Source organism: Sciurus carolinensis, chromosome 3 (assembly GCF_902686445.1).
Source record: "Sciurus carolinensis chromosome 3, mSciCar1.2, whole genome shotgun sequence".
Taxonomy (NCBI): Eukaryota; Metazoa; Chordata; class Mammalia; order Rodentia; family Sciuridae; genus Sciurus; species Sciurus carolinensis.
The window spans coordinates 17,853,450-17,917,510 of NC_062215.1; the positions used below are offsets into that span (position 1 = coordinate 17,853,450).

General features: G+C 51.4%; 1 protein-coding gene across 6 annotated transcripts; it reads left to right on the forward strand.

Moving 5' to 3' along the window:
* The first annotated feature begins 1,606 nt into the window (after window positions 1–1,606).
* Window positions 1,607–33,678, forward strand: Arhgap27 (Rho GTPase activating protein 27). 6 transcript variants are annotated; one of them, XM_047545715.1, is made up of 19 exons: window positions 1,612–1,857; window positions 1,977–2,069; window positions 2,819–2,951; window positions 4,172–4,846; window positions 25,147–25,566; window positions 25,698–25,880; window positions 26,065–26,145; window positions 26,218–26,301; window positions 26,629–26,696; window positions 27,010–27,100; window positions 27,625–27,729; window positions 29,447–29,545; window positions 30,459–30,570; window positions 30,688–30,813; window positions 30,881–30,979; window positions 31,153–31,230; window positions 31,319–31,453; window positions 31,576–31,681; window positions 31,770–33,676. In XM_047545715.1, the coding sequence occupies exons 4-19, from the start codon at window positions 4,190–4,192 to the stop codon at window positions 31,945–31,947; spliced, it is 2,622 nt and encodes an 873-aa protein (XP_047401671.1). In that variant the 5' UTR covers window positions 1,612–1,857; window positions 1,977–2,069; window positions 2,819–2,951; window positions 4,172–4,189; the 3' UTR covers window positions 31,948–33,676. The 6 variants fall into 6 exon arrangements, with proteins under 6 accessions (XP_047401672.1, XP_047401671.1, XP_047401670.1 ...); XM_047545716.1 differs by lacking the exon at window positions 1,977–2,069 and having other exon boundaries at window positions 1,607–1,857; window positions 30,691–30,813; window positions 31,770–33,678; XM_047545714.1 differs by lacking the exon at window positions 1,977–2,069.
* Window positions 33,679–64,061: the final 30,383 nt, after the last annotated feature.

The window sequence follows — 64,061 nt, forward strand, 5'->3', positions numbered from 1 at the left end:
CTTGCACCTTAAATGTCAACACACAGCGCCTTGACACTGATCACCGGACACCTCAGGAATATAGGAGAAATAAAGCAGTGTGAAAGGGGTGGGTGGGAGGGGAACAGGTGGCTTGAGCAGAGCCCTGAAATCATGAATCTTGGATTTAGGGCTCAAAGTGGCTTTTACTTGGTTGCCATCCTTTCTCAGAAGTTTCACAAGCCCCTGGAGGCCCCTGGAGGGAGAACCCCCCACTATCCATGTAAGAACAAAAGAAGGAAACAGACTTAATTCCCCAGAAAGTCAGTTTGCAGGAAAATGGAGCAGAAAAGAATAACATTCAGGTCTACAGTTTCCTGCCATTAAAGATCCCTCTCAGCCCATCATTGGCACCCTCTGCCCATCCATGAGCCCCATCTTCCCCCAAGGGTCTTCCCTCTTCCAAGGGCAGTAGATGGTAAGCCCAGAGATGCAAAGAGGAGCTGGTGTGAAGGCTGCAGGAGGCAGGCCCAGTGGAGGGCCAAGGACACGTGAGCTTGTGCTCTCCTGCCTTTGGACTCAGCCTGAAGTACCTCTAAGGCCACGTGTTTCCCCTTCCTCCCCTTCTACCTAGGGAATGGGAGGTTTGGAGATTACAACCCAACCCCAAAGAGCCCATCTCAGTAAACGCAGTAATAATAACTAATGAAGTGTGTGTAGTTGCCATTGTTCTTAGTGCATCTCATTTTATTTTCCCAGCAAGTCTATGAATTTGGCATTAACTATCCCCAGTTTATTGGACAGAAAACTGAGATGCACACATAAAGCAATACTCCCAGTGTCTAAAGGTCAACACAGGGCAGAGTTGGGCATCAGCCTACTAGACTCCAAACAAGGAGTACAACCACTACCAGCCACACTGCCTAGCTAGGATAAGTGGGGAGACCTAAGAGGTGGGATGGAGGGAGGGTCCAATCCAGTCACTATTTTCTAAGCATGCAGGGCAGTGCTGAGTTTTGCTATGTGCCTGCCTTGAGGGATCTCAACATGCCTCCAGAACGCAGATGCAGAGATTCTTCATAGCACAAGGAGGACTCACTGGGGGGCAACTCCTAACAGGGTCAAAGATGTGGAGGAAATGGAGTTCAAGAACGAACATGGCCAGATTCAGTTTCCAATCAAACCCTCAACTCACTTACCTGAAGCAGCCAGCTCTCAGCACAAGCACCTAGGGAGATGGCACAACTGTTCCTGCCACCCTGAGAGCTGGGATCCCCTGGGGTCAGCTTGCCCAAGTCGGGAGTGAGTGCGAGGTCAAGACACAGGGGTAAGTTTGCTTTTCCCAGAGGCAGCAGATTCCAAAAGATGAGACCTCCAAGGTGGAGGGCCCTGGAACTGGACTCAAGATCCTGGCCTTCAGAAGGTTGTTCCAAGCTTACCCTGCCGACACATTGGAGGGTGGCCCTACTCCCCTACTAGTTGGAGGAGGGGCGTGAAGGGAGGGAAATCTGGCCAGGAGCATTTGGTGGGAGGCTGCCACCCCACTCATCCCCCGATCCGGCCCGGCTGCCTCCTCCTCTCTGGAGACAGCCAGGTGTGGCCCAGGATTCCAGGAGGTGCACGGGGGAAGGTGTGGCGTCTCTGCTCCTGGGACACTGGCCCGGCCCAGAGGGGACAGGAAGCTAGGACACCGGGGATTGTCTCTTCCAACCGCAGCCCAGCCCCAGCCCGGGAGGAAGTTCTGCCGGGTGCTCTCCGCCGGTACCTCCCTCGTTATATTGTTGAACAGGAAACAGGGCAGCGCGGGAGCCGGGCGGTGGAGGAGGGAGCACCGGACGCCGAAACCTCACGCGTCTGTCGGGGCAAGTGGAAGAGAAGCCAGCGGACGGACGCCCTGAGGTGCCAGGGCCAGCAGGGCTGGGCGGCGTGGGGGGGACTGAGCCGGGGAGGGAGGGAAGGGTGCCCCAGGTGGCCTGTCCTCACTCCAGCGCCCCGCACGGCGCCTCCCCTTCGCACAGCGCTGCGGGCTGGAGCTGAGCGAGCCCAGAGGAGGGTCCTGCCGGCCGGATCCCCTGAAGAGCAGTAGGCGAGGAGCAGCTCTCCGTTCGAGGGTGGGAGACGACCAGACCCAGGCCCCCAGTGCCCACTCAGGCGTTAGCGCTTCTGCGGCTCCTGTCCCCCGGGCAGTACAAGCAGGGCACCTCCTGGCGACCCGTGCATTCTTGCGCTCCGGGGATCTTCCCCGCACTACCATTCCCTCCCTTTCCCCACCCACCAGGATCCGGGAAGGAGCTGAAGCGCAGGTCCCCTTCCCACACAGCCCGAGACACTGCGCTCTGGTGGGCGTCTCTGCCCGTGGGAATCTCCCTCCGAGTTTTTCCAGGCCCGGCTGGGTTGCGGCCAGAAAGGTCCTACGGAGGGCGGAGGGGGGCCCCGGAACGGGTAGTACTGGCAATCCGGTGGAAAGGGCTCGAATCTGGTGATTCAGGGTGCAAATGGCCTCGCTCGGAATGGGAACGCCCGGACGAAACAACCAGCTCCAGGAGGGCATTTCCAGAGCCGCTCACCCGCGGCACTCAGGGGCCCCGGACACCAAATCCCGAGGCTGGTGGAGGAGGGAGGCGGGACAGGGGCAGGTCCTTGGGCTCCCCTCACCACCCCCAGCGCCCCTTCAGACGCAGCCCTCCCGGCTCCGGCACCCCACGCATGCCTTCTCTTGTTCTGCGCCCTGTCCTCAATGCACTCCCAAAGGCCCTGGGACAGGCATTATGGATCCTCCTTGTCCTCGCAGACACAGCTGCATTGGAAATTGGGGACAGCCCTCCTGAGTGTCCCTCTTCTCCTTCCCTCCCCTTGTCAGCTCCTGCTCCGCGCAGTCTCTCCAGCCTTGCCACTGGAAGCCCCGCCCAAGGAGATGACAGTGGCCTAACCTGCAGCCCTTTGCCGGCTCCGCCCATCCAGCCCATGGGCTCCCAGAGGCCCGCCCAGCTAACGTGAGTGCTCAAGTGGGATTCAAGCGAAAGGAACCTGGGGGTGGTGGGGTCCTCCTCCAAGGGATTTGTTGGCTTAGCTCTGAACTGCTCACAGACTGCGCCTCCCCGGTCCAGTGTGCTCAGTGACTCCCTTTACACCCCTTCCCAGTCAAGGAACGTTTAAGTAAAGCAGAGTAGGAGCGCTATGGGACCCCCGTCGGAACTTGTTCCTGGGTTCTTTTGGCCTCAGCAAGAAACCGAACTCGAGGCTGCTGGTCCCGGGACACCTTCGCGGGGCAGACGAAGGTGTGGTCGGTCAATGTAGGAATTTGGAGGGACCAGGCACTTCCGGTTCTTAGCTTTGATGAAGCACACAGGCAGATTTACAGTTCGGCTCTGAACCCTTCCCTGACACACCAGTAGCCAGGCAGCATCCTGGGGACACCCTATGGATAGTCACTGTCACAAAGTGCATTCTTTGGGTGCTAATCGAGGCTCTCCGGGGAGGCTGCCTGGGAGCTGGAGAGCAGGGGGCGGTGTCGGCCGGTCTGGGCGGACCGGTCTCCGGGTTCACGTCTGTGGGGAAGCCACTGGAGAAGGAAAGAGAAACCGAGAAAACCGGTTCTCCAGCCTCGGCAGTCGAAGCCCCTACGTCAAGGTCCTTGGACTAAAAGCAGGAACAACCTTGCCAGGGTAGAATAGCTCAGGGGCCGCCTCAAAACCCGCACTTCAACCCGATTCCGCGGGCTCTGGGTACAGACTCCTGGAGGGAGGGGAAGCCGCGGAGCTTCCCCCGAATTCCCTGTGGGCTGGCGGCCTGAGGACAGGATCGGGCGGGGAGAGACTGGGGGCGGCGGGAAATGGGCCTTTCTTCCCACATAGGTGACAGGAAAATTGAGTCTAAGTCACCTTTTAGGCGGATGTTGACCTTATTGCAGGCAATCACCCCGTGGGAGCCAAGGCTGCCCGGCAGCAAAGCTGGACCGGTATTACCCCCAGTTTCCTCAACGTGGTACCGAAGCGAGGCTCAGATTTTATAATCAACCCCACGGATAGACAGGGGTTGTCGTAATTCCATCACGGACTGTAAGAAGGGGAGCCTCGGAGATTTTTTTAATGCAAGTCCCTTTTAGAGATGGGAAAACTGAAGCCCGAACGCACAGGGCGAGTGCAGGATCCAGGCCCAGGTCTTTGCCGCCTAGTGCGGTGACTTCAGTGGCCCCTCTCCTGATTGCCCATAGGAAAACGCGGTGGCCGCGATGGCGGCGGACGTCGAGGGGGACGTGTACGTGCTGGTGGAGCACCCCTTCGAGTACACCGGCAAGGACGGGCGCCTCGTAGCCATACAGCCCAACGAGCGCTACAGGCTGCTGCGCCGCAGCACGGAACACTGGTGGCACGTGCGGCGCGAGCCCGGTGGCCGACCCTTTTACCTGCCCGCGCAGTATGTGCGCGAGCTGCCCGCGCTCGGCGACCCTGCTACTGCCCCGCAGACACCCGCGCCCCACACGGGCCCCGCAGTACCCGAACCGCAAACCTACGACTACCGGTTCGTGAGCTTGTCCGCGCCCGCGGGCTCCGACCGCACACCCGGGGAGCCCCGGGGCCGCGCCAGCTCCCTGTGCGGCCCTGCGCGTCGCAGCGGCGCCACTCACCGCAGCAGCCTGGCGCCGGGCCTGCCCACCTGTCTGTATGTGCGACCCTCGGCGCCTGTGCGCCCAGCGCAGTCCCTGGACGACCTGGCGCGCTCCGCAGCGCCCCCTGCCGGCCTCCTCGGAAGCGCAGGCCGCTTCAAGGCCTGCAGCGTGGCGGGATCCTGGGTGAGCCCAAGGCCCCTGGCGCGCAGTGACTCAGAGAACATCTACGAGGCCATCTCGGATGTGCGCGGCCCTCAACGCGAGGAGATCCCAGAGCAGGTAAGGCGCCGCCAGCCGTTTGGCAGGTGCTGGGCCGCGCCCTCGTGATGCTCCCCTCAGTATCCATGGGCTTTGGTCGAGATCTCTCCTTCAGCATGAAACAAGTGGTCAGGCTCAGAACTATCTGCAGTTCCTAAATGACAAAGTTCCTTGGAAGCCCAAATGTTTTCATAATTCAACTGGTGGCAAAATTGGTCTTGGAACTGATCTGGAGTCTTTACTGATTCCACTTACTGTAACTATTCATGTTTTCCTGCAGAAACACAAATGAGATTGATTACAGGGTACTGTCCCAAGCCATGCCAGGAGGTTACAGATCCTACGGCAGATGCATGTCCAGTATTACCATATTAAAATCCCCACATTCTGTATTCCGCAGTGCATCTGCTATGGGTCTGTGGACCTCGGGGGCTCTACCTGCCTCGATTTTCTCCAAGGAGCTTGAGGGGGAGAGAGGTCAGATGAGCTGGTGGATATGAAAGTCAGGCACCACTTCCCTTTGGGGCTGCTTCCAACGTTTCAGTTCTTTCTTAAAAACTCTTGATGGGTTTGTTTCAGAGAGAAGTTCAGTTATTGTGAGGGTGTCCGATTGTGTTAATCTGAGAAATCGAAAATACCACCTTTTTTTTTTTATTCCTGGGATTGAACTCAGGGGCACTCGACCACTGAGCCACAATCCCAACCCTATTTTGTATATTATTTAGTTATGGGGTCTCACTGAGTTGCTTAGCGCCTCACTTTTGCTGAGGCTGGCTTTGAGCTCGCAATCCTCCTGCCTCAGCCTCCCAAACTGCTGGGATTACAGGCGTGCGCCACCGCGCCCAGCAGACGCGTTTTAAAACTACTTTTATATCCCCAGACTACTCCGACGGGCCTCACATCTTGAACTTTAGAAACTTTTCAGGGTCGGGGAGCTCCCCAAGGGGGAAAAAGGTGCCCAAACCCGTTCTGACATCTGCCACCAGCTGTGGAGTTATGGGCAACTCACTTCCCCTCTCAGGGTCTCTGTTCGTTAGCCCAAAGACAGGGCGAATGGAGGACCTCTGAGGCCTGGGAGCCTCTGACTTCTTTGTATATGGTTGTAACCTCAATAAACGCCAATGCTTGCACGCGGCAGTACTGAGTTCGGGGTGCCCAGACGTAGGAGGTGGTTCGGATCCACCACCTGCCGGTCAGCCAGCTGCACGGTCAGCCTCCGCCCTGTCTCGTTGCAACGCAGGGTTCAGGTTTTGAAACTACAGAGACTTGAATTTGACTCTGCTAGTCACCCGCCAGTTGCTGACAAGCCACTTAACTCCCTCAGGCTCGGTGTCTTTGTGTGTAAACACATTAGGTTGTCGTGAGCCTTAAATGATGTGAGGTGTGGAAGGACTTGGCATGTAGCAGCAAACGGTCCACCAAGACCGGCCGGGAGCCCCTCTGGGCATTCTTACCCCGGAATCTGCGTGGCATTGCTCAGGGCTCTCCGGGACATCCCGCCCCCTTGTGGCCAGAGCAGGCAACAGCACCTGGCTGGCGCGGAGCGGGACTGCCCCGGTGCGGTGCTCTTTGCCAGCAGGCCAGGCGGCCTCTCTAGGACAAATGACTGGATGCCAGCTCTCTGTCCCCTGGGTCCCCTCCGTTCCAGGGCAGGCTGTGGTTGGCGGCATACTTTCGAGACTCTCTACATTCTCTGTCCTAGCGACGGAGGGAGTGTGCCCGCCCTGAGAGGTTCCCGACTGGGGGCGGGGGAAGGTCTTGCTCCCTGAACCCCCTCCTGTGACCTAGAGATTGTGCACTGAGTGTGTTGAGGAGCGCCGGAATGACAGACCCCTTATCCACCAGCCAGGACTCTGCGGATCTGCCCAAGGGCCATTAACCCAGAACTTGGGATCAAAGGAGGGTCCCCCCGGTCTCAGCATTTGCTGAGAAATCACCCTAACACCAGAGTCACTGCCCAGTTGTACCTTTGTCCTCCTTTCTTCAGCTCCCAGCAAGTTCCCAGGTGCAGTGATTTGGGGGCCCAGCTGATGGTGTTGGGGGGTACTTACACAGAGAGAAACTGGGACAGCTGTCAGAGACTTCCGTTTGGGGTGGAGAGCTGCACCTGGCTCCTAATTCACTGTGTGGCCTCAAAAAGTTGCTCACCATCTCTGGTCTCACTGACTCCTCTGTGGGATGCATCTAACAATACTACATTCCCTATGACTGTGCTTTACACAAGGTCAGCTGTGCCTCTCCCTGACACCTTGTCCCCGACAAACTCTGGGGGTTGGGAGTTAGTTCTCCCCTGGGAAGGAAACCCCACCCCAGTCCTTCCTTGTTCCAGGCAGCATTTCAGGAAGGAATTTCCTGAAAGGTGAGCCTGCCTGTTTCTCCCTCAAAGAATGCAGTAGGAGGGGTCCCCCCACCCAAGTCCAACTGCTCCTTCATTAAGCATGAATTGATTAAATGCTTGCCGACCTAGGTGGGCCTAGGGATCTAGGCACAGCAGCAGGGATCTAGGTACTGGGGCAGTCCTGGGGAACTCATTCTCTGGGACAGGAAACTGGTGGAAGAGGACAGAAGCTGTTTTAGTCAGCTTTTTCCGCCACTATGACAGAAAGACCTGACAAGAACAATTTTAGAAAACAAAAACTTTATTTGGTGCCCCCAGTTTCAGGGGTCTCAGTCCAAAGACACAGCTCCACTGATCTGGGGCCCAAGATGAGGCAGAACACCATGAGGGAAGAGTGTGGAGGAGGAAGGCAGCTCAGGACACAGCCACCAGGAAGCAGAGCGAGCTCCTGATCACCAGGGACAAATATAAGCCCCAAAGGCATATCCCCAGTGACCCACCTCCTCCAGCCACACCCTACCTGCCTACCGTAACCACCCAGTTAATCCATTCAAGTGGATTAACACACTGATTGGGTGAAGGCTCGTGTAACACAATGTTTCACCTCCAAACTTTCTTGCATTGTCTGTCAGCTGAGCTTTCGAGGGACACCTCTTATCTAAATCATAACAGACGCCTCCGTCCGGTGCAGCCCCGGCTATCTGTGATGGGCTGCACTGAGGGTACAGTGGAGCATGGGCAGAAGAGGTGTGGACTGACCCCACATTTGGTATCTTACAGCCCCACCCACCCTGAGTGTTGGGTGCTGGGGGCCCAGACAGTGGGCAGGGGTGGGTGGTGCCTGCTGAGCAGGGTCTCAGGAGATTTTGCCAGGAATGTGGACTTCTCCTGCAGCTGTTGAAAGGCTCTTAGCAGAGGAGGGAGTGGGATGGAGAAAAGACCTCTGTATCCACAGCTGCAAGAGTGGCCGGGGTCCTTGGAATGACCTAGGCACAAGGTGGTGATGGGAAGATATGGCAGCAATGGGCTGGGGCAGCGGGAGGGCAGTCAGGCCGAGTCCTAGCGTCCCGGCTCAGACCTGGAGGCTGACTGAGAAGGAGAGGGGTGGAGGGAAGATGGGGCCCACCTTAATTTAGTTGGCAAAGAAGAGCAGAGAGAATTCGAGCGAATTACATGTCATGCTTTTATAATTATGTCAAGATAAATCCTAATGTTACGTATTACTAAAAAGAACCAATAAAAAATAAAGAGGAGCAAAGAGGAAATAGAGCCAGGGACAAGAAGGAAAAGTAGGAGAGTGCTGACCCAGAAGCTGAGGAAGAGTCTAGAAGAAAGGGGGTGATGGGGAGGTCAAGTTAGATAAAGGACACAGGGTATTTATCTAAAGTGGTCACCTGAAGGCCAGATGGTCAAAGGATGGATGAAGGGAGAGGATCGTGGGTGGGAGTCAAGGTGAGGACGTGGGTCGAGAGTGTTGACCACTGGGGACGGGGGAGACTGCGTGGACAGAGGGTGCAGGGTGGAGGATGGAGACTTCCCTGGCTTAAGTGGATGGACAGGAGCTGGGAGACCCAGAGGCTGCAGATGGGGAGGAGGTAGAGATGGAGATGGGATTCTTGGGAGAAAGGAGTGATCCAGAACAGAGGGCAAGGATGTGCAGGTGGAGGTGACAGAGTCACCGGGGAGTGTGAAGGGACGTCCATCTGTCAAGCTTAGTCCATCAACTCAAAGCTGTCACTTGGCAGGGCCAGGGACCCCACAGAAGAGAAGAGCCACTCCCACGGATGGCATTTTCTAGGCTTGTCAATTGCCACTTCCTCGAGCAGCACAGATGAGCACCTGGTGTGGGCTGGTTGCCAGGCTGGACATGGGGAACACAGAGTGCCTAAGACAGGACTGCCAGCCCTGTGGACTCAGAGGCCAGGACACAGGACAAATTCCTAGCAGCTGGGAAGGCAGTGCAGGTGCACCCGTTTGCCCAGAGAAGAAAGAGGTTCAGAGAGATTGAGTGACTGGCCAAAGGTCCCGCAGCCAGCAGCTGGCTGTGCTCACGTCAGCTCCAGGCTCCTGACCCCAGCCTCCTCACTCCCCCAGCGCCCCCATTTGACTCAGTCTCAGCCAGGTGGCCTTCAGGGTTGCCCATCCTGTTTCCCTCAGCAAGAACAGTTCAAGCCGAAGACAAGCAAATGTACACTTTTCTGAGCAGCCTGTCTGCAGGCCCTGTGGAGGGAGGGCAGGGGCAGCAGAAGGAGGACTTCGCAGCCTCCTCCCTGCTGTCTGCAGCTGGGGAAGGAGCAAGGGAATTAAGACTCCCCAGGAGAGGGCAGAAGCCAGGCTGCTGATGGGGAGAGGGAGAGGGGCGAGGGATGCTGGGAGGACTCCCCTCAGGCACCCTAGGAGGCCTCTCAGGGAGCCAGGCAAGGGCCAGCGTGACCAGGAACCGAGGAGGCCCCTCCCCCACAGCTACAGACCTGATTGGGGACTTCAAGGCGTGGTCACCATCCCCGCCCCAGGCCTGGGAGGTGGGAAGGCTCAGGGCTGCAGATCTGGACGGGAGCCCGTGCCTGCTGGCAGGGCAGAGTTACAGCCCTACAACTTCTTATGCAAGCAGCCTGGAGGCGCCGCACCTGAGCTGGCAGCCGGGACTAGAAGGAGCCCCAGGGCCTCGTTCCTCTCTCCTCCAACTCCAGGAACTGTGAGTGACCTCCACCGGCAGCTAGGGGTTCTGGGGAAGAAGGGGACCAGCACTGCAATTTCCTCGTTCGCTTCCCTCCTTCCCCGACTCCCCCTTTTCTCTGCACAATCTCCAGGGACGAACTCCAAGGGTGACCCAAGGTGGCCGTGATTGAGATAAAGGCACTGGCCTCAAGACAGACCCACCTCTCCCACTTCCAGGCCAGCTGGGGAGGCCCTGGAAAGTGGGTGGGAAGAGCAAGGAGAGGAGGTCAAGTTGAGGGGACCCAGTGACAAACCCCAACCTCCAGCTAGGGCAGGGCCCTGCAGTGACTCAGCCAGTTCCCTCACATGTGGCCTGAACTCTCCCACCCCACCCATGCCTCACCTGCAGCCCCAGGCAGACCCAGAATCCCCAACCCTGCTGCCCCACCTGTGACCTGGCTTGTGAGAGAGCAGGTTCTCAGGGGCTCCCTCCCACCTCACCCCACATTCTTGGCCACTAAGAACTCCCTTCCTGCAGGCCCAAGGGGGCTGGGCTCATTATTCACCCTTAGTCTTTGAGCCTCCTCACCCCCAGGCTCTGAGAGGGCCCGGGACCACCCACTCACCTGCCCTTCCTCCTGAGTAGCCTGAGCCTCACTCTGGGCCCATTTTCTCTGCTGTTCCTCCAACTCTGTTCAGTAGAGGGAGGAGAGGGGCCCTGGTGCTGAAGGCCGGCCCCATGGGTGGTCAGTGCCAGGCCTTGGGGCCCAGTAAGGCCCAGGATCATGACTAGGGGTAGAAAGGGATCAGGAATGCGGTCAGGGCTCCTTGCCAGGGTGTTGGGGAGCTTTGGAGCCTGGTCTGGGCTGAAGGGAACAGTGGCTATTGGTTGGTGTCAGGGGGAAATGGGGCTGCTAGGCCCTGGGGCCCCGGGCCATAAGAGAACTTGGTTCAGTTTGGGAAGCCATGTGTCCGAATTGAGGAAGGATTCTGGTGGTAAGGGAATTTCCAGAGCTGTGGCCTAGGCAAGGGGAGGCCCCTGCCAGCCTGTGGGCTCTTTGGCTACAGACGCTGCACGGATGAATGGATCAAATCAGGAGGGGTCCTCCTGGCCAGAGGTCCCCTGGCAGTCATGCAGGAGAATGGGGCAGGGGTCCCTGTGCAGTCCTGGGACGCAGAGAGACCCGCAGAGGCTGCCTGCAGATCCCCCAGCCTTCTTCCTTCCTTATTATGATGAGGAAGCACTCCTGGCCAGGCTGGGCCTGTCTGATGTGTAAATAACTATATTCCCCCTATAAAATGCTTGAGCCTCGTTATCAATATTTAGATAACAGAGAAATTTCTATCTATTTCCTGAGAGCGTTTGGGTTTCTTTCCCTTACTGGCTGTCCCAGGTTCCCATGTGGGGCATGGCCGGGTGCTGACATGGGTGCTTCCTGCTGTTTCACCCCCACGTACAGGAAGCGAGTAACCAGCAGGTGCTGTACTGGGCCCTGGGAAGACAATGAAAAGTAAGGCCCTGCCCTCAGGTAGCTTGCTGTCCAGTGGGAGAGCCTGACCATCAAGTCTAGGGTTACGATAGGATGTGGCAGATGCCTCTGCAAGGAGCTGTGAGCGGGGCCATCGGAGGAGGACCCCTCCCAGGGTCTCATTGCAGGAAAAATCTAGGAACGCTTCCTGGAGGAGGAAGGTGACATTCAGAGGTGAATCCTAAAGGCTTCTGTAATTCTCTCGCGCGAAATCCTCTGGATCTGTGAATTTTTCTGTGACAGACTTTTCTCTCTCTCATCAGTGATGATTAATCTATTCAAGTTTTCTACTAATTCTGTAGTTAATTTGGGTCTTTTTTTTTCTTCTTCTTCTATTTTTTTTTTTTTTTTTTTTTTTAGGAAAGCATTCCTTTTCTTTAGATTAGTTTTTTTCTTTAAAAAGTTATCATGGGGGGCTGGGGTTGTGGCTCGGTGGTAGAGCACTTGCCTGGCATATGTGAGGCCCTGGGTTCAGTTCTCACATATAAATTAATTAATTAATTAAAATAAAAATAAATAAATATATAAATACATAAAATAAAGGTCCATCGACAACTAAAAAATTTTTTTTTTAAAAAGTTATTATGGACTATTTTTGTGACCAAGTAAATGACTTCTGTTTTTCATAGACATACAGGAAAAGTGTATATTCTCTATTTAAGGGATATAAATATGGTTCCATGTGGATCAGATCAAGTTTGTTGATTGTATTATTCAAACATTTATTACCTTGCCCTTTTTTTTGGGGGGGGAGCTTTGTTTCTTATAGAGATTTGTTAAACTTCCTGCTCAGACTGACTCTATGAAGTTCTTCCTGTGCTTTTAATAGTCTTGCTTTTTATATTTAACTACAATGCTGTTGGGAGCGCAGAGACTTGGACTCTTCTGTAGTCACCCTTGCCTTTCTGCCATCATGCTGTGTCCCTCTTCATCCTGTTTCAGGGCTCACTCGGCCTTGGACTCTACCTTCCCAGTATCAATGTGGCCACCCTTTATCTTATTTGACTATTTTTTTGCACCTGCCTGGTATCTTTTAGTATCCTTTTATTTTCAACCATAATCACATGGTTTTAAGTGCATTTTTTTTTTAAAGCCAGCTGAAGCGGTTCATTCCTAAATGCCAGCTACTTGAGAGGCCGAGGCCAGAGGATCAATCACAAGTTCAAGACCAGCTTTGGCACGTTAATGAGATCTGTCTCAAAATGAAAAAAAGGGTTGGGGGAGTTGGGGAGAGAGCTCAGTCGGTAGAGTGCTTGCCTTGTAAGCACAAGGCCCTAGGTTCGATCCCTAGCACCCAAAAAGAAAGAAGGGCTGGGTATGGACATAGCTCAGTGGTGGAAATCTTGCCTTAGCCTTCAACAGCCTCTGGATTTAATCCCCAGCACCCTGGGGGACAGGGGAGTGTGTTCCTTGTTCATATCACTGTAGCTTTAAACCCAAGCTATTTCTTTTTGGGGGGGGCATGGTACCAGGCATTGAACTCAGGGGCACTCAACTACTGAGCCACATCCCCAGCCCTATTTTGTATTTTATTTAGAGACAGGGTCTCACTGAGTTGCTTAGTGCCTTGCTTTTGCTGAGGCTGGCTTTGAACTCACCGTCTTCCTGCCTCAGCCTCCTGAGCTGCTGGGACTACAGGCTTAACTGTCTTTTAATGGGAGAGATCCATCTCCTCATATTTCATTCAACAACTGATTTCCTGCTCTTGCTTTTTTATTACTTCTGGCTTATTTTGCATCTAACACTTGACCTTGTGGGTTCTTTCCCCTTCAGTCAGATTGCTATTGGTTTCGCTTTTCTTCCTACTATGCTTTCCATTTTATTTATGGCTTCTGCCCCCTTCCGTGGGGTTCCTAATCAAACACACATTTTATAGGATGTGCCAGATGGGATTCTTCTTGGCACTCCCATGTGGAACTCCCAGAACCTGTCAGTCTGTAGACTCAGGTCCAGTTTAGGAAAATCTGTTTGTTGCACAATTACTATTTTTTTCAACTGTACGTGAGTGCTGACGGGGTCCCCCTACTTTCCTCTTTATTTCTAGCTCTATATACCTCTGTTCTGTTTGAGATATTTTTTAAACTTGATTTTCCAGGCCACAAATTTTGAATCTCAAGAGTGAATATCTTAAAAAACAACAACAACAACAACAACAAAGTGAATATCTGCTCCTTTAATGAGTACAATGATATAAGGTCAAAAAAAAAAAAATCCTTTTTAAAACTCGGTGCTTAGCCAGGCACAGTGGTGCACATCTGTAATCCCAGAGACTCCAGAAGCTGAGATGAGGGGATTGCAAGTTCAAAACCAGCCTCAGCAACTTAGCAAGGCCCTGTCTCAAAATTTAAAAAAAAAAAAAAAATTTTTTTTAAAGGACTGGGGATGTGTCTCAGCTCAGTGGTAAAGTGCCCCTGGGTTCAATCTCCAGTACCAAAAACAAAAACAAAAAAAAACCTTTGTACTTGACTTGACTCTCCTCACAAGTTCTTATTTTTTTGTTCCAGTTGTAATTGTATTTTCTAGCCCCTCTACCTGCCAAGAGGCTTGGATAGTTTTAATTGGTAACGTATTTACAGTTGTTTAAAGTTAAAGCCATACTAAGAAGTATAAAGTAAAAACCTCACAGGCACCATTGCTCTCTCCCCATTCTCCATCCGCTCCAAGGTTACTGCTCTAGATCATTCTCTCTCTATTCTTCCAGAGTTTCTTTATACAAACTACTAGGAATAGGTAACCAACGCCTTGGTTTTCTGTGCTCCTCCCCACAGGTAGTGTGGTACACACTTTCCTATACCTCGTTTCCTTTAGCCTTTTTATCACTGTGTACCTTGGAGATTGTACATACGGAGGATTCTTCCTCTTTTTTATAGCTATGGTTCTGCATTGCAGGGATGAATCATAATTCGTTTAACCAATCTCCTATTGATGAACACTTCAGGGTCTACCATTTTTTCCTATTACAAACAAGGCTATAATGAACAATCTTTGGTACATGTGCACATAAATATAGGGAAAATTCCAGAAGGGTTTCTGGGTTAAAGGGTAAATGATAATATTGCCAGATTACCATCCATGAGGCTGGTATGTGGATAGACACAAATGAAAGTGTCTGTCCACAGCCTTAACCAACTGGATGTTGTCAAACTTTTTATTTATTTTCTGCCAATGTGATAGTTAAATATGCAGTATTATCTTAAAGTGGTTTGAATTTCCATTTTTCTTTCCAATTTAAAAAATTTTTTTAGTTGTAGACGGACACAATACCTTTATTTTATTTATTTATTTTATGTGGTGCTGAGGAGGGAACCCAGTGCCTCACATTTGCTAGGTGAGCACTCTATCACTGAGTTCTAACCCCAGCCCTCTTTCCAATTTTTTAAAGTCTGTCGGTTTGTCTTCTTCTGTGAATATTCTACTCATATTTTTTGTCCACTGTCCTATTGGGTTATTGGTCTTTTTCTTACTGGTTTCTAGGAGCTTTTTCTTTTTATTTGGGGGGTGGGGTATTAGGGAATGAACTCAGGGGCATTTGACCACTGAGTCACATCCTCAGCCCTATTTTGTATTTTATTTAGAGACAGGGTCTCCCTGAATTGCTTAGTGCCTTGCTTTTGCTGAGGGTGGCTTTGAACTCACGATCCTCCTGCCTCAGCCTCCTAAACCACTGGGATTATGGGTGTGCTTCCCTAGCTCTGGTAACCACTATTCTATTCTCTGCTTCAAGATCAACTTTTTAGTGCAAGTGGTATTTGTCATTCCATACCTGATTTATTTCATTCACATATGATGGGATTTCATACTTTTTTGGCTCATCAGATTCCATCATATATATATACAACTTCTTTATTCATCAGTGGGTGGACACCTAGGTTATTTCTTGGCTCTTGTAATAAATGTGCAAGCACAGATGGTTTTTTGCCACGTTGATTTCAATTCCTTTGGTTATATACTCAGTAGGGGAACTGTTGGAGCATATGGTAGTTCTATTTCTAGGGGTTTTTTTTGGGGGGGGGGCGGGTACTGGAGATCTAACCCAGGGGTGCTTTACATCCCTAGCCCTTTTTATTTTTTTTTATTTTGAGATAAGGTCTCCCTAAGTTGCTTAAAAGCTTTGCTAAGTTTCTGAGGCTGCCTTGAACTTGCCATCCTACATCAGCCTCCCAAGTCACTGAAATTACACGTGTGTGCCACCACACCCAGCTATTTCTAGGTTTTTGAGGAAACTTCATACTGGTTTGCATAATGGCTGTGCTAGTTCACACATCTGCTGATGATATATGGAAGTTTCTCTTTGTGTCTTTACCAGCAATTGTTGTTGTTGTTTTTCTTATAAATTTTCTTGCTGAGCACCATGGCACAGACCTGTATTTCCAGATCACTTGAGCCCAGGGGTTTGAGACCAGCCTGGGTAACATAGCAAGACTCTAAGAAAAAAGCATTTTCTTAGAATGTATTTACATAATTGAGGGTATCCATCCTTTACTTTATGGCTTTTTAGATTTTGAGTCTTCAAAATAGACTGTTGAATTATTACAGGTCAACTAAGACTTTGTCTCTCTACAAACACACACAGACACACACACAGACACACACACACACACACACACACACGTCACTTAGCATGGCAGCACACTCTGAGGAAGGTGTTCTTCGGTGATCTCATCAAGGGAACACTTCACAAACCTAGATCACCTGATCACTCAAGTGACCTCCTGACGCGGTCAAGAGATGTGACAAAACTAGATGGAGGAGGACACTGCCAGGGCACTATGGGTGCTGTTTCCCAGAAAACTTTTTTTTTTTTTTTTTGGCGGTACTGGGGATCGAACTCAGGGCCTTGTGCTTTCGAGGCAAGCACTCTACCAGCTGAGCTATCTCCCCAGCCCACTTTTTTTTTTAATAAGTAAAAGGTGAACACTCTGAAATAACAATAAAAAGCTTAGGATAGTCAATAGATAAGCAGTAATATAGTCGTTAGTTACTATTATCCAGTATCATGCATTGCACATGGATGTATGTGCTATCATTTTATACAGCTGGCAACACAATAGCTTGTTTACAGCAACTCAGTAGGTCACCATGAACATGGGAGTCAGGCATCACTTATGACTCAGGCATCACTTGTGACTTTACAATGGCTATGATGTCACTAGGCAATAGAAATATTTTATCTCTGGTATAACCTCTGTGTTCTGTCATTGACCAGAATATCTGTGAGTGTATGTGTAAAAATTGTATTTATGTTTTTTTCTTCAATTTTTTTTTTCCTTAGCTGTCAATGGAGCTTTTATTTTATTTATTTCTATGTGGTGCTGAGGATCGGACCCAGGGCCTCGCACCTGCCAAGCAAACGCTCTACCACTGAGCCACATCCTCCAGCCCCATCTTCAAATATTTTTATGGTTTCGTTTTTTGCATTTAAACATTTGATCCCTGAAGGGTTTTCTGGGTAGACGGAGGAAGATGTAGACCCACCTTTGTCTATTTTATGTCTAGATGGCTGTCACTTGTCCCATCACCTTTTACTGACCAGGCCATCTTTCTGCCGTGATTTGTGAGGGCGTCTTGGGCATGGCCAGGTTCCTGGCTGCATGGGGTTGTTTTGTTCTGCCTCTTTGTAGCTGCTGACTGTCACAGGGGAGGAGTTTACATCTTAGGTCACCAGATGTAAACTTGCTGCTGGTGGAGTAGCTGGCTCGGGGGCGTGGCTACAGTGTACAAGAGGGTGGTCTCTACCCAGGGGCCTCTAGGGCTCCTCCTGTGAGGCTGAGCCTGAGGCTCCTGCAGTCTCCAGGCCAGCAGTTCTACCACTCCCAGCCTCAGGGGTAGACAGTACCTGGACCGCCTGTTCAGTTACCCTGGGCTCCTGGGGACAAAGGGTTTGGTACAGGACCACCCCATTTTATCCCTGGGGCTTCATGGCAGGCCCAGCCTGCACCAGGATTCCTGGGTTCCAGCCCCGCCCCTGGGCATAGCCTCTGGCCTGAGCCAGGTCCTGCCCACCCACTGCCCTGCCCTGCCTGACTCATGCAGTAAAAGTTTGCTGCTGGAAGAAGAGGGAGAGCAGGACCCCCGCTGGGGGCTGCATCTTAAGGGAAGGGAAATTACTTTGTGAGAGATTGGGACTGGGGGTGGGTGCTGGAAGGGCAAGTCAACTTCCAGGTAAGAATAGTGAGCAAAGTGTGCCGTGGTAATGTGGAGGATGAGGAACTGTAAAGAAAGTTTAAGGAAAATTTTCTTTTTTACTTTTCATTAGAAAACTCTTTAAATATACAGATAAGGAAAAATAATTTGGGGGGTGGTGCTAGGGATTGAACCTAAGGCCTCTTGCATGCTAAGCATATGCTTTACCACCGAGCTACCCTCAACCCAATAAAAATAATATTTTTAAAAAGCGAATGCTGTTATACATATTACCTAGATTGAGCAACACTGGCCATATTTGTTTGTCTGTTTGTTTTGCTGAGGAATTATAAATGTCCAACATCACCTTGGTTCATGCCTGAAAACTTCAGGATGTGTCTCTGGAAATAAGTGTGCTTCTCCATAACCACCCTACCATTAATATATCTAACAAATTAGCATGAACTCCTTAACATCATGCAAGAGCCATGGTCAGATTTCCCCATTGTCCTAAAACACCAATGCACAGCCGCCGCTGACCCAGCATGCCACCAAAGGCTACACATGACACTTGTCTCTTCAGTCCCTGGGAACAGCCCCAGCCTTTCCTCTGCTGGATGCTGCTCAAGAGACAGGAGCGAGTGTCCTGTGAAAGGTCCATCTGTTTACTTCCTGGGAGTGGTGTCCCCATGGTCTCTAACCCCTGTACTACCTGTGAACTGGCTTAGGCGGGTCAGACCAACAGACTCTACAACAGCTGATAGGAAGGAAGCAGGAACAGGGAGGAGCCCAGGCCTCTGCTTGAGCAAGAGAGGTGGCCCTGGATGGGGTCGGGGGAGAGGGAAGATGGACTTGATGTTGGACATGCAGCTGTCCCAACATATGTACAGAGGACATCCAGGGCAGCTGGATGCAGAAGCTGAGAGATGGATCTGCGTTGTTAACCTACAGCTGGCTGCGTTCTCCCAGAGTGGTAGGACGAGAAGCAAGGTGCCACCAGAAGTCCTGAGGCCAGGGCAGAAGAGGCAGAGCTTGGCTCCAAGTGACTGAGAAGGAGGAGGACAGCGGGGTGGTCTGAAGAAGCCTGGGGAGGAGAGGGTTTTAAAAATGCTTATCAGAGACAGACGAGGCTGCAGGGGACCCACTTGCCGGAGGTCTTCTGAGCATGGCCAGGTGCCTGAGCAAGGAGGCTGAGGAGGAGGCCTGACTGAAGAAGGGGGCCAGGATTAGCATTGAAGGAGATGCAGGGAGGCAGCCAGCAGGGGGTGCTTCTTCTTTTTAAGACGGAGAGACCTTACATTTGTAGAAATGTCAAAGGGATGAAAGCAGGAAAGGGGTTAGTGGTGAGGCCTCTCCCAATCACGTGGGAGGCTAGGGGGCCCAGGTTGGGAAGCTTAGCCTGGAGAAGAGGGCTCTGTCCCCTCTACTGAGGAGAGGCAGAAGAAGTAGTGGGTGTAGGTGCAAATAAGTTTGGGGAGGCAGAAGGTGACGACCCCCGTCACCCCTTCCTGCCTGCTTGGCTCGGCTCAACCACTGGCTGGGAGATTCCTTGGCAGGCCACTTCCCCTCACTGCTGGTGCCACAGGCCCTGCTGGGGCTCTACCTACCTCACTCAGAGCACAGGCGGCGGGAGCCAGTGAGGAGCCACACCCCAGATCCCACGCACCCGGAGGAGCAGGGTTAGCAGGCAGCCCCGTGAGGTCACCCGCTGGCTGGGGCAGAGTCCAGTGCCCAGGGCGCCCCGTCGAAACCTATACTCAGGAAAGCAGAAGTGTCTCATTCTGTCCCGTGGGTGTGGGAACTCAGTGGCCTCTTCTGCCCCTTCCCAGAGGCTAGCCCTGGGTGGGGACAGGGAGGACAGACCCATCCTATAGGCGCAGAAAGTCCAGCGGTTGCTCAGAGGAAAGCCGAGGCAGAGTCCACCCAAGAGTCCACTCTGGATTCCTGCGCCGTTCGGTTTTCCTCGTCAGCCGAAGCTGCAGCCCCAAACCCATTAAGTTCCGAACCTCAGAGCATATCCCTCAGTGAGAGGAGGCGCCACCCTCGGCCGCCTGGCCAAATCGTCCCTGCCCAAACCAGTCCCATTGGAATCTCAGGGGACTGAGGCAGGCATGGGTCCTCCAAGCATTCTGAGGCGTGAGGACCAGGACCTTGTGTTGGGACCCCCTGTCCCCACCCCACCCCCACCCCTGCACATTTCTGGACAGGTAGCTCTGGGCTAGGCCCCTGGTGAATGCAAAGTGAGACCCAGGCCCAGTCCTGGAGAAGGTGTGGCAGGGAGAGGAAGAGAGGGACTCTCTCTGCTCAGCCTGGGTGGCACAGAGGCCCTGTCCCTCACCACTCCCAGAGCCAGTGCCTGGGTGGAACAGCTGGTTTGGGGGTCTTCTGCCTCTTACCCAGAGGACAGGATTTCCCTTTCGCACCTGCTTCTGCCCCAACCCTTCCTGGGAGGGTCTGGGAGAGAAAGGTGAAGGCCAAGGGGGTGCCGGTGGGTGAGGCAGGGCTGGTTGGTTCTGGCGCCTCCTCTCTCCCTCCCCTCCCCTGTGTGTCTCTCAGAGGTGTGAAGATATACTTGAGGGAGGCAGACCCTCTGGGGAGCCTCTGTGGTCATCACCTCCTCTTGCTGGGCCTGAGAGCCAACCTCTATGGCCTACAGCAAACAGAGCTTGTGGGTTTGCTGTGTCCCTGGAGTGTGGGGTCCTGAGCCTGCTGGGAGACTCCCAGGCCTGGGACCGGCCAGTCACTGGGAAAGAGGGGCAGGTGAGTGCTGCCTGACAGCTCCCAGGTCCCCCCTGCCTGCCGCCACACCATCACTCCTGGTCCCGCCACGGAGACGCTGCCCCCATGCTCTGTGCAGGGCAGTGCTGAGAGCCTGGCTTCCCATACCCGTCGTCCCCCCTTGCCCCCATCCAGCTCCTCCCTAGGGACTCAGAGGGGGCACAAGTGTGTATATCTGGTCCTGGTCTCAGGGTGGGAGCAGTGAGATGTACCACATGTGTGGCAAGCACGAAGCCTCCTGCCCTCCACCCTCGCCAGGCTGCCCCGGGAGTCGGCTCCTGGGTGGGGCCCCGGCATGGGCTCAGGAAGACACTGGAGACTTTAAGGGCAGAGGACAGGGGAGGCCCAGCCTTGCTGTGCTCTCACCAAGGACCCCACACTCAGAATCTGAGCCCACAGGGGGTGCAGGGGAGAAAGATCAGGGTGGAGGCAGGAGGACAGCTGAAATGGAAGAATAGGGAGAGGGCAGAGCCTGAGGTGGGAGGGAGCTGGGCAGCCACTGTAGTCAGGACCTGGCCCTTGGGGCTGGGGAAGAAGCAGCTTGGAGAGGAGAGGGGAGCAAGATGGTCCCCAGGGAGCAGCAGCAGAAGCTTCTCAGCCAGGGTGTGCTGTGTCTCCTGCACGTGGCTGGGGTCTGGATCCCACCCGCATGTGGGGTAGTGGGAAGAGAGGGGGGCCTGGGGTTGGTGAGGAGGGGAGCTGGCACCCCCCACGCTTCTCTGGGTCCTTAGAGAGTGGGATTGGGGAAGGCACGGTCTCTCTTGTACTTGATGTGGACACACAGGTGGGGGTGGGTGCATCTTGGTGACCAAATCTGAAGGAGACAGACACAGGCGATCAGGTGACCAGATAGTGGGGTGGTCAGAACCACTCCTGCCCTCTCTGTGGTGTGCAGGGTCCAGGCGCCAGCTCCCTGATACCACATCTGCCTGGGCCCCTTCCTCTTTAGGAACCCTTCCCCTCCGCTGCGGGCTTCCTCTTTCCCTTCACATCCTCCCTGGGCATTGGGGGAGTTGACAGCCACTCATTGTCCCTGTTTCCAGTCCAGGAACTACTACTGTAGGCCATCCCAGGTCAGAGCCCTCAGCCGCCCCTTCTGCTGGTCCCCTCTGTGCAGCATCCCCCCACCCTACCTGTGACTCAGCTGTGACTGGCTCTGTGCTGTGTGGGCCTGGGATTCAGATCTCCTCCTGGACTCAGAGCTCAGAGTGGCAGCCAGGGCATAAAAAATACCCACAACCTGCAGGCCCCCACCCCTGCCTCAGGCAGCCTGTCTCAGGCAGCACTTCCGCAACCCTGACAGGAAATGGGCTGCACTCTCAGCCTACCGCCATCTCAAGGCAACTTCTTGTTTCCCTGTTGCCCTGTGCCAGCCCTGGGGTTGTGTCCCTTGGCTCCACCCCTAAAGTTTTCCCAGGGCTCTGTCCCAGCAGCTCAGAGGGGACAGGATGGTGGACATGATTGCCAAACTGACCAGGAGGCAGAGCCGGGCCCTGCGGGCACAGGTAGGGATGGTGGCCCTGGGGACAATCTCAGCCTCTACAGGAGCAGTGGGCCTTCTGGGGTTAGGGGCTATCTGTGAGCCTTCATTACTCAGGACTGTTATGAGCTGGGTGAGGTGGGACTCAGGGCAGGGAGTCTCAGGACGTCAGGAACTTTTCGTTTCTTGCCTCCTTGCTTTTCCTGAGCTCTGCCTGTGAGAGATACTGAGGTCCTCAGCCTGGGGCAAGAGAGCCAGTACTGCTACCTGTTTGTGGCCATGGGGAGAGAACTGGAGACCAGGGGAGAACCGCCGTAAGGAAGTGTGGGAGGCTGGCAGCTGACATGGTAACACCAGGGTCCCTCTTGGCTCTGTCCTCTGGGCTGAGGTGGGGAGGTAACTTCCTTTTTCCCACCTGGTGTCTTCTGTATCTCTAGGAGACAATTCTCGAACCCTTGGTGCTATAGTCAGAACCCTGTTGATGGGCTGTGGCTGCGTCTGGGTCTCCAGGAGTGGGGGATCAGGGTGGCAGGCCCTGCTGTAACCCCTTAGAGACCAACTGGAGGGCCTGGCTCCACCTGGCCTCCAGGAACCAGTCAGAACCCAGCCAAGGCCCTGCCAGGAGAGGAAAGCAGCTCCATCTTAGCACTGTGAGGGCTTTTGAAGAGTCTGTAGGGCCTCAAGGTGCTGCAATTCTGCCCCCTCCCAGGGGCTCCAGCATCCTAAAGGGGAGTGGCCCCTGCCTGCTCGTCCCCAGAGAAGGCCCCCACTTCTCCCTAAGGAGCTGTAACCCCGGGGCAGCCATGTCCTCAGAATGCTTCCTTCTAAGTGTTCTACCTCGCTCCCACGGTGTGATTCTGCATCTTCTCTTCTTGGTGACAACTCCATCACACTGGAGACCTAAACTTTCCCCTCTGAAATCTAGTCTGTACCTGCTGAGGTGAGGAAATCCCTGATCTGAAGAGCCCCATGGCTTCTATGCCCCACTCCATGGGTCCTCCCTACCAACCCCTCTCCAGAGATAGGCAAGGCCACTGCCCCTGTGGCTCCAGGTGGGCTGGGCAGGAGGTGCCTTTCGTTCACTCACCTTCCTCTCCTGTGGCCTCCATCCTGTCCTCCTTCTGGGTTCTATGGCTCAAACCCTCATTCTCAGGAAGCTGTTGCTCCAAGTTGTCTCCTATTGTGGTGTGTGTGTATGTGTGTGTGTGTTGATGTTTGGCATAGGATTGACTCGTGTATTCAAGCAGTTTTTGGCAGATCCGCTGTGTCCTTGGGGGCATTGGCTCACCTGATAGGGGCAAATGGAATGCATGGCATTATTCTGCATCTTGCTCTCAAGAAACTCTTGCCTTGAGTGGGGGGTGGGGGGCGCCAACCAGTTGGCAGCTGATTGACCCCCAACACGAAATGCCAATGGGCAGGTTAGACCTCTCCAGAGTTTTGTGAACTGAGGTCAGAGAGGGGTGCCCAGGGAGTGAGGGAAGAGAGTCCAGGCTGAGAGAACAGCTGGAGCAAAGCCACAGAGGAAGGTGCCTTTTGTGTTGGAGGTGGGCAAGGGCCTGGTGTGGTTGGAATATGGGGTGCCACATGAGGCCTGTGGAGAGGGAGAAGGAAAGAGAAGTGGGGCGGAGGGTCCCATCTCAGCAACAGAGGAACCTGGAGGGGTGAAGGCGAGGAGTGAGGAACTAATGGACTGGTGTCCCAGCTCTCCCTAGCCCGTGTGCCTGGGGACCGACCGCCCTGTCTAAAACAGCAATGCCCCCTTCTCCAACAGTGTCCTGCTCTCTAGCTTAGCAGGGATCATCATTGACATGCTGTACATTTCACTGGTCACCCCCGACACACGACCATTTACGTTTGAGTGCCAGGCCTGCCAAGATGGGTGTTTTGTGGTCATTTCTTCACCGCTGCATTCCTGGTACTTAGAACAGCACCAGGCATAGAACACAGCAGGCAAATCTCTGTTGAACAAATGAATGTTCTTAAGGTACCTGTCTATGGCCCAGAGAGAGCCCATCTTGAGCAGGTCATGCTTGCCCTCTCAGAGATGTCACAGTCAACAGACACTTTTCTGATTTTAAAGAAGTTTTATGGTACAAAATCTGAGGCTATAAAATATTTAAAGAAAAGCAGGAAAAAAAAAAAAAAAGAAAGAAAATTGGAGATGTGGCTCAGGGAAAACACTTACCTGGCATGCAAGAGGCCCTGAGTTCAATCCGCAGCATCACTGAAAAAACAAAACAAAATGAAATATAACCCCTATAATCACAGCTAGGACCACTGTTAGCATTTTGAATGTTTTCCAGATATAAAATTGGAATCAAAATAGGTCTACTGTTTTCCACTGGTGCATCATGTGTCGTTAGAAAATATTAATCCCCACATGCTTTTTTGCTGGTTGGGGTTTGATGATATTGTTGTATATCCTTTAAGGGGGTGCTGAGGGTGCTGGCTGGGTGCAGTGGGCACACTGGAGGAATCCCAGGATAGATCTTGGACCTGGCACCTAAGCTGAGTCCTGAGGAAGGAGGAGCGTCAGCTAGGTGAGAAGGGGCAGAGATGGGGCTGGCTGTGAATGAGCCACTGTCAGCAGGAGACACAGCAAGAGGGTGGGGACTGGAGGGTGCTACTAGAGCTCAAAGTTCAAGACCAGGGGCAAGGAGTGGCAGGAAATAAGGCGTAAGCACAGGCCAGGATAGGCAGCCTCTGGTGCCTGCTCAAGGGCTTTGACTTCGACCTGCAGCCAGCAGGGAGCAAGGAGGTGTGAATCAGGTAAGCTTCTGTTCCTTAGGGTACCCAGACATGGCCAGGCTTGTATTCCAGGTGACAGACCCCACCTGCCCCCTCTTCCTTTAAAGGGAGATGAGTATTCAACCTTGTTTGCCCCCTTTCTAGCCCATCTGACTATCCTCTTTCTCTGACACCCATAAACTCCGCCTTAGAAAGTTCCAGTCCTAAATCAGGATGTCGGGCAGCAGGCAATCCCAGCTCTTTCTGGTCTGGAGGGAGAGGGGTGGGAGCGCTCATTGGGGGCTATGGAATGCAACAAGTACAAGAAAGGAAACCACCGAAGGGACAGGTCCTGGGTCATTTCTCTCAACTTCTCACTTGCCTCTGGGAGTACACAGTTGTGCCAACTGGGTATCAGTGTTTCATTATTAATTTAAAAATTGATGTAACTGCCCCACCTATCTGCTGCACTAACTACTTCACAAAGTACTTTCAGGAACATTTCCTTATTCTCTCTCTTCGTTGCAACTTCTGGACTGGGCAGAGCAGACATTTGACACCCAGGAGAACTTAAGCAGAGAGAGAATGGAACTTGCTGAAGGTCGCCCTGGTGGCAAGTGGCCAAGTGAGCACTATGTGATCCTGGAGCTTCCCTGAAAGACACCTGTCCTCCCTCTTCACACAGGTGGACGAACCCCCGGAGCCGGTGTACGCGAACATTGAGCGGCAACCTCGGGCCACCTCGCCACGCGCTGTCGCGGCCCCGCTCCCCAGCCCGGTGTGGGAAACGCACACGGACGCGGGCACCGGACGTCCCTACTACTATAACCCCGACACCGGCGTGACCACCTGGGAGTCGCCTTTCGAGCCTGCGGAGGGCACCTCCAGCCCGGCCACCTCCCCGGCCTCGGTGGGCAGCCCCGAGAGCCTCGAGGCCGAGTGGGGCCAGTACTGGGATGAGGAGAGCCGCAGGGTGTTCTTCTACAACGCGCTGACGGGCGAGACCGCCTGGGAGGACGAGCCCGAGGACGAACCCGAGGACCAGCTGGAGATGCAGCCAGGCCTGAGCCCCGGCCTGAGCCCCGGCAGCCCAATGGACCAAAGAGTGAGGGGCGGGGCCTGGTGGGTGGGACCGCCTCCCAGCTCCTCTGACTCCGCCTCCTGATGGGGCAGGTCTGCTACAGGGGGTGGGGGAGACTGGCACTGAGACCTCTGATGCATCTTCTGCTCCCGCAGCCCCCCACCCCTGAGACGGACTACCCCGAGTTGCTGACCAGTTACCCCGAAGAGGACTATTCCCCAGTGGGTTCCTTCAGTGAGCCTGGCCCCACCTCTCCTTTGGCCGCACCCCCAGGCTGGTCCTGTCACATCAGCCCAGACAAGCAGATGCTCTACACCAACCACTTCACCCAAGAGCAGGTAGGGGCTGCAGGTGGATGGACCCAGACAGTCACAGGATCGCTCCCACACAGATCCCAAGCCAACCCCAAACACTGGGTGGCTTGCTCCTGCCCTGAAGCTATCTTGGACTCTGGTTGGAGGGAATTTCTTCCCCCTCTCTCTTGAGCTAGGGCTAGGGCTCTGACCATCCCTGTCCCCACAGTGGGTGAGGCTGGAGGACCAGCAGGGGAAGCCATACTTCTACAACCCGGAGGACTCCTCTGTTCGGTGGGAGCTGCCCCAGGTAACCAACTGGTGAAGGGAGTGCACTGGGGAGAGTGGAGGGAATTATATATGATAGCATCTCTCTCCCCAGGTCCCCGTCCCTGCCCCTCGAAGCATCTGCAAATCCAGCCAAGACAGTGACACCCCAGCCCAGATCAGCCCTCCAGAAGAAAGAGTAAGGGAAGGGACACGTAGGCCCTGGCAGGACCACCACAAAAGAGATGGGGGATGGTTTCTGGAGGTCCTGGGGCCCAGATGGACTGGGATATACCTGTCTTCTTCATAGGCCCATCAGTGGGCCCCAGCTGGGAGAGCTAGAAGGAATGTCCTGCCCTGCTGCTGGAGGAACAGGCGTCCTCTCTCCCCTACCCCAGCTGCTGGAGGCTGGGCTGGTGAAGAGGGCTTGGTGGAGACTCAGGCCCAGCCTGTGGGAAGCTGCCAGCTTAGGGGGAGACTAGCTTCCTCTCATGCCTCACCCCTTCTTTCCCCTTCTCTCTCTTAGATCAAGACTCTGGACAAGGCAGGAGTGCTCCATCGCACTAAAACAGTGGACAAAGGGAAGCGACTCCGGTGAGAGCCCAGAGCCCATCTGCACCCAGACCAGGGCAGGGTGGGCCTTAATGGTGACGTTCCCACAGGCCAGGCTCTTACTAAGTCTCATAGCAACTTCATGTGCAGTACTGGGAGGGGAACCCAGGCACTGAGAGATAAAGTGACCTGCCCAAGGTCCTTTGGTTATCAGTTGTTAGAGGCAGGAGGCAGGAGTCCAGCCCTCCCAAGTGGGAGCCCCAGGCTCTGTTCTTAAGCTCTATGCCCCCCTCTTGGGGGCGGGAGGGGGCCTCAGCCCAGGAGGGAATTGAAGCCCTCCCCACCCCACCCCCAGGAAGAAGCACTGGAGCGCCTCCTGGACGGTGCTGGAGGGCGGCGTCCTGACCTTCTTCAAGGATTCAAAGACCTCAGCTGCAGGCGGCCTGGTGAGACCTGGGAACTGCAGGAACGGTCCCATCTGTTCTTTGTCTCATCTGGTTTGGGAAAGGCCAGGTCTGCAAGAGTGGTGCCCAAGTGTCAAAGGAGATGTGCCTTGGCAGGGAAAGGATGACAACTGCAGGTTCACCCCGGGACAAGCAGTTCCAGCCACCTTGGGATGGGAGCGGTCCTTAAGGGTGAACAGCTCCAGCGGGAGGGCAGGGAGGCAGGGGCCTCCCACACCTGCTCACAGGGGCTGGCTGTGTTCCTTTCTCTTTTTCCCTTTCCTCCCTGGGTGGGCAGGCAGCAGAGGACAAGCCAGGCAGCAGGCTCTGTGGCTAAAAAGCACCAGGATCTCTGGGTCCCAGGAACCCCTGGGCCCTTTCCCCAGAGCTGTTGCCTGACCCCTCTAGTGACCCCAGCCTGTTCCTAGAGCCAAAGGAGCATGGGGGTCTGAGCCTGGGTGCTGCAGCAGGCCTGTCTGAGCTGAGGGCTCCCCACAACCTCACTTCACCCTTCCTGTCTCCTACAGAGGCAGCCTTACAAGCTCTCCACCCCCGAGTACACCGTGGAACTGAAGGGGGCCTCACTGTCCTGGGCCCCCAAAGACAAATCCAGCAAGAAGAATGTGCTGGAGGTGAGTGGTGGGGTAAGGAGGAAGAATGAAGGGACGTACTGATAGCCTAGGAGCCTCATTACAGACAGGCTCTAGGAAGGAAAAAGGGGGACATGGGCAGAGTTGAGGCTGAAATTCTCAGGGCTCAAGGTCAAAGCTGCTCCCACCTCAGAGATCTGTTTATGTTTTTGGCATCATGTTTGTTTGTTTGTTTTTGATGGCACTAGCGATTGAACCCAGAGCCTCATGCATGCCCGGCAAGAGCTCTACCACGGAGCCACATCCCCAGCCCTGGCATCATGGCTTCTGTAGCTCCCTCTCCAGCTGAGTCAATAGTCCTTGCCTCAGAGGGTGGTGAGAACCAGGGTGGCCTTCCTAGCTGCTCCCGGTTGATGGACAGGAGACTCTGACTACAGCTGCTTGCTCCAACAGGCTGGGCCAGGAAACCTGCTCTCACGGGCCAGACCCTTGCTTCTAGCAGGACTGAGTCCCCACCGAATAAACCAGGGCAGTGGGGAGCCTTGTCAGGCTCTCCCAGCAGGAAGAGCAAGGAGACCCAGGAAGGTCTTCCAGTGCCCAGCCCTTTGCTGTTCCCTCATGGTCTTATTTTGAAATTATTCATGTTCCCACCTTAGTCCCTAAAAGTTGTGAGACAGATCACAACACAACCCAGGAGGTAAGCTGGCAAAATCCACTGAAAAGCCAGGACCAGGCAAAACAAGTTAGAGATGGCATCAAGATGGAGAGGAATTGGGGGCAGATAATGAAGAGGTGCTAAGGTGGCTTCTGGGACTCAAACCCAGGGCCTCAAGCATGCTAGGCAGCACTCCACCACCGAGCCACACCCAGACCCCCCCTTTTCATTTTAAAAAGAATACAGGTACAATTTTAAAAGGAGGGAAGCCAAGGGAGTCCTGTCTGACCCGAGAAGTTGTTCCCTGCTATCTGAGACAGGTTCTGCTGCGTCTGCCGCTCATGGGCCCTAAAGGGCAGGTTTGGGGGGCACTTCCACAGTCAGATGTTCCAATGAACCTGAAGCAGCTGGTCCTCAGAGCCAGAGGTCAATGAGCAATCTGTCCAAGTCAGAAGCAGTCCTGCGGCAGAAAGTTCCCCTCTGGTGTTTGATTAATTTGTGCTTCTCGATGAAGGGGGCTATGGATGGACATGTGACCCCAGCTGGAGTGTGGGACAGGGTGGGAGTTTCTGGCCACTCAGCGGGGGCAACACTCCGAGGGCCTCAGTATGAGGAGGCTGGTTTTCTGCAGGCTCAGCGATGGTCTGCTTTCACATCCTCTGTCTCTGCATTGTCTTCATGTACTTCCAGCTGCCAGGGTCTCCCCCAGGAGGATTCTTTCACTTGCTTTTTTGCTGGCCAGTGCTCTGGGTGAGGCCTGACTTGTCCCGTGGCTCATGGAGAGACAGGCTGGGTATGAGGAAGTGTACCAGACAACTGAGCCCTGCAGAACTGGACTCCATCACTCGCTAGCTGTGTGCCCACGAGCAAGCCGCTAAACCTTGCTGAGCCTCGATTTGCTCTTCTGTACAGTGGTGCTGTCCCACCCAGCTTTCAATGAGAAGAAAGATTGGGCCTGGGGCAAGACCTTTGGGCCATGAGGCTCTGAGTTCCTGGGGACAGGAACAGGTTATTTCCCTCTGTACCCCCACTCCCAGCCCACCCCAGATTAGACCTAGGGAACCAGAGATGACTGAGTAACTTGTGTCACCCCCCCCCCTACAGCTGCAGAGCCGAGATGGCTCAGAGTACCTGATCCAGCATGACTCAGAGGCCATCATCAGCACCTGGCACAAAGCCATTGCCCAGGGCATCCAGGAGCTGGTAGGCAGAGCCTGGGGTCTCCAGGGCTGGTGGGGAGGGGTTGGCCAGTCACTATGCAGCATAGCTGTGCCCTCTATGGGAGGGAGTCCCATGGCACCAGTGGGTGAGTGCCCCTCCCTGCAAACACAATCCCCCCAACCCCCCACCCCCACCCCATAGAGCCAGCATGGCAGGTGGGCTGCTGAAGAAAGGGCTTCCTTAATCCTGTCCCTAGGGTTGTCCTTGCAGGAGGACTTTGCAGGAGAGATTGGGTACATCCTAAAGGAATTTTTCCGATTTCAAAGGAAGCAGAAAGCAAAGTATATGCTTTGAGAATTAGCCTCAGGCCAAAATGACAGACTAAAATTAGAAGATAAGACTTAAAAGGATTGATTCAAGAAGCTACCATTTTTTAGGTTCAGAGTATCCATTACATTTGTAGAGATGGGGAGACCTTCTCTGACACTTATTCACCTGGCAATGACCTGGGGCTTTTTGACTCTTCACTCCCTACACGCCAGCATTTCCTGCAGGCTTTAGCTGTAGTACTCATAGTAGGAATCCAGAGGCAGGAGTTTTTGAGGGTGCTCCAGCCCCAGTTGAAATTGCAGGTTCATGACTAGAGGCCAGTCTAGTCAAGTGCATGTAGAGACACTGAGGAAAACGAGGGAAGCGGGACCAGCAGCTGGGAGGTGGGCATAAGAGTGGTCAGGATAAGAAAGGGTGAGAGAGAAAAATGACTCTCCAACACCTTAAGGGCTCTCTACAGTCAAGTAAAGTGACAATTCTGAGATTCCCTGGAGGAGGTGAGGAAAGTTAACCAGGTTAGGGAAAAGAGAACTCTACCCGGGTGGCTCTCCCATTCCTTGCGCCATCCTGGAGAGAACCTCAGCTGGCCCCAGGCACTGCCTCTCTGAGGCTGCGGTAATTCCAGTCTGCAGACCTGCCCCCGGAGGAGGAGAGTGAGACCAGCAGCGCGGACTTCGGGTCCAGTGAGCGCCTGGGAAGCTGGCGGGAGAGAGAGGATGACTCTCGGTCCAGTGCAGGTGTGCGGAGGCCGGTGGCGGGTATCTGCGAGGTGTCATCTTGGCTGGAGCCCGTTGGACCAACCTCGAAGCCACCGACTGACTGATCGACTGATCGGGTCTTGTGTTTCCCTGCAGCAGCTGGCCCTGTTCTGAGCCCTGGGGGCCTGGAGAGCGACTTGAGCAAGGTCCGGCACAAACTCCGCAAGTTCCTGCAGAGGCGGCCCACGCTACAATCGCTGCGGGAGAAGGGCTACATCAGAGGTATGGTGGCACCCATGGGTGGGCCCCCGGGCTTGCGCCCGGCGACACTGACAAGCCTCTCCCCCAGACCAGGTGTTCGGCTGCGCGCTGGCGGTGCTGTGTGAGCGCGAGAGGAGCTCGGTGCCGCGCTTCGTCCAGCAGTGCATCCGCACGGTGGAGGCCCGGGGTACGAGCGGCTGCGTGCTGGGTCCAGCCCTTGCGTGCCTGACGTCCTCCTTCCAGGACAAAAGATGGAGATCCCTGGGTGGGCACAGGGTAGAGGGGGAAAGGACGGAAGCCCTGAGTAGGAAACACCAGGGACTCTGGCCCCACCTGGGTCAGCGCCTCCCTCTCACCCAGGGCTGGACATCGACGGGCTGTACCGCATCAGTGGAAACCTGGCCACCATTCAGAAGCTGCGCTATAAGGTGGACCACGGTGAGGCTTATCCCAGTCCCTGCCCCGGGGCCTCAAAGCGCAAAGGGGTGTTGGCCTCCCCTTCATCCTCTCTCCTCTCCTGCTGCAGATGAGCGTCTGGACCTGGATGATGGGCGCTGGGAGGACGTCCACGTCATCACTGGCGCTCTGAAGCTCTTCTTCCGGGAGCTACCCGAGCCCCTCTTCCCCTTCTCACATTTCTGCCAGTTCATTGCGGCCATCAGTGAGAACCTGGGCAGCGGGAGGGGAAGGCTGGGGGACCTGCTCGACCTCAGACCAAGCTGGCTGAGCCCACTGCCCTCCCACCCAGCCAACCCTCCTTCTCCCCTGACCTCCCTTGCCCAGAGCTACAGGACCAGGCCCAGCGAAGCCGTTGTGTGCGTGACCTGGTGCGCTCACTGCCAGCCCCCAACCATGACACGCTGCGGCTGCTCTTCCAGCACCTGTGCAGGTGAGCCGAGTGGGCAGGGGCAGGTCCTGGCCAGAGCCCCCATGCCTGCCACAGGTCTGGGCCCTAACCCCATCCCACCCCTCCACAGGGTGATTGAGCACGGTGAGCAGAACCGCATGTCGGTGCAGAGCGTGGCCATAGTGTTCGGGCCCACACTGCTGCGGCCCGAGACCGAGGAGACCAGCATGCCCATGACCATGGTGTTCCAGAACCAGGTGGTGGAGCTCATCCTGCAGCAGTGCTCAGATATCTTCCCGCCCCACTGACTGCATGGACTGTGGACCTGGGACATGGCTGTGGTCCTAGTGAGACTGGAATTTCTCTCGGAGGTCCTTGGCCTTCCGTGGGTCTGCAAGCACTGTGGCTTCTGGACCCCTCGGTTCTGAGGGTATGGTGACCCCTGGTGGGCAGTTTGTGAAATGTGATTTTTCCCCAGCCTGGCGGGTCATGTTCCTCGGTTAATTAGGTTCTGTTCTTCATTACTGCGCCGCCTGCTGGGCCAGTGCGGGAATGTGTGGGGGTGTGAGTTGTGTTTTCTGGGACTCCCACTGAGAGGAGGAATTTGGAGAGGACCTTCCTGGCTTCTTCAGACCTTCACCTGGTCGAGGCCTTCACGAAGACCTTGGTGGCGCCCTGTTCAGGCCCTGTGCCCGTCATGAAGCAGCTACTGACAGCTTCCCTCCAGCCCGGCTGCTGAACCTGCCTTCCTCAGGCCTCAGGGATGAGCTCCTGGGCCTCTTGCAGGCTTGCTGAGGTCCAGGTTCCTGTTTGGGGTTGGGCACCTATGCCCTCCCTGATCCACTGTGTCCTGGGCAGGTTCTTCATGCCCACTGAATGTGGACCCTGCACCTGCACTTGATGTGCACCTTTCCATACTTAATCCCATTTTACAGATGAGAAAACTGAGGTTTTCAGGGACAGAGTGAGTTGTTCAGGGTCCAGTGGGTGACCTGACTCCCCAGCAAAGGCTCCTCCCACACCAGAGCAAAGCCTCCAGGGAGGGCTACCATCTTTTGAGCCACCCAGGCCCCATCCCAGCATGGACCCATGGGCAAAACAAAGAAACTAAGCTGGGTCTGTCCTGTCTGTGTCTGGGCTGGGGAGGTTCCTGAAAGCAAGGAGGGAAACTGCCCGTTGTTCTTCTCTGGGGGGAGGGGAAAGGTGTGCCTACCTGGTGCCCACCTTGCTGTGAAGACCTGGGAAGGGCCTGCAGGGGGTGGAGGACAACCTCAGGAAAGGAGAGGTGAACCTTGGAGTCAGCAGACCCCTTCCCTCTTCATGCACAAACCACCTCAGTTTATGGATCTCAGACCCCAGCCCCACCCATCCATTCTTTGACTCAGCCGACAATAATAGGTAATATTTATTAGGCATTTGCCAAGCATTTTATTTGGATCATCCCCACCTGTTTCTCACAGTCAGTATTTATTGTTTGTTCTTGTGTGCCCGGCACTGTGCTCTGGGGCAAGGATGCTATACATGCCGACTGTCCTGCTAGAGCCGAGCCCACCCCTGATGCCAGTGGGGGCAGGGTAGGAGTTCAGATGGAGGCCTAATGTCTAAATATTTAAAAGTTATCAATCAAGCTAACAGCTGTTAAATAAAATATGTTCTATTCTCCTACTTTGGCAAACCTGCTTTGATGATGACTTGGAAGGCCAGGTTCTAATTTAACTCCTGTGACTCTCCCAAGATCCATACCCAAACAAGGTGGCACAAGAAGAGTTAGTCCTGGCCTTCAACCTGCCGCCCTTATCTTCCCACCCAAGGAGAGGCTCACATGCAGGCGGCTCCATCTTCTGGTCCATGAGCACAGATGGCCAGTACCCCCTACCCAGCTGCCACTTGGCCACTCAGCTGCTGACCCAGGGGGAAGTGGGCCTGGGCCGTTGGGGCAGGGCATTCTGGGACTCTGCATGCAGGGAGCCTGGTCTAGAGGAAGGCTCCAGCTCTCCCTAGATTCCTCATCCTGTGAGAAGAGCCATAAGCAGAGCGGGTTCAGACTGGTACCTTCCAGAGCAGAGACCCACTGCAGGGGCTCCATCATCCAAGTCTAAGGCAGGCGTTTGGCAACTGATGACTTGGCCAAATACATTTGTACAAGAGTTCGGAAGAAACCCAGGGGCTGGGATATGACTGTTGCCTGGGACTCAAGATGCTCTGCAGAAGCCACTTTGAGGCAAGCAGTAATAAAGAGGAATCAACCAGGCAAGGAATTAAGGGAAGTGTGTCTAGTCTGAGAGAACAGCATGTGCAAAGGCTCAGAGGCAGGCAAGTTTGCAGGGAGAATAAAATCTGAGACTCTATTGTGACTGGGCCCAGAAAGCCAGTGGGTATGGGTGAGAGTGAGACTGGAGAGGCTGGCAAGGGACAGGGCCTGCAGGGCCCTCTGAACCACCCTGATGGAGGCCTTTGGGCAAGGGTGTTGGTTGGGTCACCAGGACAAGGAGCTGGAGGATTTGGGTCAGAGAAGTCTTAGGAAGTGTCAGTTCCTCACCCCACTCCAGGCTTCTGACTCCAGCAAGGTATCAGGGACTAATAATGTGGCAGCAGAGACACCCTAGGATCCTCCCATCATCACCAGGAGGAGCAGCAGAAATCACCCACCACCAGTGAGGAAGTGACATGTAACTAACTCAGCTGAGGTCATGGTAGGTTGATGGCACCTGGCCCAAAGCTCCATTTGCACAGCCTGAGGACCTACTATGCACCTCACTGGAAGTTTGAGGCTCAACCACAAGTCCCAGCATTGAGCCTGGTGCATGGTGAGCCCTGCAGGAGCCATTGAGCATATTTTGAAGGACCCAGACTTTGTCCAAACAGGGTAGGAATAGACCCTGCCCTCTTGCAGCTCTCTGGTTGGGGAGAGACTTAAGGAGTGACAGTGGCATAGTTGTTAAGAGTTGTCAAAGGGCCTCTCCCAAGCCCCTTTCCCTGCCACTGATGCCCGAAGTCCTCTTTGGCCTGGCCTCTTCCCTTGAGCTACTCTAGAAAGGGTCATGGAGCCCACAAGCTTGCTCAGTCAGGTGGACACGTCTGTGCATGTGGACACAAGAGCTGCCTGTGTCCTCCCGGAGGCACATGTTACTTCTACAGCAACATGGCTCTTCTCCACTCCTGCACCCTCCCTTTCTCAGCTCCCCCTCTTCTACCCACCCAGTCGCTTTCAGGGGAGGGCAGGACTCCAACATGTCAACCAGAGGAACGTGAACACGTGACTCATGTTTCAGTTTTCTGAGGGACATAGGAGTGGACTTGCTGGATCCTGGGTGACTCTAACCTTCTGAGGGCCTGTCAGACTGTTTTCTATACTGGCTATACCATTTCACATCCCATCGGCCATGTGGGAGGATTTCTGTTCTCTTCCACTTTCTGCAACAACCATTCTGGGTTTTCACGCTCCTCAGACTCCAGGCCTCCTACCTCCCTCCCTCTGGACAATGGCTGCCTCCACCTCCCAGAAGCAGTGTACACATTTAAAGGTCAGCCCTTCCTCACCACATCCTGCCTTTCCTCCTTTTCCCTGGTACCTCAGAGCACTCATCTCTCCAGGGTTCAGTTAATTGCCATTTTTTCCAGGAAATATCACTGTCACCAAGCATGTTCCTCTCTTACATGGTCAGTGGCCATCTTGGGTTGAATTCCCCAGGAAACAGAAACAAGCAGGTGGTAGACTGAATGCACTCGGAGCAGCACCTGTTGGGGATGAAGACAGGTGGACCAGGCCTAGGGAGAAATTGAGTTGAGCCACAGGCCCATCCCAGGCCTCAAGCAAAGGGCCAGACCTTCAAACCGCCTTACTGGATCCAGTGAGTCACTGAATGCCAGCTGCCTCACTGGGTGGTGTAGATTTGGGCAAAGCAGCTCTCTTCAGCCCAGGGGTGATCCTGGAGAGAGACTCAGATGAGAACTGCCAGCTGCGGATCTTGCCTGCAACTGGAGAAATTCTTGCTTCAGTCCTGGAGGAGGGAATGAGGGTGGTGCCCACAGCATCCTCCACAACCCCCAACAGGCCCTGCCTGCACCATGGGGTCATGCTGAGGACCTCTCCCTCCTCCCTCTCCCCACATCTCTGCATCTGCTGCCATTCTCCCCCTCTTCACAGCCAAACTTCTCGAAGAATGTCCACATTCATTGTCCCGGTCCACCGACTTTGCTCACTCTGCACGCACTTCAGACCGCAGAAGTCCCCAGCCTCAACAATGATTCCACATGGAAAGCAGCTGGACATTTTGGGGTCTCCAAACTCATTGTCCTCCTTGGACATGCTATCCCCCATGGGCCACTCCTTCCTAGAAACACCCTCTTTCTCTTGGTTGGCTCCCCTGCCTCCTCATTTTCCTCCCACCTCTGACCAAGCATCTCACTGTCTAGTGCCCCGTCACGAAAGGTGGAATTCTCCAGGCCAGCCCTCCTCCACCATCCTCCCTCCCCAAGTGACATGCTAACACCCATGGTATCCTGAGTGATCCCCAGCACCCAGCCTGGCCGCTCCTTGAAGCTCTCAACTTCCAAGTCCCCCTGACATCTGCTTTGGGACAGTTCTTAGTCCAGGACTTGGATTCATGATTTTTCCGGAACTGGAGCTTCCTCCAGCACTTTCGCCTGTCCCAGGAAATAGCTCTGTTAAGACCCCGCTGGGCTAGCAGAAACCGGGGATCGTGACCGCCACCCTCCCTACCTGATGGTTGTGAATCGAGGTCAGTTCTTCCTCTCTGATCCACTCCTCTTCATCGCAGGGGCACACATCTGCCTGGATCCACTACTCTCCACCTCCCCACCCCCCAACCTCACTGCCCCCACCCCTGGGCAGCCTTGTTTTAAAACACACCTGATGACTGATCCACTTAAAAGTCTTGCCCCTCATCTTGGGACACTAGCACGGGCTCCACAATGCACCTGCTAGAGAATTTGGGGCAACTGACCCGCTCCTCTGCAGCCGCGTTACTCCACACCGGTAATGGGAAAGGAGTACCAGTACCAACCTCCAGGGCAGTTGTGGAGATGGCGTGAGGTGATATTTGCATGGTGCTGACAGAAGTCTGGCCAGAGCAACAGGCAGTGAACACTTGCTGGACCCCAGGCCTTACTTGTTCTCTGCACTGCAGCTACTCTGGCTAACCCTAACCCTAACCCTAACCCTAAACCCTAACCCTAAACCCTAACCCTAACCCTAACCCTAACCCTAACCCTAACCCTTACCCTCTGTTTCTCAAATGTTTTATGCTCCCTTCTGCTCCAGGACAGTTGCATGTGCTGAATTCTTTGCAGTTCACTTTTCCCTTTGCTTAGTCACCCTTTGTCATTGTGCTGAGGTGCCCCTTTCCCAGGCAGCTGTTCTGAGTGCCCATTTAGGTCTGCTTCCTCAGTTACACACCTTCAGAGATCCACATACCTCTCTTCTCTTGATTTGTCGTTTTACAATACATGGTGATTATTTATTGCTGTCTCCCCCAAAAGCCCATGATACCGAGCCCCAGGAGAGGAGATTCTGTTGCTGCTCACCCTCGTATGCCCAGCACCCAGCGCTGGGCTTGGCACATAACAGATTGTTATGGTTTGGACCTGAGGTGTCCCCCAAAAGTTCACAATGCAGGAAGGTTCAGAGGAGAAATACATTGGGTTGTAAGAGTCTTGACCCAATCAGTGCATTGATCCCTGATGGGATTAATTGAAGTGGCAGGGTGTGGCTGGAGGTGTGGGAACTGGGGCGTGACTGTGGGGTATGATTTTGTATCTGGAGAGTGCGTCTCTCTCTCTGCTTCTGATGATGCAAGCTGCTTCCCTCTGCCACTCTCTTCCGCCATGAGGTTCTGCCTCACCTCCAGCTCCTAGGAATGGAGTCTGCCTTCTATGGACTAAGACCTCTGAAACTGGGAGCCCTCAAATAAACTTTTCTTCCTTTATAATTGTGCTGTCAGATCATTTAGTCACAGCAGTGAAAAAGCTGACTAAAACTCGGATATTCAATAAGTACCTGTTGGGCTGGGGCTATAGCTCAGCAATAGAGCACTTGCCTAACATGTGTGAGGCTCTGGGTTTGATCCTCAGCGCCACATAAAAATAAATAAAATAAAGATATTGTGTCCATCTACAACTAAAAAATATTTGAATAAATAAATACTTGCTGATGAACTAGTAAAAAGAAGGCAGACAGACAGAGTTCAAACCCCTGTCCTGCCATTTCCTATTGAGCAATCTTGGGTGAATGGTTCACCTCATGCTCATCTATAAAGTTAGGACGTTCACACCCACCTCAGAAACTTCTTTTGATTAGAAAATAAGACGTGAGTAACTCCCATGGGCCTGACCTGATGCAAGAACATTTGTGAAGCCTCATTAGTCTTCATTCCTCAGGCCCAAGGAACCTGTGTGGGAAGCCATCCTTATCTAGCAGAATCAGAGGGTTCCCTGTCTAGTGTCCCTGAGAGAATGGCTCCCCTAACTCCACCCTATCCTGTCCATCACAGAAGAAGCTCCTCCCAGTCTTGCCCCCTTTACCTATCTGTCTATAAATAAAGGAGAGTTGGGGCTGGGATTTTGGTTCAGTGGTGGAGCACTTGCCTAGCATGTGTGAGGCACTGGGCTAGATTCTCAGCACCACATACAAATAAAAAAATAAAGGTTCATCAACTACTAATAAAATATTTTAAAAATAAATAAATAAAGGAGAGTTGGGCTACACCCAGTTGTTGTCGTTAGAGGTCAGAGCTGGTATGACCAGACCTATCATGCCCCCTCTCATTTAAAAAGAGTATTGGCTTTTGTGTGTTTATTGAGTGATAAGTTTTTGGATAACTGAGTGATAAACAGCCCACATCCTCCTCCGGCAGTTAACCCTTTTCTCATCCATGCCGGACGTGGCTGAGAGGATCCCCCACAGTCCTGGGTCGTGGGAGACACCCCAGATGTAGCCACATTGTCTGGTGGGCAGGATTGCACATTAGATTGATGGACCCTTTATTCCTGAAGCTCTGGAACAGCCTTTTCCCAAAACTTCGGCACTGATAGGGAAGGGGACTTTGTCCCTTTTTGGGGTTAGAACACTAAGGGGTGGCAGAGTTTTCCCATCAGGCTAAAACAAGAGGGAACCCACTGGATTAACAATGGGGGTCCTGCCAGGTAGAATTTGGGCTGGGACCTCCAAGACTGGATATTCTTCTTTTGCTGCCAGCCTCAGAGGAGGGCTAAGGGAGTTGGCAGATTCCCTTTCAAGAGGAGGCCAGGCCCTGACTGTCTTGGTGGTCTGCTGGGAGAATGGACTTCATCCTGTCCTGGCCACGGAGCACCACTAGGTGGAGATGACCAGGGGGACAATATGGCCAGGTCTGCTTTATTTCTTTTTTTTTTTTTTTTTTTTTTTTTTTGCGGTACTGGGGATCGAACTCAGGGCCTTGTGCTTGCAAGGCAAGCACTCTACCAGCTGAGCTATCTCCCCAGCCCTTATTTCTTTTTATAAACTTTTTAATTTGAAAGCTTACCAACTCATAAGAAGTTGCAAAAATAGTAGAAATGTCCCATGTACCCATCTCCCAGTTTCTTCTCATGGTGACTTTTTTTTTTTTTTTCTTGAACTGGGGATTTCACCCAGAGGTGCTTAACCACTGAGCTACATTCCCAGTCCTTTTATTTTTAAATTTTTATTTATACCCTTATTTGAAACAGTGTCTCATTAAGTTGTTTAGGACACCATTAAATTGCTTAGGCCAGCCCTAAACTTATGATCCTCCTGTCTCAGTCTCCCGAATCGCTAGCATTACAGTCACGGCCACCATGCCTCATGCTGACATCTTAGATAGCTGTAGGGCACTATCAAACCCAAGAATTATGGGCACTGTACAACCAACTGGACCCTAGAGCTTACTTTAGTTCACCATTTTTTGTATGTACTCATTTTTGTTTGCCATTTTACAGATTCACATAACCACCAGCACAATAAGGAGCCAGGTGCCATGGCACACACCTGCAATCCCAGCTACTCAGGAGGCTGAGGCAGAAGGAGCACAAGTTCAAGGTCAGCATGGGCAACTTAGTGAAATAAAAAATAAAAAGGGGGTTGGGGTTGTGGCTCAGTGGTACAGCGCTTGCCTAGCAGTTGTGAGGCACTGGGTTCAATTCTCAGCACCGCATATAAATAAATGAATAAAATAAAGGTCTATCAACATCTAAAAAAAGTTTTAAAAATTAAAAAGGACTGGGAAAGTATCTCAGTGGTAAAGTTCCCCTGAGTTCAGTCCCCCAATACCACAAGAAGAAGGAGGAAAAAGAGAAGGGGGAGGAGATGGAGAAAAGAGGAAGAAAACCCCTCTGCTGCTCATTTACCCCCACATCGCCCATCTTCTTTCCAAAGCCCTGGCAACTTAATCTTTCTCCATCGCTCTATTTTTTCATTCTGAGAGTGTTGCATAGAAGGAATCATACATACAGTGAGCGACCTTTCTAGATGGGCTTTCGGCACTCAGCATATCGCCCTTAAGAGCCTTTCAAGTTATCGTGGGTGTCCATAGCTCACAGTGGTGATGCCCAGGAGTATTCTACTGACAGGCTTTTAAAGAGTCACTCCCGGTTGTGGGTGAGGGAGGGAGGGAGCGAGATCAATCAGGAAGCCTCTGGTGTCCAGGTGCATATCAGAAGCCAGACCTCTGCCCTGGCAGGGCTCCATACCACTGCTGCAGCCTGGAACCCGTCCTAGGTGTTTTCAGGCCATGCAGACGGGTGTCTGCCTCAGAGGGACTGGGACGCTTGACGCCCAGTTGCCAGCAGGGGGCGCCAGATGACTTTGCCCAAAGGGCCATTGGAACCGGCACACCAGGAGCAGCAGCCCGGGTTTCGGGCCAAGAGATATACGAAGTTTTCAGCAGAGGGAGGCCCTCAGGCAGCCTGGGGCTCCGTGCTCAGGGGTGGCTGTGTGCTTAGGCTGCCGGGCTGGGCCTTGGCTCCTCTTTCTGTTCACCCTTTCTGCCCCTAACGACGGTCCCCAGATCCCCGCCGGCATCTCCCAAGATCCCAGAGTTCGTGCTCGTATCCGGGTCCTTCCTCTGTCCCTCTCTCACAACCTACCTGCAGGGCACCTTCCTCTGACGAGCGCTTTGCTCGGGGACCCATCCAGCATGCTCTTGGTGGTGTGGATCCCACATTTGTGAAGGGCGCCAAGTAAGCGCTTGCTGTATGCTGGCAGTTGCTAACCCTGTGGAGTCGGGAGGGGAAGCCCTGCCCACCGCAGTCCCAGTGCCCTGGGAATCAGCACCTCATGTTCCCTTGGTGGCACGTTGCTGATTAACAGGCCCTGTCCTCAAAACCTGCATTGACCCATCCCCTGCAGAATCCACCTGAGAACCTTCACCCCACGCCCAGCTCCCCGTCCTCTGGCTTGCTCCACCTGCCCACAGGTGCTGGTGCGCAGCCTCACTGCTCCTCTGCGTCCAGCACGCACCGCGCAGATTCCCATTCACGCCCTTGCTCCCGCTCTTTCTCTGTCCACTCTCTGCATCCATGCCCCTCCTCCACAAAGCCTTCCCCGGTGCCCAGCACATAGCAGCTTCAAGGAATGCAAGTCCCCGTCCTCTGTGCCCCCAAGATGTATGCTGTGTGTGCTTCGGTATGGCCTTCTCACGCAGCTTTGCTTAATGATTTGTGACTCACACACCTGTCTCCCCTGGGGACGTCTAGTTCACCTCCTATTGCCCAGAACTTGGCACATGAACCGGTATAAGGTTTGATTGAATAAACGGGCAAATGTGTCAGTTGTCCTATCTCTGAACCCCTTTTCCGGTGAGCTGCTTCCTCCCTTCTGCACCCTGATGATGATTCTTGGTGGTTTTCTTGGCACGCCCTCCTCGCCTGCTATCCCTAGATGCAGGTGGGCTACCCTCCCTCTGCTCTGCTCACTCTGCCCTCTCCCTGGTATCTCACTCAACTGCTGCCCTTATGCCATCAGGCCCCAAACCCACCCTCAGCCCAGAACACAAGCATAGCCCCCACGTCCTCTGCACCTGTCTCTGCCCTTCTCAGGCTGTCTTTCCTGCAAGCATGAAGCTCCGTCAGGGCGGGAATCTTGTCTGCTTGGTTAATATTCGTGAAATGAACACCCCTTGCAGTCACTCTGGGGTCCCACCCGTGAGCACTCTAAATCCAACGTGCCCCCGGTTGATTTCATCATCTTCTCCCTCCCCTTCCTCTTCCTCTCCTGTCTTTGCTCCCTCTCTCCACTCAGTGTCCCCACTTAGAAATCCCAGTCACGCCCCTCCCTCCTCAGCACATCCATTCCGCCAAGTCACCCAGATGCTACCTCTTTATTTTTTCAGTCACCGCTCCGCCCCAGTCCCCAGCTCCATCCAAGGTTAGACCCTCCATCCTCACCACCTGGGCCTCCTCAGCTGCTCCTAACTTGGGTTCCCACCTCCAGATTGCACCCGAACAGTTTTCCTAAATCATTGATCGTATTATGTCAACCCCTCCTTAAAACTCTCTTCGCATCTGTACCCCACACAGCTGTCTCCCAAAGACTCATGAAGTGGGAGGCTCATGACATAATTTGTAAGAGGTTTAAGGATCTCCTATATATTGTGCCAAGGGTACCACTGGGGTGAAAATAAGCATGGAGATAAACACAACAAGATAAAGAAGTTGTTTCTCTGTTCAGCCTCTGATTACATCAAGGGGAGCGTTCCCAGGTGTTCCTTACCACCTTTTTCACTTGCTCATCTCTGCCTTAGCTTAGCTCAGGACTCCAGCCCCGCTGCCAGCTTAGTGAGGTAGCTGGCTAGAATGCAGACGTACGGTCTTAGCCAGGCTTGCTGGCACACATCTATAATCCCAGTGACTAGCGGGGTTGAGGCAGGAGGATTGCAAGTTCAAAGCCAGCCCTGGCAACTTAGTGAGACCCTGTCTGAAAAAATAAAAAGGGCTGGGGATTTAGCTTAGTGACAGAGTGCCCCTGGGTTTATATGTGTGTGTGTGTGTGTGTGTGTGTGTGTGTGTGTGTATACATATATATGTATGTATATATATGTGTGTGCACACACACATGAGCACACACACACACATATCTTATTTTTATTCTATTTATTTTACAGTTGCCCTTGGGTGTCTAGATACAGTAATAATGTTCCACAGAGCAAAATTTATTTGAGAGAAGATATTGCAAATCGTTTATCCATCAAAGGACTAACTTAATATCCAGAATATGTAAAAGATTCTTACCTATCAATAAGAAAAATCAACTGATGTAAAATAAAATACAACAGAAAAATAGGCAACATACTCAATATTTCCCAACAGAGAATATACAAATGGCCAATAAACATAACTGCTCAATTTCATTAGTCATCGGATAAATGCAAATTAAAACCACAACATGATATCACTATACACCCACCAGGGCTAAAATGAAAGACTTTCAGTGTCAAACATTGGCAAAGGTATAGGAACTCGCATTGACGGGTAGTGAGGACATACGTTTTAACAGCTACTTTGGGAAACTGGCCCTATCTCCTGAAAGCACACCTACCGTCTAGGAATTCAACTCCTAGATGTAACTCCAGCAGTGAGCTCACCAAAAGTCATGCACAAGAATATTCACAGCAGGAGCTGTGGCAGCACAATCAATCAGTCAGCCGATGGCATTTATCAGAATGTTCACAGCAGCTTTGTTCTTAAGAGCCTCAAACTGAAAACTGTCTGTATGTCCGTCAGCAGAAGAGATAAATACATTATGACATATGCACATAAGGAAATACTATACAAAAGTGAGAATGAGTGAATTAAAGTATACACATGTTGAGCCAAGGGAAGAAAAAAGCACCATGCAGTAGCACATGCCTACAATCTCAGCTACCAGGGAGGCTGAAGCAGGAGGACCCCAAGTTGGAGGCCAGCCTGGGCAACTTAGGGATACCCTGTCTCAAAATAAAATTTCTTAAAAGGGTTGGGGATGTAACTCAGTGGTAGAGCACCCCTGAATTCAGTTCCTAGTACCACACACCCAAAAAGAAAAAGAACGAAAAAGTCTTTATGGTATCATTTATGTGAAATTCAAATTCTGTTAAATACTGTTAAAACTGGGAAAGAAGTTATCTTATGTCCTGGAAGAGGCTGCTAAAGGGCTCATGGTATTCTGCCTTTGACCTGGGTGAAAAAATTACTGTTTTTAAAAATTATAGTTATTAATATATACAATTGTACAGGGCTGGGGGCCAGGCATGGTGGTGTATACCCGTAATCCCAGCATCTAGGGAGGCTGAGGCAGGAGGATGGCAAATCTGAGGTCAGACTCTGCAACTTAATGAGAACTTGTCTCAAATTAAAAAAAAAAAAATCAATAAAAGGGTTGGGGATGTAGCTCAGTGATAGACTATTTGCCTAGCATGTGTGAAGCCCTGGGTCCAATCCCCAGTACCAAAAAAAAAAAAAGTAAAAATTAATGGGTTTCACTGTGAAATTTCCATACAAAATTCCTACTCTTTACACAAATAGAGTCATTGATTTGCATACTTGTTTACAGGTATATTAAACTTCAAGAAAAATGACCTGGGGATGTAGCCCAGTGGTAGAGCCAGTATTTAGTATCCTTGAGGCCCTGGGTTCAACACTCAGTGCACCAAAAAAAAAAAAAAAAAAAAAAAAAATAGAAAAAGAAATTACCTAAATTTAGGTTTTTAAAAAGTAAAATATGTAAAGACAAACATTAAGAAAATGAAAGTCAGAGGCTCTGAGGCACAGGACCCACAGCAGATATTTGGGGAGACCTACTCCCCAGGATCAAGGCCCAATTGCCATACCTTGCTCTTCAGGGCCTGCCTCATGTTATGGTGGTCAGGAGGAACAGATTTGGGATGCTCTGGCTGTGGGAGTTATGCAAGTCACCTGCCTCTCTGAGCACCAGCTTCCTCACCTATAAATCACCTTGGAGGATGGTGGGCTTGGCCAGTGGGATGGAGTGTCCAGCCCTGGACACACTGGGTGACCGGATGAAGGAAGCCACGCCTGCTTGCTGCTCCCTGAGTGAGCCTCGCTGTTTCACACTCGCAAATGATTGATTGATTGAGTGAGGGATTGATTTAGAGACAGGGTCTCACTGCATCGCTAGGCTGGCCTCAAACTTAGCAATCCTTCTACCTCAGCCTCCCGAGTAGAGATTACAGGAGGACATCACTGCCCTGGACCGAGACTCATCTTTTTGTACCTCCACGTGTCTCTATGCTGTCCTCTGAAATGTCCTTCCACCTAGTGATCCCACTGCCCCGGCCTTTACTGCCCAGCCCCATGCACCTCTTCCTACCTGCTGCCACGCCCCAGGTAAGGTCAACTCCAGCCCCTCCACCATCCCAACCAAGAACACACAGGTCCAGTGCTGATCATATATTATTTGGGGCATTAATTTGCTGTTCCTTTGGTGGTTGGCACTGTACCTGGCTCACAGGAGCAAGATCTCAATACCTACTGACTTGCTGAATGAAAGAAACCCCTACAGCTCTAACCTCTCATCAGTGTCCCCCACTGGTTCCTTCTGCACGCTGGCGAAAACATCAGACATGGGGCCCTGCATTAGGGACCTCGTCCATCTCTACAGAGAACTGGTACCGTGAGATGCATTGTGGGTGAGTGGTTATTACCATGACGTCAGCCTCAAAGGTTAGGGATGTCCCCAAGTCATCCCAGTTCCCTTTACCACCCTATATGGATAGGTCACCCATAAGGAGCCTCAAACTTCTACTTCACCTCTCAGTAGTGTAGCGGGTTCCTAAGCCAGGCGTTTTCTGTGTGACATTTCACAGTCGTCAGAGGAGAGGAAGGGAAGCCACTTGTTCTGATGTGACTTCACGTGTGACTGAGCCCACGGTTCCCTCTGTGGTTTGGTAAATCGGTCATATTCCCTTAACAAGAAGAAGTCCTTTGAAACCTGTGCTGCCCTCCAAGAGCTGAAGGGAGTGTGTCACTTCGACCCCGACACCCAGTGTTGTCCCCAACTCGGCAGGCACTTTACACAGCACCCTGCCTTTGCTCCCCTGGTTCCTCACCCTCCCATCTATGGAATCCAACCCACAGATATGGCAACCACCTGTGCTGCTTCACTGGCCAGAGTAAGATGGAAAAGGCAGGGACCCCAGTCCTCCCGTCTCCTACGTGGAGAGAGACAGAAGGAAATTCAAAATACAGGGTGGTGCATACATTGAGGGAGGAGGCACAGGGACTTGGGAGGCCAGGGGAGATTTGGGGTGATGGGTAGGGAAGGTGTCTTGGAGGAGGTTCGTTCTGGTTGCTGACCAGTTTGTGCTCTCCCGCTAGAATATACACTCCCTGAGGGCAGGAGCTTTTCCTCCAGCTGTTTTCCCAACACAGAATGCTTGGGGCGGTGTCAGGCATAGGGTGGGTGTTCAGTCACCATCTTTGAAGGAACTGGGTAATGGCTGAGCTAAACTGAGAGGGCCAACTGGAAGCATTCTAGGGGGGAGGTACTTGAGAACAAAGGCCCTTCCCCATCCCCACTGATCCCGGCACCTGGCCTACATTTCCTTCGTACCCTGAATCCTGCCTCATGTAGCATGTGGCCTTCCATCAGCACTTACTTACTGAGCACCTACTATGCGCCGGAGCAAAACATCTACCATGTGCAGCGTGGACCTGTTTCTAGAGAAATTTTCCAACCAATGTCACACCTTGTCTTTATAGCAACCCTGAGAAAAAGGAACGCATCCATCTGTTCATCCATCCATTAATTCATTTGTTCATATATTTAACATGTATATATTGAGTGCCTAATATGGGCCAAGTGCCAAGAATGTAATTACCATAAGCAAGAGGAACAAGGGTAGGCAAGAGCAAGCTCATAAACAGCAGGTGGTCCGGGATTGGGGTCCATTTGGTAAAAACCATGACAAACAGGGTGGTGTGACCAGGAGGGGGGCCACAGGTGGAGCCGTCCTGGAGGGCAGTCCAGGGAGGCTCTCGGGAAGGTGCCATCTGAGCACCAGGCCTGGAGAGGCAGAGTAGGCAGAGTGCATAGCAAGTGCAAAGATACTGGGGTGGGACAGTGCTGGGCCCCGGAGGAGCAGAAGGAAGGTGACAAGAGTCTTGGAAGAACTGGAACGTTACATGGGGCAAAGGAGTAGTGAAAGGGCCAGGTAGAAGAGAAAGCCAGGGGTGTAGACATGTGGATTAATTTGAAGCTAGTTATGCATCCATTTGCAGAGGTGAGTCAATGACATATTAACAAGCCCCGGGGCCTAGCAAGAGGCAGAGGAGATCAGCCCCCGCCTGAGTCCACCTGGGGGCCCCACTGTCCGCGCTCACTGCTGGAGCCTGGGTTCCTCTTCTCAACCTGTTTCTCCCCCATCTTTCCAGAAAATGTCACCCACACCTACCCTACTGCTCCATCCCGACATTTCTGAATCCTTCCTGTGTCCTTTCGTCCTTTCACTCCCTGCTTCCAATCAGCTCTCTCAGTGTCACCCCAGGAAAATGGAAGTGCCACCAGACAGCGCTGGATACACATTTAAGGTGAAGGTGCACAGGGCCGCCTGGCGGTAGGGTGGTCTCAGCACCCTCTCGCTTCCCTAGGGCAAGTGGGAGAGAGTCACAGTGAGGCTCTGCCAGGCATGGACGACCAAAGCCACAGGGAACACGGGCTGGGGTTGTTGCAAGAGAATAATCAAAATGGTAGACCCTGGGTTGTGGGTGGCAGAGGACGCAGGAAGGAGGAAGGGTCCCAAAGAGGGTGATAAGCTGACTAGCTTTTAGCACAGGTTAACTAGCTTTTCTAGAAGCACTCTGAAATGTCTGGACAGTCCCAACTGAGGCTGTCCGACCAACTTGTTTCATGCTGACAGGGCGGCTCTCTCCAGCCCACTCCTCCTCCCCTTGCTCTGGGATCCCCCCACCTGCCCCCCCACCTCCCCGTCCCTGGACTCGGCAAACCCAGGTGTGAATAGCTGAAGGGTTCTGGGGACAGGCCTCTTCCCCTCATCCTGTTCCTTTACAGATAATCTCGGTGGGCATGGGGAAGGCACCACCCAGAAACTTCTGTTCAACCGCAAGGAGGGCTGGTGGGGAGCCTGGGCCCTGGGGTTGCCAGGTCCCGAGCCGGCTCTGCTGTGCTCGCTGTGGGGAGAGCAGGTGCCTCAGACCACCACCGCCTTATCCTTGTGTGCAGGCAGGGTCCAAGCAGTACTGCTATCTCGTTTGTCTTGATGGGCTCTGGAGGGGGACTCCTTCCCCTGGGAGGGAGGGAAGGAGAAGAAACTAGCCGTGTGGTCCATCTTCATGGCTGTTGCAGAAGAGTAGTGCTTGCTGTGTGACAGGGAGGCCGCCGTGCCTCAGGACTACGTCCAGTGGACTGGAGAGTATCAGGGGACCTCGGGGGAGGCTCTGGCCCCTCATCATCCATTCTCCAACACTGAACAGCAGTGCGGACACAAGGGGGTGAAGCCCAGTCCTGAAACCCTTGGATTTAACAGCAAGTGATCAGTGAGCCAGCGCTGAATGAGCTGGGAATGAGCACACAGGGGGTGGGTATGGGAGCCCCAGGGAAGAGCCTTATCTGTCTCGAGGGTCACAATGCTCACAGGTTGGGAGTCTTCAGGACCTGGGTCAAGGGGCATCAAGAAGCCTGAATTGGCAGGCACAGTGACACATGGCTGTAATCCTAGCAGCTCAGGAGGTTTGAGGCAGGAGGATCATGAGGTCAAAGTCAGTCTCAGCAAATTAGTGAGTCCCTAAGCAATTTAGTTAGACGTTGTCTCTAAATAAAATATAAAAAAGGGCTGGAGATGTGACTCAGTGGTTGAGAGCTCCTGGATTCAATTCCCAGTACCAAAAAAAAAAAAAAAAGAGGAAAAGAAAGAAAAGGCTGCATTTATCTTTTTGGTGAGATGATACTCCCCTTGTGGACCAATGACAATCCCCACAGAGACAATAATCCCAGCAAAATCCACACTTGAGCTAAGGAGGTGGGATCCATCCTCACAAGCCATCCTCTCCACCCCCCTGGTGGGTAGGCAGTGTCCCAGCTTTTATTTCACAAAGGAAGAAGCAGTCCCCAGACCGAAGCTGACCTGGCCCCACAGTGGTGGGCATGCTATGCACGCATCCATTCACTTATTTATTCAGTGGATATTTACTGAGCACCTAGGCTGTGCCAGGCACCGCTGGAGGCGCTCTGATTGCAGCCATAACCACCCCTGCCTTCAGGGAGCTTCCACTCTATTGGGGGACGAGCTAAATAGAAAACAGAAGATCAAAGGAAATACAGACTGGATTAGGTAGCCGGAGTTTAACAGCTCAGACCGCTGGTCCCTTCCGAGTCATTGCTGGGGAGAGTGCTCTCCCTGGGCTGGATCCCAGAGGGAGGGAGGAAGCTGGCTCAAGAGCTGGGGGCAGCTCCCAGAGCCTGGGCCACTCATACTGTGAGCCCAGGTCAGGTGGGGTGAGGGGTCTGGTCCCTGAGCCCAGCCATCTCTGGAAGCTCTGACAACAGTGAGTTTCTTGGCCTGAAAGCCAGACGGGGTCAAGCTGAGGTTCCACTCCTTAGAGGGGCCTGACTGGGAAGCTCTCAAGATTGCTGGCCGGCACCCCTAGTTCATCCGTTTCTCTGTAAGTGCAGCCTCCTAGCAGTCTGCAGTTGACACTGGCTGTTGGCAGGGTCCCTGGCCGAGACTGTCGGCTACCCCTTTACCCATGATGGGGGCTTCCTGATAGCATGTCAGCCTCATGCTGTTTATGTGGCAGCTCAGGGCTCCAATAGTGAGTGTCCCTGGACAAGCTGAAGGGAACTGAATTATCCTTAAGACCCAGCCTCAGAAGTCACTTATACTGCTTAGTCCATACCCGGTTTCCACCATCGTCTGTAGGGCTGGCTCGGCTTCACGGAGAGAAGACTTAGCTGCTACCTCTCCGTGGGAGAACTGTGAACCATGGAAGAATCTGCAGGCAGGTTTTGACCCCAGACAGTGGTGGCATCAGAAGGTGAACTTAGGATGTCTGATGGCAGAGTCTACACCTGTGCCCTAGCGCCACGTGTGACTCCAGGCTGCCAGGAAAGAGAGGGGTGGTCTTTGCTGAGATGGAAGATGTGGGCACTGAGATGGGACCGCGGGGTAGGAGTCTCACTAGGAGGTAAAGTGCTGTCCTTTTCATCAACGGACACTGCAGCCCGGGCACTCAGAGGTCAGGAGCCCTGAGCTGGATGGGTGGTTCTGGAGGCTGGGGTATGAGTGCTCAGGGTGCCCCTTCTCCCTGGCTGGGATCAGCAGGAGGGGAGGAGGAAGGTCCTGCACTTGGAAAGCCTGGACAGAGGGATTTTTGCTGGGAGCAGGTGAGGGAGCATAAGGGACAACAGGTCCCACTGCCCAGATTAGAGTCACCACAGCCCTTGGGAAGTGAAACTCTTTCAGGTCCAACTTTCTCACTGTTGTTTGAGGTTGGCTTTCAGTGAGTCCCCTGCTCTGAAAAGCAGATAGAGCCTGAAACACACCGAAACTCGTCTGGGGGATGTGGGAGAGGGGGGTGTGGGCTTCCAAGTGACCCCTCTGTGGGAATTCCCACTTTGGGGGAAGGGCCGTGATCTCACATGCCCTTCTCCTTTAGCAGAAGGCCCTCTCCTTTAAGAGGCGTGGGGGCGGGGCAGGGCTCTAGCGGGAGTCGGTCTGAACTTTGGTGGCAGCACCACCAGGAAAGATCCGCACGACCTTCAGAAGTCACTTCCCTCTCCCTCTCCAGTGTTCAGTTTACTCATCTGTCAAATGTCAGGTCAGCTGATCTTTAGGCACCTGCCCCAACACCGCAACAGCACCACAGGAACCATTCACCCCAAGCCCCTTCTCGTAGCCCAACCCAGAGCCTGCTGACTGGCAAACACCCAGGTATTCTTAAAGATGAGGGTGTGGATTCGGTTCGGATCCACCAGGATCTCAGGTGCATCTCTCCTCTGCTGCACCTGGCCCCTCGCAACTTGCAGCGTTCCCCCAGGAGAGTGGGGGATGGCTTGGGGTGGCCCAGGACCACTGCTGAGGACACCCCTGTGCACAACAACCGTCCCCACCAGGGGCAGCACATCCTCAGAAGCCCTTCTCTCTCAGTACCCCTGTTCAGGCACCCGCCAGGCAGAGGTCACTGAGGGTAGGAGGAAGGTGAGGGAGGAGATGGAAAAATCTGAGCCTGGCACCCTCAAACTAGTCTCACCAGAGAGCATCACTGTCGCCAGGACTTCTCTGGGTTTGTCACAATCATTACTAATCATCGTGGATATTTAATATTCACCTTCCTTGCCAGGCTGGAAGCTCCCTAAGGGCAGGGACCAGGACTGGTTCAGCCCTGCATCCCCAACGATTGGAACTGTGATTGCATAAGGGAGGTACTCAGTAAATAACTATTAAGTGAATGAATGAATGTTCTCGAAGTACTTTTAATCCAGTGGGGAAGATGAGACAGAGATACTATAATGAAAAAGTTTTCTATGTCATTCAATATTTACTACTATTATTTTATTTTTTGGTGCTGTGGATTGAGCCCAGGGCTTCATGCATGCTAAGTACATACTCTGTCACTGAGTCACCTGACAGTCAATGTATGCTGGGGATTAACTCCATGCCAAGGCTTAAGTTTGAACTTAGCAAATGAAAACAGCATTCCCAGTTAAATTTAAATTTCAGATAAGCAATAAATATTTTTAACATAAATACGTCCTATGCAATGATAGTGTTTTATATCGCATCTGGCAGCCCCGTGCCAGGTCATGTTCTCTAGCTCACACCAACCCTGGATGGAGGGTGGTATTATTAGGCCCCTTTACAGATGAGAATAACTGAAGCACAGAAGAGATAAATAACAGACCTAAGGTCACACAGCTGGAAAGTCACCAAACCAAGGCTAGGGTCTGGGTAGTAGGAGGTCAACTTAAATCACCAAGATCTCTATCCCCCCGAGTGCCCACAAGTAGGAGCATCAGGCTGGGCTCTGGGATCCAAACAGGGAAATGTCATTGGCCAAAAATGGACAATAGCTTTGGTTGAGGTGGACAAGAAAAGGGACAAGAGAGGTTAGACAGAGAGAGTGGACAGAGCCTTGCAGCAGGCAGCAGAGTAGGGAAAGAACCCAGAGGCTCCTTCCAGGCTATGACTTCACCTCTCTGACCCTGAGTGCTCTGTAGAATGGGCTTGTAGATTTTCCGTCTCTTATTTTAAATGCTGGGGGTCAGACATGTTTTTGGAACTCAGAACTTCTCAGATTTTAGAAAGAAAATATGCTGTGAGTGTATGTTAAAGGGCACTCTGTGGGACCTGGGCCGCACCCTACAGTCAAACATTTGTACACTCTGCACAAACACGAGCGTTAGCATTAAGTGGGATAAATAAACTGAATTAAGCCCTATCTTAGTTTGGGTCAGGATTTGCCATCCTGTAAATTCGGGATTTGGGCACTTATGGATCGTGGAATTGGGGAGGAGGAAGCCTGGATTCGTTCTCTTCGAAGACTCACAGGTCCCCGCCCAGAGAGGGCGCTTGGTCCCCGGGCTTCTGGGCCTTCCCCGGTCTGCTGGGGGGCTGGGAGGAGACCGGCTCTGTTGGAAGCGGAGGCGTCTAAAGACTTTGCAAATAGGAAGACCAGCGGCGGCGGGCCCAGGACGTGGCCGGGCGAGCCGTAGCCTTATCCGGCGAGCGGGCGTCTTGGGCTGCCTGCGCCCTGAGTCACCAGCGCAGCGGCGACGCGCAGGAATGCAGCTGCCAACAGGCGGTCCTGGGTGGGCGGCGGGCAGGCGAGGGCACGACCCGCGGCCAGCGCTGCGGTGACTCAGCAAGACCCCCTGCGGTACCTACCGCGCCCAGTCGGGATGCAGCCCTGAGGGGCGGGGCGGGGAGAGGGGGAAACACCCGCCTTGTCCCTGGTTCGCCCAAACGCCACCTTGGAAATCTAAGCGTTGCACAGGGTCCTCCAGAGGCGATGTGGGAAAAAAGCGGTACAATTCCAGGTCTATTTATTTGCATTTCATTCTTGTAAATTTTCATTTATTGTTTAAAATAGCACACGCATGCTTGAAAAATATAAAGCTAACAAGGGACCTCTAAAGAGATGTTTGCACGGCCATCTTCATAGGAGCGTTATTCACTCACGGTGGGGGAGCCAACCCATGGAGGAAGGAATGGATAAACGCAATGTGGGGCCTGCAAGACAGGGAACAGGATTTAGCCTAAAATTCTCAAATGTTCTCTCTGATACACGGATGCTAACACACAATGAGGGGGTGGGCAGAATAGAAGTTCACTGGATCAAAGGGGAATGAAGGGAAGGGAGGGGGATGGGAGTAGGAAAGCCAGTGGAATCATTGGGACAGAACTTTCCCGTACTCACATATGAATAAACGACCAGTGTAACTCCACATATGCGCAACCACAAGAATGAGAAGTTACACCCCATGTATGGATAATATGTCAAATTACACTCGACTATCTAAAAAGAACAAAATTTTTTAAAAGGCAATTTTGACACATGCTACCACATGAATGAACCAAGAGGGCATTATGCTAAATAAGTCAGTCACGGAAAGATAAACACTGATTAATTCCATCTATGTGAGGCGCCCAGAGTAGCCTCCTTCATGGGGAAGGAAAGTTATTAGAATCGTGGTTTCCAGGGGCTGGGGCAGAGGGGGACAGGGAATTAAATGGGTCCAGAGTTTCAGTTTGGCAAGATAAAGAGCGCTCTGGAGATGGACGGTGGTGATGGACACATGGAAATATGAATGCACTAATTAATACCATTGCGCTGTAGACGTGAAGATAGCTAAGGTGAGCCCATGTAGCACGGTGCACCTGTTATCCCAGCTGCCTGGGAGTGATGATGCTGGAGATGGGGACTTCTAACCTGGTGACAACAGCAAAGAAATTGAACTAAGGAGTCCGACCACAGCGGCAAAGCTTTAATGGGGAGGGAGGAAAAGGGACCAGGCAAATAGACCAGGCTGCTCCAGAACAACCGAAGGGACCAGCTTTCTAATGGAGCTGTTGGGGTGGGCCGGGTCTGCTCTTTCTCATGGGTCATGAGTGTGGTATTTTTCCAAGGGATTTCTTCCTTGTGAAAGATACAGATCAGTAGTTATTAGTTTATTCTTGGAGATGTTATGGCACCAGTATTTTAGCTTTTATGGTGACCTGGCTCTTGTAGTAAGATTGATGGAAAACGTGAGAGAAGAGGAGGAAAGAAAAAGAAGAAAATAATGCATGCCAGTTTTAAGAAATGACAGGTTAGGGGTTAAGGGCTCTGGTAGTGTTTTTCCGCATACCATTCTTTTAATGGATAACAGGTCAGGGGCTGAGGCCTTGTGGTTTTTTTATCATCTGTCCCTGTGAAGGTCCCCAACTTGAGTCTAGGAGTTCTGGGACCAGCCTGAGCAACATAGTGAGACACTCGCTCAACAATAACAACAATAAAAAAGATACATGGTAAGTTTTAATGTTATGTGCATTTTATCACAATTAAAAAGAAAAAATGTAAAAGCACAAAAGTCCCTGTCCCACCCCTGTCCTCCAAGCCATCTAATCCCTTCACCTAAAACAATTAGTGTCAGGTTTGTGTATCCGTCCAGAGAGCTCTATGCACATACAAGAAAACCATATATACACGTATAAGGATAACTAGGAATGCATATAAAGGATATATATGCACACTTGTCCTCTTTAAAAGAGCGAAAGGTAACATACTTTGCACTTTGCTCTTTCCATTTAAGGAGACGTCTAGGAGGCCTTTCTAAACTGATGCCTGAGAGGCTTCCTCCTTTTGTTTTTTCAAAAGCAGCTTTATTGAACTCTACTTCATCCATTGTAAGTGTACTGCTCAACAACTTATGGCACATTTATAGAGTTGTGCGACTGTCAACACAATATAGGTTTTTGTTTTGTTTTGTTGTGTTTCAGTACTGGCGTTGAACTTAGAGGCACTCTACCACTGAGCTACATCCCCAGCTCCTTTTATGTTTTATTTTGAGACAGGGTTTCTCTAAATTGTTGAGGCTGGCCTCGAACTTGCAATCCTCATGCTTCAGCCCCTCCTCCCTGGGATTATAGGCACGCACCACCATGCCTGGCCACAATACAGTCTCAGAATATTTCCATGGTCCCCCAAAGTTCCTTTGGTTCAATTTACAGTTAATCTTCACTCCTATCCCAGTCCCAGCTGACCTGATATGCTGTCCATGGATTTTCCTTCTCTGGAAATTTCATATGAATGGAATCTACAATATGTGGTCTTTTGGGTCTGTCTTCCTTCATTAAGCATAATGTTTCTGTGGTTCCTCTGTGTTGTCGCACGTTTTTATTGTCAAGTGGTATTTCACTGTGTGACTATTGCACATTTGTTTATCCATTCATCAGTTGATGGGCATTTGGATGCTTCCTGGTTTATTATTATTATTATGAATAATGTGACTGAGAATATTCATGTACAAGTCCTTGTGTGGGCATATATTTGTATTTCTCTTGAGTAGGCACCTAGGAGTAAAATTATCATGCTACCTGTTAAGTTTTATGTTTAGTTTTTTATTCTTGGTGCATATTATTTATACAGAATGGTGGGTTTCATTGTGACATGTTCATATATACATAAAAACATAATTGGATCATTTCACTCTCCAGTACTTTCCTAGCCATATACATATATTTTTTCCTATCCATATATATATATATATGTATGTGTATGTGTATATATATATATATGTATGCATATATATATATATATGTGTGTGTGTGTGTGTGTGTGTGTGTATACTAGGGATTAATCCAGGGGTGCTTCACCACTGAGTCACACATCCCAAGTGCCCCCCAACCCTTTTTTTAAATTTTGAGACAGTGTCTCGCTAAGTTGCTGCTGGTATCATAGGCATGCACTATTACACCCAACTGCATGTTTAATTTTTTTAAAAACTGCAAAACTACTTTCAAGAGTGACTGCTGCATTCTATATACCCATCGGAGAAGTAGGAGGGTTCCAATTTCTCCATATTATTGTCTTTTTTTATTATAGTCATTCTACGTGGGTATGAAGTGGTATTTCCTTGTGGTTTCAATTGCAATTTCATAATAACAAATGACATTGAGCATTTCTGCATGCTCATTAGCCATTCACATGTCTCCTTTGATAAAATGTTAGCATCTTTTGTCCACTTTTTAAATGTAGTTGTTTGTCTTCTTCTTATTGAGTTCATTCTTTTTTACAGCTCAGTAGTAGTTCTGTGTATGAATGGGCTTTAATTTGTCTAACTGGTTTACTATTGATACCTCTTTTGAAATGTTTGTTCTACGTATATATCACGATGGCATAATATTAGTAGTGTAAAAGTATACATTCCTGACAAACATACATACATACACAAATAAATGCATGTATTGGGTTGCATCTTCTAATTATTTTGCTGAAAGAGGATCGATTAAGCTTGGTGACCCCTGGCTTTAGCCTTCCACCCCTCCTCACCAGCTCTACCACACCCATTGGCCTATTCCAGCGACCTGAGCCTTCGGATAACCTATTAGAAGCCTGCGGGGCTGGGGAGATAGCTCAGTCGGTAGAGTGCTTGCCTTGTAGGCACAAGGCCCTGGGTTCAATCCCCAGCACCCAAAAAAAAAAAAAAAAGAAAAAGAAACCTACTGCTCCTCTGACATCCCCCAATCCTCTAAAGACCCTGATCAGGATCCTCTGACTGATGGGGGAAACTGAGGCACAGAAGAGGTCCACCTAGGACAGTACTGGCACCGTTTGACTTTATGGGGTTTTCTGGCATGACCCAGAACCCACCCCTCCCTTGATTTGAAGAGCTCCTGTGTTCATGCCAGGATTCCCTGAGTCCTGCGGGGCCAGGAGAGCTGAAAGCCCAGGACTGTGGTTGGGGACTCTTGCTGCCCGTGGCCTCTGTGAGGTGTCCCGGCCTTCCTTCACCAGCATCTGCCCATCTAGCAAAAATATCCCCTTTGGAGTTTGGTTTAATGCTGGGTAAACTGAAGCATGGACTGAGAGTACCTGTTAGCTTAGGAGACCAACAGAAAAAAGGAAAGAGAGAGAGAGAAGGGAGTGGGAGGGGGAATGTTTCGGCTGTGATAAACTTATTTAGAATTTTGCAGTTGAAAAATCTAAGTTGTGCTGGTAATTTTGGCACACTCATGGACACACACATTCATTTAAAATAACATTGGAATCTGAATGACCTTCAGAAGCGAGAAGTACGCAAACTTTTCTTTCTATAGATCTCACTCTGGCTCCAGGTTCCTGCCATTTGCAAGTGAAAAAAATTCCTGACTCCTTGGGCCCTGTGTTATTTCCGTGGCTAATGGACTACTTGAGTTTATAAGACAGAAGCTTCTGGAAGGTGGATGCTGTGACCTCTTCCCTTTGTGCTCCCACAGCACCAAGCACTGGGGCCAGGCTCAGCCAGGGTTTGCAGAATTGCCAGGATGGGGAGTGACTACTCACTGCCCGCCCCCTTGCCACCCTCTCCCTCCTCCCCATGCCTTGCCTGGTGCTGGACAGGCTTCCTGTCTGACACGCACAGCTAGTGGTTCCCCCATTAGCAGGGGTCAGAAAGTGGTGATTGCCCTGATTGCAAGAGCTCTGTGTCCCCAGAGATGCATGTGGAAGACAATGTGAGGCGTGGAGAGACTTCCAGACACTTTGGCCAGCATCAGGGGAGGGGCCCACGGTGTCTGGGCTTTTCTTCTGGAAGCTGTCTACTGTGGGTGGAGACGGAGACTGTGCCAAAGGGAAACAGCTTTGGAAACCAGCAGTGGGGACAAGCTTGATGCAGGGCAGAGGGGGAACTGGATCAGAAGGCCAACCTGGCATCTCTATCGCTGGCTGGGAAGACCCTCCAAACTCTCCCATCTGCCCCTGGGAGTTTGTGTTTTAGACAGTCCTCAGTCCCACCTTTACTCTGTAGCACTATCCAGATTACAAAAAAAAAGAAGTCTAAGGGACACCACACTGTCAACATCCAGTAGGGCGGACCCCTCTGGCATCTGGTGACTTGCTCTGGGGCATGGCCAGGAAAGGCTGAAGTAACAAAGTGACCTCCAAATCTCAGTGGCTTCTTTACACAACAAAGATATCTTTCTCATTTAAGGGAAGCTGCTGCAGATCAGGCAACCCTCCAGGTCAGCTGTCCCTTTTATGATGACCCTGTGATCTAGGCTGCTTCCTTCTAGTAATGTCACCATTTCAAGCCATGGCTTCCGTGGCTGCCTCTGAAGGAAAAGAAAGAACGAGAGGGTTGGACACCTTTACTTGTCACCCACTCGCCTGTGGGAGAGCATATCTGCCACCCCTAGGACACCTGCGTTTGAAGCCTCCCTGTGAATGGTGAAGAGAGCTTTGGTCCCCAGCTGGAGGAATCCCAAACATAAGTGAGCAGATGAGAGAGTGGAAAATTGGCCCCCAAACATCGCCCCTGCTCATGTTTATGGCCATGAGGGTGCCCAGAAGATAGAAGGCTTCAATGTGGAAATGGAGGTCACTGAAAAGCTTGGAGGAGCTCAGATTTTGGCAAGTGCCTAGGAGAGGGCCCCTGGATGTCTGGGGGTGAGGAGGGCCTGAGCAGCTCCAGCGGTGGAGGAGACAGGCAGAACCCCAGTGGCAATGGAGTGGGAGACCATCCCTCATGACCAAACGGCCCTCTATAGTTTACAAAGCAAACCATGAGAGCCGAGGATGTGGCCCAGCTTGCCCGGCGCCTTGGGTTCAATCCCCAGCACTGCAAACACACACACACACACACACACACACACACACACACACACTGGGGGGGGGAACTTGATGGACCTCGGTGGCAGGGACAGCAAAATCTGAGCTCCTGTTTCCAGTGTTGAGTTGTCACCAGGAGGCAGCTGCCAAGCTGGGACATTTCCCAGGCCCACTTGGCCCTATGACAGGTCCTTATGAGTGGAATGTGAGCAGAAATAACATGTGCTCCTTATGGGCCAGGGTTTTGAGAAGTGGTCTTGACTTTCATGGAGATCTCTTTCCCCTCTTACCAGCTGGGTGCAGAAGAGGACAGTTAGATCACGGGACAGTAGAGCCTCAAGGTGGAAAAACTTGGTCTCAAAGTCACTGCATGGAGGAAAGCCACCTGCACACCAGGAACCCCGGTTATGAGCTGGTATGTACCTGAGGGAGAAATGAACGATAGATTTGGGGTTGACTTATTCTAGCAACTAGCATGGTCTCAAAGCATGGTGAGTACACCTTTCTTTGAAGGGCTTTGGGAGTCCTGTGAGGGTACAGAGGGGTGGAAGCCCCATTTGGCACTGCCTCCCTCCAAACAGTCCTGCCTAACCATGGGGAAGTTCCCTTGCCTCCCACCCCGCCTCCCCACCCACACTCGCCCCAGTGAGATGGGCAGAACCCAGGATGTGCGGCGCTTGGGCTCGTCCAGTTTTCTCCTTCTTGAGAATCTTTCCTCAGAGCATGAGCTGGAAGTTTGGCCCTTTTGAGAGCTGTGGGCAGCCGACTCTGTAACTGGGTGGGGCACCATGAGGAAATGGGGCTGGTGGCAGCCACGTAGCAGGGCCAGCCAAGAGCCAGCCCAGGAGGGGCGCTATGATATTCTGAGTAAAATCCAGGTGTTTTAGCCTCCATCTTCCCTCAGCAAGTTGAGCTAGCTAAGGACAGAGGCCTTGGTGGCTTCTCTTAGAGAAGGCAGGATGTGGCAGCTGAATCCCTGAGGCCGCTTCTCCTGTCTGTAGAGGGCCATGCTCACCCCAAGTCTCGGGGGCAGTCAACCTCCACCAGGGACCCGGTTGAGAAAGTTCTGGGAACAGGACACTCTCCCAAGGCCCCGTGGCGTGACACTGTTGTGCCTCTACCCTCCCGCCCATCACATGGCCACTTTCTTTATGACCCTCTTGGATCTTCTGCAACTACCTGCAGTTGTCACTTCCCCACTCCCTGCTTCCCCACACTTGGTATGTCCTGATGCCCCTCCTGCCACTGTTCTGGCACTCGGTTCTGCTGCCAACTACAGCAAACAAAGTTTTTTGAAAAAAATTTCCATTTACAAGAGTACTTTTAAAAAGTCACGAAACAGGGTTGGGGTTGTGGCTTAGTGGTAGAGCACATGCCTAGCATGCGTGAGGCCCTGGATTCAATTCTCAGCACCACATAGAAGTCAATCAATCGGTAAAATAAAGGTCCATCAACAACTTAAAAAATATTTTTTAAAAAAGTCATGAAACAGGAATAAATTTTGTAAAAGATGTGTAAGACTCTCCACTGAGGACCACAAGCATTATGAGAGACCTTCAAGATATACACCAGTGCAGAGTTGTGTTCACGGATTGGGAGACTCAATCTTATAGAGATGACACTTCTCTCCAAAATGATCTCTAGATTCAACTCGATTTCTTTCTTTCTTTCTTTCTTTCTTTTTTTGTTAATATGTATATATTTGGTACCCGTAATTGAACACAGGGGTGCTTAACCACTGAGCAACATCCCATTCCGAGCACACCCTCCCTCCTTTTTTTTAAATTGTGAGACAGGGTCTTGCTAAGTTGCTGAGGCTGACCTTGAATTGTGATCCTCCTGAGTCACCGGGATTACAGGCATGCACCACCGCACCCGGCTATATTTTTTGTTGTTGTTGTTGTTTCTAAGAAAGAAACAACACAAATATTTTTAATGAACAAAATATTTCACAAAAGAATATATAAAAATAGTGAATAACATCATTAAAAGGTGCTCAAATCGTAAGACATCAAAAGATGCAAACTGAAACTGTTATGAGACTTTACTTCACACCCAGAAGAATGGATACATATATTTTAGTTTTTTTTGTTGTTGTTTTTTTGGGTGCTGGGGATTGAACCCAGGGCCCTGTGCTTGCAAGGCAAGCATTCTACCGACTGAGCTATCTCCCCAGCCCTATATTTTAGTTTTAATGGCACATATTGTACACTTTTATGGGCTACAGCTTGACATTTCAGTACATGTGTACAATGTATAATGATCAGATCAAGATAATTGGCATATCTATCACCTTAGACATTTATCATTTCTTTGCACTGGGAACATTCAAAAACCTCTCTTCTAGATTTTTTTTTTTTTTTTTTTTTTTTTTTTTTTTTTTTTTTTTTTTTTGTGGTGTGGGATTGAACCCAGGGCCTTGTGCATGCAAGGCAAGCACTCTACCAACTGAGCTATATTCCCCAGCCCCCTCTTCTAGATATTTTGAGATATTCATTAATTGTTATTTGTACTACAGAACACTAGAAGTTATTTCAACTCAATTTCAGTCATAATCCCAGTAGACTATTTTGTACAAGCTGACATGCTGATTCTAAATTTTTAAAATCTTTTTAAAAATAATTTTTTAGTTGTTGGTGGGCCTTTATTTTATTTTTTTACATGCAGTGCTGAGACTCAAATCCAGTGCCTCACACGTGCTAGGCAAGTGCTGTACCACTGAGTTACAACCCCAGTACTGATTCTAAAATTTTAATGGCAGTGCAAAGATCCTGGGATATCCAAAACATCTTGAAATAGAGAACAGAGTTGGAGAAGTTTCCCTATCTGACTTCATTAAGACTTATTATAAAACTAAACTAACCAAGGCATGGTGGTACTAATATAAGGATAACTAAATAGATCAATGGAATAGAACAGAAAACTCAGAAATAGACCCACAATGCTATAGTTATTTGATTTTTTAAAAAGTCACCAAGGCAATCCAATGGGAAAAGGAAAGTCTTTCCAGCAAATAATGTCAGAACAATTGAATAGCCATATGGAAAAAATATAAACACTGACCCCTCTTCCCTCACACCATTCATAAAGATGGATTTTAAATGCATCATAGAAATCAACTAAAAGCTAAAAACATAAAATTTCTAGAAGAGTATATTTGGAATTTGGGGTAAGCAAAGGTATCAGACAATAGATCACAGAAAGCAGTGACTGCTTGTTTTATGATTGATTAATTAGAGTTCATCAAAATTAAGAAACATCTGCTCATCCAAAGATACCTTTAAGAACTCTATAGACAAGTCAGCCTGGGGAAAACATTTGCAAAATATAATCTGAGAAGGGACTTGTATGTGGAATATATAAAGAAACTTTCCCACAATTCAATAATAAAAAGATGATTCAAATTTTAAAATAGGCAAAACATTGAATAGAAATTTCGCAAAGGAAGATATACAGATGGACTAGAATCACATGAGAAAGTGTTCAACAGAATCACGGAAATGTAAAATAAAGTTGCAATGGGACACCAATATACCACTCCCAGAAGAGCTAAAATTAAAGACTGACAACATCACATGTTGGTAAAGATTTGTGGAGCAAGTGATAAGAATGTAAAATCGTACAACCACTGGGTGAAGGTCTGGTAGTTTCTTGTAAAACTAAACCTATCTATGACCCAGCAATTTCACTTCAAGATACTTACCTAAGAGAAACGAAAGCATATGTCCACAGAGGGACTCAAAAAGAATGCACATAGGAGCTTTATTCATAATCATAAAAACTAGAAACAGCTCTAGTGATAGAGCAGAAAAAAACAGAAAAAATTCTTCTTTTATATAATAGAATATCACTAGGCAAGAAAAAGAGATTAACTGCTGGAGATGAGGGCACACAACTGTAATCCCAGCAATTTGGGTGGCTAAGGCAGGAGAATCCCAAATTCAAGGCCAGCAGCAGCAATTTAGTGAGGCCCTGTAGGGAACATTCCTCAAGCTTATCTGACAGCAGTCGCTGACACCATGGTCTAAGTAAGCCAAACAGCCTGGACAGAGAAACTGAGGTAATGGTAAAGACTCGCCATGGAATGAAGGTCTTTGCAGCTATTGAGGCTGAGTTTGAACTGAGGGAAGGCCTCATTCTGACATGCATCACAGAAAGCTGTGATGTGAGCTCACCCGCACTGCCTTGCCTCATGCTGTGTCCAGGAGCTTTCCTTTCCCCCAGTCCTGTTGCTGGGCAGAATTGCTTAGGCATGCTTGGATTGTTTACACTACCTGGACCCTCGAAGTATAGTTCACCTATAGGCTGACTCTGTTATACTTTAACAAGCGTGTTAACCTGATTGGATAATGTGCCTATATATATCCTGTGCAAACCTAAATAAAATTAGGTCCGTGCCTTCAGAGCTCCATCTCCGCGATGCCTGAGTAATTGCGCTAGGCAAGGCTAGGTAGGGTAGGCATCGTTCATCCTCACCCTCAGCAAACCCGTCTCTGATCATCTACAAGGCCCTAAGCAATTTAGCAAGACCCTATCTCAAGATTAAAATAAAAAGGGCTGGGGGTGTAGCTCAGTGGTACAGCACTTGCCTACCATGCATGAGACCATGGGTTTAAACCCCAGCACTGGAAATTAATAAAAGTAAGGGGGATTAGTTACCAACACATGCAGCGATGTGAAGGACTCTACCATTATGGTGTGTGAAAAAAGCTAGACACAGAAGAGTACTTACAACACTATTTAATTTGTGAAGTCCTAAGATGGTCAGAACTAATTTATGGTGAAAAAAATCCAAATGACTGGGAAGTCGCAGGAGGAGGATTTCTGGGGTGATGGTGATAGTCTATATCTTGATAGGAGTTTGAATTATACAGGGATAGCTTTTATATATAAGTCAAAACTCACCTCTTGTATAAATAAGATCTGTACATTTCCTGCAAGTACATTTTACCTTGTAAAGCATAAACAGATGGGGGTGGGCTGTGGCTCAGTGGTAGAGCGCTTGCCTAGCACTTGTGAAGCCCGGAGTCCAATCCCCAACACTACACACACACACACACACACACACACACACACCACACACACACAATAAATTGACTCCAATTAATTAATTATATGTATCCTGAAGTGTTTAGGGATAAAATATACTGATATTCTGCAATTTTCTATGAAATTGCTAAAAAAATAATAAAAGAATGGATGGAAGGATGGATGGATGAAGAGAGAAAGATGCATAGATATGAAATTTAAAAAGAACAAAATGCTAGTTGCAGAACATAGGTGGTAGGTATATGAATGCCCACTGTATAATTCTTGCCATTTTTCTGTACATTTGAATTCTTCATCATGGAATTTTTTTTTGGGGGGGGTACTAGGGATTGAACCCAGGGTTGCTTAACCACTGAGCCAAATCCCAGCCCCTTTTTTTTTTTTACATTTTATGTATAGACAGGGCCTCACTAAGTTGCTGAGGATGTCCTCAAACTTGGAATCGCCCTGCCTCAGCCTCCTGAGCCACTGGGTTTACAGGTGAGTGCTGCCATGCCTGACTTCATAATGGAATATTTTAGATAAAAAGCAAAACACAAAAACCTTCAGCAGCACAATCTGGGCCAATTTTTCTCCTTAAGAGACCATCAAGATCATCAGGCCCCATCCTTGGTCCCTG

Excerpts from the sequence above, each read along its gene's own strand:
- Arhgap27 (XM_047545715.1), top strand. The coding sequence starts at position 4,190 with ATGGCGGCGGACGTCGAGGGGGACGTGTACGTGCTGGTGGAGCACCCC. Across the intron at positions 26,146-26,217 it reads TTCGGTGGGAGCTGCCCCAG|GTCCCCGTCCCTGCCCCTCG; the intron begins GTAACCAACTGG and ends CTCTCTCCCCAG. Across the intron at positions 30,980-31,152 it reads CCGCACGGTGGAGGCCCGGG|GGCTGGACATCGACGGGCTG; the intron begins GTACGAGCGGCT and ends CCTCTCACCCAG.